This window comes from Malurus melanocephalus, unplaced genomic scaffold (assembly GCF_030028575.1).
Source record: "Malurus melanocephalus ecotype Western Australia unplaced genomic scaffold, MMel_1.1 scaffold_118, whole genome shotgun sequence".
In the NCBI taxonomy this organism is placed as follows: Eukaryota; Metazoa; Chordata; class Aves; order Passeriformes; family Maluridae; genus Malurus; species Malurus melanocephalus.
In genome coordinates, this window is record NW_026623350.1 from 415,100 (window position 1) to 485,356 (window position 70,257).

A 70,257-nucleotide genomic window follows, 5' to 3' on the forward strand; every position below is an offset into this window, starting at 1 on the left:
TTAGAGTACAAAAGCTATTATTTTAGATTTCTTAATTCATTAAAAGGTATATTTGTTGCTTTCTTTGCTATTAACAATACAAAAACTCTATTCTAGATGGCACAATAGTATAAAATCATTTAGTCAGCCACTGTGTGTAGACAGGTTCTGTCGCCCTCCTCTGTCACCCTTCTGATCATAGGACAACAAATTTTCCATACCTGGTTAATGAATATGCCACAGATGATAAGAATCATAGAATCATACAATCACTTAGTTTGAAGAAGACCTTTAGGATCATTGAATGCAACCATTAACCCAGCACTGCCAAGTCCACTACYAAACCAGATCCCACATCTATATTTAAAGAGCTAGGAGTCAAGTTTTAGTGATGTTTCTCTAGAAGTTTAATAATGGATTTTAAGAAAGATAATCTAGGTAGAAGGTAGACGTGACAAGACTATTCCAAATGCCCCAAAAATAATGAAAAAGGATGTGGATGATAAATGGACCTATTCAACAGCAAAGAGAAAAATAAGTAGGTATTTGGTGAAATTAATGAATAGAATGGGGAATGTAATTAGTGTGTGTAGTGCTTTAGAAATGATAATTTCCGATTTAGTGTTCCCACTGAAACACTCCAAACCACGTGCTGCTTGCTTCCTCTCCATCTCCCTCTTTTCCACCTCCCTCTCCCTTTCCTTTTCCCTCTCCCCACTCCCTCTGCAGTGGGATAGAGAGCAGAATTGGAGGCACAAAAGATAAACATCATGGGTTGAGGTAAGAACAATTTATTGGAAACAACAATGAAATAGGAAACGAACTGTAACAGCAACAATAACAGAGTGATGATTCACAGGCAGGTGCTCACCACACCGAGCATAACGCTCCCCAGCCACTCACTTCCTGCTACCCCACTGCATGAAACTCCTTCCCTGCTGCCCCTGTGCATGATGCAAGGAGGTATAGAATAACCTCAGGTTCCTGGCAGTGCCTCTCCTGGCTACTGCAAACATTAACCCTGGCGTGGTCTGGTACCAGGACACTGAACAAGGTTTTAAAGGTGAAGTAGGCAGTAGTCAAGGTTATTTGATTCCTCTTGTGCCCTGATTATTTATTTAGTCATAACTTTTGTATTAATGTGAAATTTTTAATTTTAAAAATAAAACAACACTTACTTGATGGTTAAGTTGTAAATGGAAGAACAAGAACTAAAACAAGAGCAGTAATAGTTAAGAACAAGTGATTCTGAGAAGTCAGAATACCCAAAACTCACCAGTGTTTTCTTTTTTGATTGATATCTGGTTAACCACATATAGATTAAGAAGATCTAAACTGACTGCTGAACTTCTAGGAGATGATACTTCCAGAAGCTTCATCTTTGACTTAAGTTTCTTTCTTTCAAAGTATTCCTTAATTTTTTTAAGGAGAAAATAGGTTTTAGACAGGAGCTTGAACAACACATTACCAGTATAGATAATCCTTCTGAAATTAGCAAGATTTAGTGAACTATTCCTAGTAATAAAAGTACATGGTTAAATATCTCTGAATTCTCACACCCCATTTGTTTTTAATTTATTTTTATTGCCTTGAAAAAGAATGCAAATATAATTTGGTCATATTCAAAATAAATCATTGTTATCTTGATGCCAAAAATGTAGTCCTTTAACACTCGTTTTGCAAATTTTGTGTACAATCACTAAAAACGTTTCTTTAAAATAAAGGATAACAAATGTGACAAGGACAAAGTCATAAAAAAATGTAAACTTGGGCATTTTATGGAATGGATAAGATAAGCAAAAAAATCAGCAAGATTACATACACCTGATGTGCCATCTATAATGACATAAACAATTTCTTGTTCTCCAAATTTGTTTTTCTTGACAAAGAATATAATCTTCTGACAATAAAAAAAAAAAAAAAAAAAAAAAAAAAAAAAAANAAAAAAAAGAGAACAAAACTAAAAAATAAAAGTCTCTAAGACTGGGAATTCAGAAAGCATTTTTGTTACAAGGAATAAAAAGATATATGACTGAGACTTTGAATATATGAGGCCAATAATAAAGGAGACAACCCCTCCATTTTGTAGAGACTATTAATAACCATCTTAAAATCATTAACATCAAGTACAGCAGATGAATAAATAAACACAGTAATATTTATTTTTTCTAACCATAGGAAGTATATTGAAAACTGAAGGCTGTGCCAAAACAAAAAATAACATTGGCTTTTCTTCTGAAATGTAATTCCTCTCCTGATTGCAGGTTACATGTAACTAATATACCAAACATGTTCATTGGTGACTATTTTTCAGTATAATTCATTATTATCTTTAGCTTTCTAGTATGATATCATCTATGGTTTAAGAAGAATATGTTCAGTAAGGTAAAATCAACCTGTGTACAAATCAACACCTGAAAATTCATGTTACTTTGGGGTCCATGCCCCTAAGATGTATTCACATCCCTTCAGTGTCCCAGATATTTTTTCCCCATCACCTTTAAATTACTAAGTTACTAATAATTGCATAATAGCAATTAGACAACTACTACTGTGTTTGGTACTTTAGTCCTACTTTACTAAAAAAAAATCCTGTCTTAAATATTTTCCTGTTTCTCCTCCTCCACTGAATGCAAATTTCATAGGTGYAATATAAATTACATGGCCTAGACCAGTAATCCCTGAGAAAACAGACACACTTACAGGCCTCCAGGAAACCGGGAAAGCAGTGAGGAAAAGCTGCTGATTGGTCCTACATTCTCATATGTAAAGTTTTAATTTCAGTAATTTTCTCCATACAGTCAGCCTGTTTTTCCTGTACATCTATATGCCTGTGCACCTGTTCTGGGCATTGGCAATATCAGCTTCAGGGATGGAGCTTCCCTGTACTGTCTCTTTCTTTGCTGCTGCTGAGGAGGAAACTGACTCCACTTATGGTTATAGACATTTTCTCTTACTGTTTTCTTTCTCTTTCCTGTTGGTATGTCTTCTGCTATGCCAGGGATAAGTTTAAKTCTCTTACTTCACTTTCAGATTCAAAATACAAATAAGCTGTCCTCCTTTAGCAAATGCCAGATAAAGCGCTTTAGTGAGCCTAACATCCTTTTATGTGGCCCAGAAGAATAGCTGTGTATGTGTGAGCTAGGCCAGCGGACCTCGTGGTTATCCCTGTGAGGCTTCAGGCAATCCCATGTGTCAGCACATACCAGCACAACATGGTAGCAGAAGTAATCCAGGAAAACTAAAATTGGGCCCAGTCATTCATTCATTCACGCCTTCTCTAGTTACCTCATCTTGCTGCAGTAATTCAGTGAAGTAAATGYAGAGCAAGACTTTTGCCCTTAAAGTTGGGCAAACACATTGCAACTGTTCAGCTACTGTTTTGAATCTCACTTCAATTGCCTTGAAAGTTTTACCTAAGTGAACCCACTCAAGCATTTATATAACAATATAAAATCCAATATGGCTGAAACGGATTACCTTTTGTTTTCTCCTTTCCTGCTTTAATAAGATTCTGCTCCTGGAAAATATAAATAATTATTTCAATTGCAAAAATATCRTCTTGAATCATGGCTTGAATTTCTCATCAATAGTACTGAGATTTTAGGATACAAATACAAGCTATATGGTATAATGGATCAAAACTGCAGGTGGTAAGGTCAACGTATCTCTGTTGAAGTAATTTTGACTGACCCTAGTTTACTCCGGTAAGGATAGGACCATGTTCTATATTAGGCTACCAAATACATTTAGCATGAAAAAAGAAAGCAGAAAAAGCTTTTAGTCATTTGACTTGTAATGCAACATTTCATCAATTTGTAATTTCTTAAAACTTATGAAATCTTTGTCAATATATTATTTTCTCCTAATTTTCTTTATCATGCTACAACATACATAGCTACAAAACTATGCAAAAAACCAAAGGAGCAATATACGAGATTTAGCTTTTGAGACTTTACAGAATACTGGTTTTACTTTTGTAAAACAGGAAAGAAAAACAGATTGACACTACAAGTTGCTGTTATTTGTGCAATATAGGAGAAAGTTATACCTCCAACTACTTGTCTCACCTGTAAAATATAGTTTTAAGTGAAATGCCTACAGGACTTGATGCATAATTTTGGAACTGGGGGTTATTGTTCTGTGAGCAGAGTAAGCATGGCTGCAGTCCTAGCCCAGTAAGATAAGGACTTTTTTTTGAGGTTTATAAATATGGAGTATCCCCTTAGAATAACCTTTTTTCTTATTTCATGCTTAAACTTAGAACAATCTTTCCAAACAAATGCATATAACGTTCACCCTTGCAATGGGGAGAAACCCCACTGAAGAGAATTTTTCTGACGCCTAAAATGCAAATCCCAGATTCASCTGAGGAACCCTAACAGGTACTACCAGCAGCAGCAAGCAGCAGGTTGATTTTTATTTGCTAAATGTGTGCAGTAGTCCTACACATTGTGTTTTCTTACAGAAAGTATGACAGACAGGCATTTAGGACAAAGTTGGGGTTGGTGTTTTGCGCTTTTTTCTAGCTGAAACTCCCCCTTCCTCCTGCTTCACAGAGGCAACATTCAGAGACCCAGTTTGCTGGGAACACGTGCAGATGGGTAGGGTGTTCTTTCAGTTTGATTCTGCATCAAGTCTGGATGATTATAAAGCTGTGTTCAGCTACGCTGCTTCCCAATGACTGACAAAACCTGAGGGGTTTACATTTTTAGTAGATGGGCAGAAGGGCACAGCAGCAGTGAATGTCAGCATTCACTGACAATTCACCTAATGAAACTGATGATTATCCTTTTTTTTTTTTTTTTTTTTATTACAACACAGTTTGTGATGTTTTACTGTTTCAGTGAACCTCAATACCTGTACATCTTTTGCCCAGATGGTAACCACTGCTGTTTGTGAGGGTGTGAGGAAGGGCCTCATCCAGCCCCTGTCTGAGGAGAGACACTGAGCCCAAACATGAATGCCGGCCTGGGGTGGGAGGGCACAGCACCTTTTCACAGTCTGGCTCAGGAGGGGACTCAGGGCTGTCACACACCACAGCCTGCTGATCTGTGAGGGGACAGCAGTCCTGAAACACACACTGTGGCACCACTGTCTGTGGAAAGACACTGGTGCTGTCACAAACCGCCCGGCTATGCCCAGCCTGTGAGGGGAAAYGAGGCCTGAAATACGCACCATGATTGTGTTCAGTTTGTGAGGGGACACCATGGCAGTGCCTGGTTTGTGAGGGAAAAGTAGGGTTGTTAAACACACCATGGTGGTGCACGGTCTGTGAGGGACACTGACACAGCATGAAGCTGCTTCTGTCAGATTTGAAGAGTTTCACTCACCGACTGCCACCGACCCAGTTCATTTTCTGCTGCTGAGGAGGCAGGGAGGGAGGGCTGSCCCGTGCACTGCTGGCAGTGAAGGCGGGGGCAATGGCTACCCAGGGGTGGCTTGCAGCCCTCCACAGGGCCCTTCTGTGGGGCCTCCTCTGCCCTGGGAGCACCAGGACAGCTGCTCTGGTCGGCCGAGAAGGAAAGGGCCGTACGGGGACTGATAGACAAAGGGGAAGGATGCCAAAAGCCTTCTCTCCCAGGCCGGCAGAGAAGGAAAGGGCCGTACGGTGACTGATAGACAAAGGGGAAGGATGCCAAAAGCCGAGCCAGGAGGATGATGGGGAGGAAGCAACGCTCTGGTTGATGCCGCCCTTCCTCTAGCCCTGGTGTTTCCATACRGGCTCCTCCCAAAGCCATCGCCCTTTCCCAAGGGAGTCATGAGTGTCATCTTGTCCCAAGTGAATCAATTTTTGTTTCAGGTCGAGCTTGTCTTTGCTACAACCAGTGTAATTTTTAGGGCAAGAGAGAAGCACTTTCTTCTCCATTCTGCTCTTCCTCAGATGTTTTACGGGTAACAGGGGAATCGATGAGCATTTTCTACCAGTAGGTGTTGTTGCCCTTGGTGCTGCCTGATGAGCTGTTGTGTGTAAAGGCGACAAACTCTCGAGGAGGGATGCAGAGCCACCCAGGGAATCTTGGCAGCAACACAGCTCCACCTGCTCCCTTCCCTGTAACTCATTGCTATCATTTCAGCAAGTGAAGGCACCCATTTACAAAACAGCCATCAAAATTCTGTATGATTCTTTTCCTGTGGTGTTTCTTTACTGAGTTACCTTTAACCTAACACTTTTCAGGGTACTAAAGTTTGATTAGCATTAGTACAACAATGTGAAGGGTGTTCAGAGTAGATGTTAGGAGTCCAGTATTAAAAATTAGCCAAGGTGTTTTTCTTTCTAATACTTCTAATTTGGCCAGGCTGCTTATAGAATCTGATAWGTATGCATAAGGATTCTTAGAACAACACTAGATTAACATCTTTATAATAAAGTRTATCTACATTTTAAGTCTATGTGTCTCTACAGCTAATATGACAGATGATAGACTGACAATTCATTGAATCTCATCACTTCAAATATTAATTTTTAGTTTCAATTCTCTCAAGTGTAAATGTTTAACTTGTTAATACTATGCCTAAGATATATTTCCATGTATAACATAATCAAATTCCTTTTACTTTTGTTTTTCTAATATATTATATTTTCCATATCACCCTTATTGTTACTTTTTCACACCATTGTCTAGATTTAAAGAAAAAAGTGGGCTTTATGTTTTATCTTATTTTATCTGGTAGTTAGCAGTTATTTGTAGCGTACAGGAAAAATTACAATTAATTATTCATCAACGTAAGAAATCTCCTCCTCAAATTATTTGTTGCTGATAAAATTAATGACTTTCAATCAGTCACAAAACAAAAAAAATCAGTTCTTTTTTTGATGAGGGCAAAGTACAAAATTAAATAAGACCTKATATGCAAGTATTTCCAGTGTTTTCATATTTTGCCTTAACTGTCAACATTTTAAAAGTTTGAAATWATTGTCTGGAATTTCTGAGTGATGTCGTAATTTAAGACAGTTGCAGGACATTATTACTAATTTTTAAAAGGTCATAAGTTTCATGGAGCTTAGTTGATTCCCTGGAAAATGAAGCAAGCATAGAAGAATGAAGAGGCTTCCTCTTTCAGTTGTCAGAAACTGAAGTTGAAAGAGTTCCCTTTTTTCTAACTTTTACAGCCACTTTTCAGAATAACTGTATMTCACATTCCTTTGTTATGTAAGTGTTATACAGGATCTTCTTCAGAACAGTTTTCCAGCCTTCAGCACCCAAGTTTTTCTCTCTGACATGCTTCTTCTTTATCTGATTAGCTCTAGACATAAGAGACATATCAAGGCAGCCCAAAGCAGTTTAGAACTAAACATGCCTCCAGGGAGGTTGGTGCTGAAATGTTGACTGAACAACTTTTGGCACCCAGCTTTGAGTAGGTCCTCACAGTACTCCTGTACAATCAAGGGAGAAAGAGGGAGGTGTTCTGATGAGTGACTCAAGCACTTAAGTTAGGACTCTACGTCCCAACACACCCWGAGAGGAAGCAGCTAATTTAGACAAAGCAACTGTGAATTCAAAGTGTGTGCCAACTSTGTCTGCAGCATTATTGTACCCACAAGGTTCGAACATGCTTCTTTCCCTAAGCAAGACAGTTTTTCCCTTGAGTGAACAGATACTGCTTATGTAAAATCTTATATTCACCAGAGACACCAGTGAGAAACACAGAGAAGATGCATTTCCAAGTAATTTCTTAGAATTAACTGCAAATGGTTCTCATGTCTCTTAATGAATCTTCCCCTTTCCAGCAAGTGTCCTGCTCTAGTGCTCATTATAATAAAGGAAGGAATTATTAAAAAGATGAACGTCAAGTAAAAAACCCAAAACAAACCCAAACTGGTGAATCTCACAGTTGKGTTTAAATATTTCACAACATTTCTGATATTATGTTAACATATTTTAACTTTGATTTTTTTGTTTGATCTTGGTATCTAGCATTAGGTAACTAAATCCACATCTATACAAAACTGCATAAAAGATGCAGGGAAACTAAAATGCTTTTCCATCTCTATCTAGGGTGAGAATTTCTGCTACTTTTAAATACCAGGATATGCTTATGTAGATCCCTAAATAATGACCTAATTATCTAATGTTAGGAAYGCATGACTAAAAAAAGCTTGACTCTGTTCCAAATGGAAGCTTTTCTTGGGCAAAATGCAGTGCTTAAACTTTGTTTAGAGGTGCATGGCCTTCTTCTAGTCAATACTCTATGCCTGTTCCCTTCCTTGAGAGATCARCTTATGGAGAAATAAAGCAACAGTGTCCTTGTGGTGTTTTAGACWAACCTGGTTGATGGTTTTGCCTTAAAAGAGTTCTTTTTAAGATGACTGTGATATTGCAAAATCATGATAGAGTCTGGGGAAGTTTAAAACAGAAGACAAAGCTTGATTTAAAAACAAAGTTTCCTCTTTTAAAAGTAGTTCCCCATGAAAGACAGATCTCTCTTTCAATTAATTTGATGAAAAGTCTCYTTCTCCTATTCACCTTTAAAGGGTGGAGAGATAGTAGACAGCAGAGAGGTGATGTAGCTCCTGAACACAGCAAACTGGCAAGCTCAGAGAGAAGCACCTAAGCTACCTGGGTTGAAATTCAGTGCCCAGCTAGGAAGAACATGGGTTTGGATYTAGATGGCAAACCACAAGCCAGGACAGTACCACTGACAACAGTAGGGTGACACATTGCTATATGAAGCAGAGGCCATCCTTAGATKGTATTATTCAGATGGAATAATTTTTTACCRAACGAACTCTCAAGACACWGTCCTTAGCTTGATGGAGAACACAMTGCACAAGATCTGTTGGAGAATCTTGAGTTGAAAACCCCATTTTACAAAAAGTATTTCTATAAAGATTAACAAAGACCAAAGAACCCTCTGTAGATGTGCCAAACTCCAGTTAGGGAACAATGTCAAAAGMAAGTCATGGGAGAGAGCTAAAAGAATTAAATCCTTACAAAGGGCTAGGAAAACATGAAGAATACCATAGCTGAAGCAAAGAGACAGTCTGAAACACAGCAAAAAGAAGGTAATAGAAAGATGAACTCAGAGAAATATACAAACACAATTACAGTAGGCCAGAAAAAAAGGGGGAAAACAACTAGGCAAGGTAACCAAACTACTAAATCATTTTTCTTTACATCAGCTAGGAGCAAAAGCTTGCTAGAAAGTCTAAAGGGACAACTGATGGCCAAGGTACAACATGAATGCTCAAAAGACAGAAGGATTTYACAGAAAAGGTAAGTTAGGCTTTTTGCATTAAGATTCATTGATGATAAAATTGGGAAGAACTTTATGCAGGAATCTTCTCTGAGAAACTCAGTGAAGATCTGTTCAAAGTGAAAATAACAGCAGACAAGGTCAAAATGATTTCACCAAGACAGAATAAAGACTAACAAAGCACCAGGACTAAATGGGATTCAGTGAAGAGCCCTATAATGCRGCACTGTAGAAAGGACCACTTGAATTTGGACTTGTCTTGGAGACTAGAGGGTAGTAAATGTGACACAATTTAAAAAAATTACAATTTTGTGGCAATCCAGAAAACTTACTTCTGCACAAAAAAAACCATAGTAGGAATTATAGGCCAGCATGTGAAAAGCCAGCATAGCTTCTGTAGATGAAATTTGCTGCAGAAAATGCAGAAAAGAGTGATTGCTGCAGTCTTGAYGGATTTAATTAATGCTATTGACAACATCTGTTACTGAACATTTTAAGAAAATAAAGAAGTTGTGAAATAAAATGGAAGGTCCTGCCATTGACTAAAATGCAAAAGGGAGGGAAGAGAATATTTAGTTCTTGTATCTATGCACTCAGGAGCTGGGGGCTGATATGGAATAGAGGCTGACAAACCCCTGTGCGGTATAGGAAAGTTGGGGGGTGAGGGGAGAGGGGTAGAGCAAGAGTGAGCTCTGCTGCTGAATGYCTCTTCCAGAACAGGCCTAGATGGACATAAACTGCAGTTTGTGGGAGCTGGGGTCAAACCAAACAGAAAGTAGTGGTTTTTTAACTTATGAAATGGTAAATCTGAGGAACTGCTTGTCAGAGATGTTTCTATTTATGTAGRAGTTTGCAAGAGTATGATTTCAGGAGAGACTGAACAAGCAATTATTAGAGGGAAATATTTAATACAAAAACCTCTCAGTCTCACAAAATTCTCACAGATYTAAATGGCCACAGATTGGGAGAGTATGAAGCTGCAGGAGATGCAGCATCACATTAAATTGCAATTTTTTTTTCCTTGGGTATCTGCGTAAAGCTATTGCTTAATACAGACTACTGTGCTCAGTAGAGCACTGGCCTCTTGGCTTATTTAAAATATTTAGAAGTCTCTCAAGTAAGAGTTAATAAATAAACTGCAGTAGATGATCTTCTTGTTGTCATACCAGCTGCAAACCCTCAAATTCTTGAGGCATGACAAAAGGATGGCAGCAGATTCCATGTTTGGGGTGTAGGAGTAGAAGAGAATTTTTCTGGATTTATTCCCACCTTCACTTCTGCAGAGTAGAACACCAGCCCTGCTGCAGGCAGTGCCAGTATCACCATTGTTAACTAACACCAGTAACATAATTTTACCACTTATATCTGTGCTATTGCACTTGGCATGTAGCTTGTTTAAAATGTTTACAATAGACTTGAGAAAAGTATAATAATGTAGCATTAGTATTTCCTTCAGATGATCTGAGAATAGAAACCTTTAGATTTAAACCAAAACATAAAAAACGTACGTAATGTATCTGAGACTTCTGAATGCATAAAAGAGACACATCCTGGTTCAGCTGAATTATCTGTATGGAATAAGTTTAATAATAAAGAGAAACAAGTCTAAAAAATCTAGATATTAAAGGTTTAAATTTTAAAGCTTAAATATTAAAAGTCAAATTCCTTGTCTGAGAACATAACAGTTTACTGTGCTTGAAGCAGCTGACATTGACCTCTATCCTTGGCTTTYTCCCTCTCCCTCTCACTTTGTAAATGGAAAACAACTTGTTTACACTTCTTTCCAGAGCTGCATTCCCTCTAGAATACCACTGTTGTCAGAAGCCAGAATTTATAGTGATTGGTTTGCTATTGGCTGTCCTGTCAGACAGACTACTTGAATCCCTTATGGATAAATTACAAGAACCTGCAAGTCATGCATGCTTCAAATTTACAGCAGCGTGTATCTCCCTAAAGATAGAGTAAGGGAAAAAGAACCTCCGGTGCAGGAATGCACCCCATTTACACCATCTCTGTGATGCTTGCACTCAGGGGCCAAGCAACAGAATAGGATCTTCCAGTTTCCTCTCCTCCCTTCTGATATTGTACCTCTGCCTAGTCTGAGTACCCCTACAGTCTCATTAGGACCACAGGAGTTGGAATCACCTGCTTGGTAGGATCAAGCCAGTTTCACCACACTGACACTTCTTCAACAAGCTTCGATATCTGTGACATTAAAACTGAAGCTCCTGCTTGTCTCAGAATTCCAGATCCTAAAGGAATTACTAAGGTATATGAATATAGCAATAGCTTCTCTAAACCAGACTGAATAAACAGATAATTTCTGCTGATACAAATTTGAAATCAAAGGTCAGGGTATCTTATCACCCTTTTCTGATAAAAACATCAAATTTACCATTGGTGTGTCTTGATGTTGCAAACTAATTCTGTGGGTGTATTTCTGTACTTATGTAAGTGATTACATTAAAGTAAAYAGAAAGTTTGGAAGTACTTCAGAGAAAGGTATTTACTTGAAAAATGGCTTGTATGTTCATACTCTGTTGAATCTACTCAAACTGAGTCCTACTATTCCCACACCACTATGCAAAYATACAGCTCAAAATAAATGAAAAAAACAGATGTTCCTAGCTTACCAAATTACAGTACAYGATATTTTAGACATTATTTACAGTTCAGTATTAATAATTGAAAATAAGCACTRTGTGGATCCATGTAATGTATTTCACATATACTCATCCACATGGAAACCGTTATGTACTGCATGCATGACCTACATGTATGTAAATCTTGAAGGTCCAAAATAGCAATGATTCAATTAYATCTACTTTCCAGTACCTTTATTTTTTATTTTCTATGTCCTTATGGTACAGTGGATAACTCCAAGGAAATTGCAGTTTACTGCAAACTGATGTTACAGCTATCTAACCTTCTGTTAGGATAATATAAGACATCACATAAATGGCCTTTTGCTTAAAAAAATTGCACATTATTTTTTCAAATACTAAATCAAACAGTAGAAAAAATGGTCATTGAGTAAGGCTGATTGGTATCTCTTGCATAACGGGCTGCATGTTCCAATTCCACTACCTTCATCACAACCACAAAGTTGTGCAAGGATGAGGTGCTGATGTGGGAGACAGTGGGCACAAAATAGAAGATAAAAAAGAGGCATCAGGTGTCATGATTACACTCTAGTTCCCTACATATGCAAACATTCATGGACTTTAGTCACCCCGATAYTCACTGCTGACATTTCTTCCTCCTCAGTTATTGGTTCCTATAGTTTAAAAAAGCACACAAGTTATTTTAATACATTTGATGAAAATTAACCATATGACTAAAAACCAATCACCTGGCACTAAAAAATTAGTTTCTCCTTAAGAAAGGATAAAGCCCTGGTTCTAGCATCAACACCACTCCAATTCCATAGCTTCAGTTACTCAAACTTACTTGACTGTACTTATCTACAAAAGTTTATTGTAAAGTCAGTGGAAAATGTGGAGACACCAGAGCACTGAACACTACACCAATATTACTGCACCCCTGGCAGTTATTTTTCCAGTAATATTGAGAAATTTTATTATGACTAAATGTAGTAAAATTGCTGCCTTCAGCAGTCAAAAAAAAAAMMCCCAAACTAACACCTAAGGCCACGCTCCACAAAAAAGAGTTTGTGCATGGATTAACTGAACAGGACTGTGGCAAAGCAAAACTCTCGAGACAGCAAGAACAGAAAAAAGGGAGTATTTAAAACCACAGTTTAAGCTTTTCTTCATCCTTTCAAAAGAAGGAAATGCATTCCTTTTATTGACTGAAACACTGCATGGTTAGATTTGCTTCACTTAAATGTTCCCACAGATCTGACTGTGGGGTGTATGTCCGCAGTAACCACCAAATCACCAGAAGTTTCAGTCCTCCAGGATCTTGTGAAAGGTCAGCAGATATACAGAACTGAAAGAGATCTGTGAACTTTCCCCTTGSTAAGAAAGCGCTAGAGTAATGGAATATTGCAAATAGCTGTGGTTTGGCAAAATCCAAGAGTATGCTGTGCTACACACAAGCCAGTAAGGGAAGTATCCAATGGAGAGCGTGATTTAAAAAATTACAAGCCATAGGCAAAACAATTTCTTAGCCAGTGTATCTTGTATCTCTGTGTGCTSAAAACCCCATTTTATTGACAAAAAAACATGCAGTGAAGTCAGGCTTATCTACTAACTGAATGTCTTCTGCACTGCACTAGGTCAGATTTTGACATTTTCCTAGCTTTGAGTTGTGCATTTGGTGGTGGTGGGGGGGGGTGGGGGTGGGGGTGGAAATAAGCTACAAGGACCTCTGTCCAGATCTCTGGCCTGTGCTCACTGGCAAAAATATAACACACTTAAGAGATTACCCAATCTCTGCACCTCCTAGGAAGAAATGAGAAATAGATCTTCCTTGCCCTTGTCCTGCTGGTTTTGGCTTACCGGACTTTTTAGAAGGCACCTAGATGTTTTGATAAGTAGTGTCGGATTTTCAAAAGCAATGCCTGCTTGCTCTCAAATCAAAGATACCATTCCTTCATCCTGAAGCTAGTGTTGCTATCTAAACATCATCACTGCACTCAGTCCAATGTAGGGTTGCTTTATAACAGTAACCTGCTTTATTTAACGCAGTATTTGCCGAGTTACTGGGAAGCAGGTRGCCTCACTCTCCATTTCTAGAGAAAACCTGGGCTCCCCAGCATTCCTATAAATGCCTAGTATCACACTTAAAAAACTACTCTTACAAGCACATCCTAAACTATATAATATCTTATATAGTATACTTATACTATCTTATATACTATATCATCTACTTTATCRTATACTATTTTATAGTTACCTTAGTACTACATTTTCAAAGTGTAAAAGGACCGGAGTGTTTAAATACTCTGATCCTCCCCCTGCAATTTCACATACAGTACCTTTTCCAAACAAGTGAAGCAACAGAAATAAGAAATTACGAAAAGAGAAAAATAAAGCAGCAAGACAACTGCCTTTACTGTTGATTCCTTCGTGTGAAATTAGCCGGGATTTGCTGCAGGGGCCCGACTCGGCCGGGGTTATTTTAGGCTAATAACGCTGCYAGTGCACAATACCGGTTTCCTCTCGGCGAGAGGACAGGAAATAAATTACGCGCAGAGTGCAGGCGCTGCCCCGGAGACGCCGAGCAGCCCGGCTCCCTCCCACGGCCGCCCGGCCGATTTCCGACCCGGGGCTGCCCGAGGCCACCGGCCCGGCTGCGCCCATCCCCTCCCGCGTCGCTCCCGCACCGGGCCCCCCCGCGCCGGCGTTACAGCTCCTCCAGCCCCGGGGAGGGCCGGCGGGTGCCGGGTGTGACGCGCTGCCCGCCCCGCCGGGGCTGCCGCGGGACCCGAGCTCTCCCCAGCGCCGCCGCCCTCCGTCCGCTCCCCCCGCGCCGCTGGCGAGGCCGGGGCCGGAGGCGGCGCCTGCTCCGCAGGGCAGGCGGAAGGAAAGGGCCGGCCGCAGCCTCGGGCGAGCCGGCGCGCTGCAGGGCCGAGCTCCGCTGAGCCGCCGAGCGTCAGGGGATCAACCGTGCGGCCGGAGCCCAGCGCCAGGAGACCTGCCCTGAACCCGGGCCGAGCGTCGGGGGACCCGCCGTGAACCCAGGCCGAGCGGCAAGAACCCCGTGCTGCTGCCACCGCTGCGACCGCGCCCCGAGCTATAGCGGTYGCGGCCGGGGCGGTGGTGCTGAGCGGCCGGGCCGCTGGCGGTGYCGGTGCCGCCCCGCTCGACGCAGCCAATGGTGGTCGGCGGGGCGGGCTGCGCCGGGCCGGGCTGCGTTGTGCAACGCGCCGCGCTTTGAAGGCACCATCACCCCTGGGAGGCTGGGCTCACTCGGCATCTGTCACGGCAGGGCGGCCGGCGGCGGGCCGGGCCCAGCGCTCCAATGAAGACCCGGCGGGACCGGCCTTCCCGGAGGGCATGAGCCACCCACGCTAGGAGCAGCGAGTAGCGGTGCCCCGGCGGGCAGGATGGCCCACATGCTGCATGCGGCGGCCCGGCGGGTGCAGTGGAGCAGGGCGGGTGCYGCGAAGAGGGCTGCGTGCCTGCTGGCCGCGGCGTACGGGCTCAAAATCCTCTACCCCATCATCCGCGGGCGCGTGAAGCGGGCGAGCGGCAGAGGCGGCGCGCAGGATGAGGGGGGCCAGGCGGCCCCGCTCCGCACCGGCAGCCGGAGCAGAGCCTCCCCGGCCGTGGACGCGGAATTCTTCAAACAGCTGCTGGAACTCCGAAAACTGTTTTTTCCGAAGCTAGTGAGTGCCGAGCTGGGTTTGCTCTGCCTCCACTCGTTCGCACTGGTGTCCAGGACCTTCCTCTCCATCTATGTGGCAGCCCTCGATGGAAAAATTGTGAAAAGCATTGTGGAAAAAAAGCCTAGGAGCTTTATCTTCAAGTTAATGAAGTGGCTGATGATTGCAATCCCAGCCACTTTCGTGAACAGCACCATACGGTACCTGGAGTGCAAGCTGGCCCTCGCCTTCCGCACGCGCCTGGTGGATCACGCCTATGAGACCTACTTTGCCAACCAGACTTACTACAAAGTGATCAGCATGGATGGGCGGCTGGCCAACCCTGACCAGTCCCTCACGGAGGACATAATGATGTTCTCGCAGTCTGTGGCACATCTCTACTCCAACCTCACCAAGCCCATCCTGGATGTTGTGCTCACCTCCTACACCCTGATCCGCACAGCACGGTCGCGGGGGGCCAACCCCATCGGGCCCACAATGCTGGCTGGTCTCGTCGTCTATGCCACGGCACGCGTGCTCAAAGCCTGCTCGCCCAAGTTTGGCAAACTGGTGGCTGAGGAGGCTCACAAGAAGGGCTATCTGCGCTTCATACATTCACGCATCATTGCCAACGTGGAAGAGATTGCCTTTTACCGAGGGCACAAGGTAAGGAGGAGAGGTATTGGAGAGTGTTGGGGTCGCTCCTCCAGTGCCAGAGTGAGCCCATGCTTCCCTTGCTGCTGTTCTTGAGCATTTTGAGTCCCTCTCACATTTATACTTGTTTACAGATCAGCACTTCCCATTTCTTAGGAAATGCCGTCTCACAAAAAGTGTCTGGGGAGAGCAGATCACAGTTCCGTTAAACTCTGGCAATGTTCTGGTTTTGCAGATGGATCTTTTACTTACTAGMAAACTTATCTGTGTTAGTTTTTTTCCCTCACCCAGGCCATTCTGATTAACTCTTTTTTCCCCAACCAYATGTATGAGCTACTATATTTAATTCAGCAGAAATAGCATCCACGGCCCACCAGAAAGTCTAGGGGGAAGCTCTGTGATAGCTCAGGACACACTACAACCTTTGACACTCTTTTGCATAGCTACGCAAAGACGTAGTCATCAGTCTTAAAATAACTTAAGTACAGTACTTCTGCAATCACAGTTACATAAACTAGTAGCTTGTTTTAAAGCCACCTTATTAAGGAACTCTTCAWATTTTATTAGAAGTGAATGTTGGTTGTAATATCTTTCAAACACAATTGGAAAAAAGTTGTTTCATGCAAGGTGAAAATGAAAGCTGGAAACCAGCCTGAAGTATTACTCTCTCAGTTCAAGCAATGATTATATAATGTAAATGGTTTATTTTTGTAGGTTCAATCGGTCTCAAAAGCTCCCTATAATAACGTTTTAAGTGCAGCTAAATTAAACATTTTCTCAATTCCCACATATATGGGCTTGAACTGAGTTCCTGTTGTATTGACTTGCAACTGTCTTTGATTTGTTAAACCTCCAGTTCTCCCCAGACTGTTTGCAAAAACAGGCAGCATTACATTTCAGGAATCAACTCTGCAACTTTAAGTCACTGGAGATAATTGATCCCCAAATGCTTTCCAATATGAGTTACAGTTGTTGTGAAACTCTACAACTGTAGCTTYATTAAAAGGACRTGAAATCAATCTTATTTTGATTGCTGGAATCAGCTGTTRTGAGTGCCTTCTGTGTTGTTCTTGTATGTAGTAGAGGTCTTAAAAGAGTTGAAAACGTGCCAATGTTCTGTCGAGGGACAGTGGTGTAAATAAGAACCAGGTCCACTGACTTTTCTAAAGCTGTGTACTTTTGCTGTGGGACTGCAGCACAGTGAAAATAAAGTACCATATGGCAGATGTGACTCAGAAGTGACAGCTCTGGGTACCTGATAGCTTCATGTACATGTGTGAACATATCTTGCATTACATGTGCATCTCTCTTACATTTTATAAATTATTTTACTTTTTAACCATAGGTGGAATTGAAACAACTGCAAAAAAGCTACAAGGATTTGACAGATCAAATGAATCTCATTTTGTCCAAACGTTTATGGTACATCATGATAGAGCAGTTCCTGATGAAGTATGTCTGGAGTAGCTGTGGTATGATCATGGTTGCTGTGCCYATCATCACTGCAACAGGATTCGCAGATGGCGGTAATACCATATTTTACTTAATTTCTAAATGTTTCTTTAAAGTTATGTCCTCAGAAGACTGTGCTTCCCTTGAGTGCCATTCACACTGATTTGTCACTGAGTTTCTTACATCTATGTCTTATTCATAACTTGCAAACCTAGCAAGTCAACTGAGCAGAGAGCAACACAAATGATCCAACTTTGAGCATAAGCCTGATAAATAGTATCAAGTCAGAACTTGGAGAGTCAGAACTTGTATCACATGAGGTTATAATGATAATTGCAGTCTAGTTTTTCACAAGTTACTGTTGTAATGGCAGGTTGATTWTTGCAGTGTCTCTATTTACAAAATAATACTATGAACTTTCCTGGAGTGCTTATCTCCTCCTTCCATAAACTGTAGTGTAATTATAGGTAATTACTGGTAATTTGTCYCTTGTTATTGACCTGTTGGAAACTGCTGATTTTCCCTGTCTCCCTGGGAGAAGGTAAAATTCAGATTCCAGGCTAGGATGGTATCAATTTTGACATCCTATCACAACTTTCCTAGAAGTGAAATGAGACTCAAGTAGTGTCGTTACTGCAGGTGCTAAAAAAAAAAAAAAAAAAAAAAAAGAGCATAATGGAAGGTATTAAGGAGGGTTATTGGTTAATTTGGTTTAACAGGCTTTCCTCATGCACTTAGAATTTAATATGTTATGAGTTTCATAGGATTCCTTAAGCATGAATCCTATGATGTCTTCAGGAGGATCAATTCTAAATTGTGTGTGTTGAATTGGGAATGAGTGAATTCTTTTCTGTGCTGTAGTTCTGTTTCTTTCTTGGTTGTTATTCCAAATCGGGACTATCCGAGTGGACAAGCTTGGTGTGACGTGTAGGATGGCTTCGTGCAGTGTCCACGTGGTTTAGCTCTCACAGTTGTGCTGGTGTGTGGCTGGGTGCTCAGCTCCCTGAGCTGCTGCCCATCACGTGGCTCAGGAGGGCACTATATCAGCACCCTGGCTGGCATCCTGGGAATAGCTTCAAAAATATCAGGATGTCTTGTTCCAAACTGAAGAGGCTGTACAAAGGCGTTTCACCTCATAGTGAAGGTTATCAGCACAACAGGAAAAGTGATAAGAGTCTTTCTGCTAAGATGGGAATGAGTACAATCAAGAAAAAGAAGTAAATATCTCCTTGGTATTAGAGCATGAAGAAAAGAAAGACTTGTATTCTTGCTAAACTAAATAACATTCCTGTTACTCATGTTTGTTTTTTTGTTAAAYACATTTCAAATGTGGGAGAAAACAAAGATGCAGCTGTGGTTCATGCTGTATAGCAGAATAATACTTGCTACCAGCAACCTAACCTATGAAAACGTGGAGTTTATTTTTGAGTCCTGTGGCTTACCGTAGTGGTGGTTCACAAACATAATACTGGCACTGTCAAGACCAGCTGGAAGTATTACAGGTATTCAAAGAATCAAGCACACCTGAAATTACCACTGACCTGCTTGGGAAAACAATGCTTCCCGCTTCAGCAGATCAGACACAAGTTTGTTCACATTTGAAGGAAGAGGTAATGGATTTATTGTTTTGGGATGAATAAAAAGAGTTAGGGATGTGTATAAAAACTGGTACCGTGGCCAGACCTGAGATTACAGGTGTAAAGCAATAGATTTTGTACACTTCTTCAGGGAGGAGAAAGAAAAGTTAAACAATAATTCTTCAATAATAAGAAAAAAAAAGTCTTCCTTGGCAGTGGTTTCTGATTGAAATTAAAAAAATTTTGTTATATATTCCAAAGAAGAAATTAGCTGGCAAAGGCAAGATTTCTCTTTGATAACATTTCTCGTATGTTTTGTATTAAACTATTAATGTTCCAAATGTCTTGTCTCAATTCATGGAGAATAACTATTTTTCAAAGCAAGACTTTGATTTGTCCAGACACAGTGAACACCTATTTTTGTTTACAGAACAAGTATGACTATCAGTTAAGTGCATAAATGAAGGTGAAAATGGAAGTGTTAGTTTCTGTATGAAACAGAGACAGTCTGTCAGAATGTGGCACTTTCAAACACAGAAGGCCAGCCATATGACAAATGTGTTGGACAAAAAGTTAAAGAAAAATAATATTGGTGGGTTATCTAATATAAGAGCTTGTCTTTTGGGACTGTGAAATGCTCATAAATTGTATATAATTTCAAATTTTTAAATGCCCCAAAGTTGAGTGATGCAGTGTCCTGTAGTGATCCTTAAACTCTTGCTAGATGAGCTGGCCTGGGTGCTGGAAGCAGCCATCAGTAAATTCTGCGTTTGCATTAAGGAGGAATGCTGCATCAATGCAGTTAAACCATACCTGATTCCTAGATGATTTAATTGTGGTAATTCTACACAGCATGGGCTGCATGAGCTATAATCCCAGTAAGATCATCAAAAATTGGTTTTGTCAGAATTAAGAAACTTCAAGTCAGCTTTTACTAATGAATTGACTGAATTCTCCCTATTCACTAAATTTTTTCTTCTTGGAGTGGAAGTAACATTTTAAAGGGAGAGCCACGTGGGCAAGAATTTTGTAATCTCTCCTTTGCAAGAATTTTTCTGTATTTTTTTTAAAGCACACCTGTCATGTCTCAGCAAGATTGCATACAACTAGTTGACAGTGTACTGATGTAGAACTGCAGTGAGAAAAAAAATCACTATTAAACCCAGGAAAAACAACATAGATGTTCTGTGTGTGTATGCACACACACACACCCCTCCACCCATACACCCACATCCACAAACCCCCACATATATAAATATGCATATATATAAAAGAAAAGCTATGATACAACAATTTTTAAAAGTTTGTCATTAATTATCCAGCGTATTCCAGTGATCTAGTTATGTGGGAATACCTTTATAGATGTATAAATGAAAGCAAAGTTACATTTAGATTTAACTAATAAAGACAGAAAGATACATCTAGCTTTGGTACTGCCTGTGGATTTTCAGACACCAGGTTTCTAAAATCTGATCTTGTCAGGGAGGTGAGAGTGAAAAAATGCAGTTTGCTCTACTCTTGCATTGCTTGACTTAGCCCATGAAATTTAGGGTCTCATTACACCTGCAGAGAATTCCTCCWAGATTTTCTTGATCATGGGCACTGTGGAAATGTGTGTTAGTAACAATTGCTAGTACAGGAGTTGCCACAGTGGATCCACCTATTACCCTACCTAGTGTAATTCCTAGCATCAGCTTAGTTCAAATGAGAAACTTAAAAAAAAACTTCACAAACTTTAGAAAAAAAATAATATCCAGATCCCATTCTGCAAAAGATTTAAGCAACATACAGAGATACATATAAAGTTATGTGATGCAGAAAACCTTTGACATCTTTCATTCTAAGTCTTCTGCATGAAAAATCTTTAAGAGTGATTGACTACACTKCTGGTTTGCTATACCTGTGGTTTGYAGTTGGAATTTTTAACACAGAAACAACATTTAGCATCAGAATAGTCAGCCACTTCTTTGGAAATCTTGTGTCCTTCAAGGAACAAACCTTGCAAGTTGAATCCATGGGTCCCGTAGTAGCAAGATGGTATATGTAGGTATGTTAAATTCACTTATTTCTTGTATTTTGTATAATTTCTGCTGCTGTTTTCTCCTTGCCTAATGCTGCTGATATTCTTATGAGACAGCTCCTTTCTTTGGAGCAACAGTAGTCTTGTTAACAGGATGCAGTGTCAGGAACAAAGCATCACAATTTTGTTCTGATGTCAGATGAAGAGAGAAACCTTATTGTGGGGGAGAGGTATCCTACTGAAACCATGTCTTTGATACCAAAAAAGTTTATTGCTTTCTTACAGAAATGTAACTGTGTTGCCAGATATAACAAATGTGAATAGTTCCTCTTACATAAAGTCAGTAATTAAATAAGGCTGAAAATTAATTATCTTAAAAATTATGTTAAAAATCTGTTTCAGATCATTGCTTAGGTTTCCCTTCTTATATATTTTGAAAAATTTATATTGTATGATGATATATTAAAAGGATAATTATTTATGTRGACAAATAGTATAAAATAATAGGATGTTTTGCCTAACAAGATGAATTCCATATGCTCCCACTTAGTCTTCTTTACCAAGGTATGGTGGTTGCATTCACCAGTTCTTTTCGAAACGTTGTCTTCATGGACTTAACTTTTTCTTAAAAAAAGAAAAAAGCTGCTCTATAATAGCTCACGTTCTAATAATAATTTGATTTGTAAAGATCATTTTCAGCAGATTATTTTAACAAAACTGTTTTTTTTATTTTCAGAGTTGGAAGATGGCCAGAAACAGGCAATGGTTAGTGAAAGAACAGAAGCTTTTACTACTTCCCGAAATTTGCTGATCTCTGGAGCAGATGCTATTGAAAGGATTATGTCTTCATACAAAGAGGTACTGTACATCCTGCATGCATGAAAAAGAAGAGGAAAAAAAGAAAAACAATTTACATTTAATATAAAATATTAAAAAAAGTGCAGTTTTTAGAGGCAAATTCTATTGCAACCAAATCCATGGAGTTCTTTGAACTGGTAGTTTGATCTTTAGGGTTAAGTTGACAAAGAGTCTAAAGTACGCAGCTGCCTGTATGGTGCAACACATAGATGTCATTTTTAATTCTTGTGTTCAGGTGTCTCAAAGAGTGATAGAAGTTCCTGGAATGTGAGTGATAAAGGTTCAAATTCCTCTTCTTTTTGGAGCACAGGCCTTAATGCAGGCTGCCTGGCTTCAATGTGATGAGCTCTTCAATGTGTGTGACTCCTCTGTTGGAAGTGTCATAAAATCATAGAATAGTTTAATTGTGATATTTTTAAAGGTCTTCTAGTCCCTCTCAACCTTCCCCTGCCCTCCATGAGCAGGGATGTCTTCAACTATATTGGATTGCTCAGTGTCCCATCCAACCTGACCTTGAATGTTTCCAGGGATGGGATATCTCCATCTCTCTGGGCAACCTATTTCTGAAATGAAAAACAAGAAGACTTGAATACTTATTTCCAGGCCACCTAAACTGTAAGGCTGTTTCCAGTATCTTGTGAACCTGTTAAATTGTAAGTGATTTTGCAAAATAGAGAAATTCTAGTAGGAAAAAATCACCTTGGGACTACAAATAGTCTGGGAGTACAGAATGTTCATCTGGAAGATCAGAGATGTTTCAGGTCCTTACCCAAATTCCAGTAGAGTTGGGCCTTGATCTGTTTTCTCTCTTGTGGATTTTTTTAAATGCCARCTTGTTAAGCCAAAGTAAAGTGCGACAGTGCTATTAATCTCCTCAGCATTTCCTTCTGAATGTTTGTTCATTTGTTCATTGTGWTTGCTCATCCCTTTGGTGGGAACCCCTTTTCCCAGTGCAGTGTGAGGAGGGACGCATTAGCTAGGCAGCTAATCAAAGGCTATGGATTCTGTTATTTGGAATCCAGCCATAATGGCTACAGCTTTCTAAATTGGAAGAGGAGGGGTAGTTTGGCGYCTTCAGATACAGACTGTGACAAAGCTGGAGTCTGTGTTGTTTTGAGAAGGAATCYTTCTAATGGGCTGTGATTTTTGACCTACGCTCATTTAGCTATTCTCCTGGTTTGTCTCTGCTCTCAGGATATTGCCAGATAACCTGTTATACACTGATTTCTGTATTACACTGTGATTTCTGTTTTGTTTTTAGCATCTAAGTAATTTATATAATGTACATTAAAATTTAGAAAAACTGTGGGTTTATTTTTTGGCAAGAAAAGTACCCACAGAATTGTAGAGGAAGAATTGAACAAACTCACTTYGTTTATAACTTGGTAAGATACTAATCCAGACAGCATGAGACCAAAGACCAGTTCTATGAATTTCTATCTTAATTTTACATTTATGCTCCTCTTCAAGAGRCACTGCAGTACTTCAACCACATTGTCATTCCCATTTTATGGTTCAGGCAGTCTCCAAAGGACAGTGTGCTTTGACCTATGTCAAGTGTAGTTTCAGTTCTTGCCCACCTCATCCATTGAGGCAGCCTCCTTCAAGTCTATGTAATTCACTGTGCAGATGATGTGGGCTCAACTTTTCTTTGCAGTCAATAATTTAGGTGGTAGTATTTAGCGTTTGAACAAAGCRAGTTTCTGTAGTGATGGCCTAGAAGCTACTACAAGTTATGGTTCTGCTGRGGCACAGTTGGTACGAGATTCATTCATCACATGCAGGATTCTCTCCATCATCCTCCAGTGAAACGATAGCCATGTGGTCAGAACTAGCACTCACTTCTGAGTCTGGCACAAATAGTGAAAATTACAGAAGAATTATGGAATTATTTCCAATTATTTCAAATAATCTTGGAATTATGTGTGCCGTATCAGGTGAACTCAGTCATGGGGTGTATGTGTTCAACCTTAGTAAGCCAAGGATTTTATAGTCTTGATCTAATTTTGTTGCTACTCTTGTCCTCTCTGCATTTTGGATAAAAATTTATCCTTTTAAAACCATCTAATAATACATTTAAAATAAAAGGCATTGGCTTAATTCTTTACTACCAGCAGATGGAGGCAGTTCTTTGGAGCTGTCGAATAAGAGCTCTTGAATAGCCCATRAATAGGAAGTTACAAGGTCGGGGGACCTGTTGTTTCTGTCTTCACCAGGTGAAAATCGTGACAAATTGACCAAAAAAAAAATGGAGAAAGCCTTTTAAGAGACCTCCCATCTTAAAAATGCCCAGGTTCAGATTTAKCTCTAGTACTCTAGCATGCAGTTGACWGAAGACTCATTTCTACTTACATTARGATGCCCTGGTGCTGCRTCTTTTACATGGAAAAGCACACTTCTGTCACAGGAGATTTCAGGAATACAAGGAAATAAACATAAATAATTATAGATTCCATTTTTTATCACTTCTGTGGACTTCTATTTTTGCTGGAAAATGCAGAGATTTTGTTTTTTCTTGTGTAACAGGCTCTTTGTTTTCATATGTATTAGTAGCTGTTCTCTGCTTGCTGAAGACTCCACAGAAATGAGCAATCTCTACAATCTCCTCGTTTATTTGATCTATCATAGCTTTACATGGGCTTAAATCAAGCTTTCCTGTCTGCTGGGTGCTGGGAGCTACAGGTGGCATATGGGTTAGCACAGAATTTCATGGAGTAAAAATTGATAGGYGCTGAAGAATGCATTGTTGATCACGTTGATCTTTGTTTCATTTGTATAATTTGTGAAGTATAACTGAAATGCGGTGTTTGTTGTTTCTCAGGTCACTGAGCTAGCAGGCTACACCGCCCGTGTCCACAACATGTTTTCAGTCTTTGATGAGGTGAAGAGAGGCATCTACAAAAGAACTGCTGTTATTCAAGGGTCTGTAAACAAAAGCAGAAGTGAAGATAAAGCAGAGTTACACATCAATGGGCCCTTAGAAATCAAAGGTAATTAATTCATATTTATACGAATTTCCCAGGGTGGTGGGCGAGGCACAGTGCAGTAGGACCGGAGGTGAACAGAGGGTTTTTTTCTGTAGCTMATCAGCCTCTCAACCTTAATGCCCTAGAGACCATGTTGCCTTACATTTTAACCCCTTGCTACCTTATAATTATCCTTATGGTGTGCTTTTCTAATACACAAAATTGCTCAAATGTTTTCTGTAAAAACTTTCAATGAAAAAGGTATTTCAACTATATGGTTATATATAGTTGAAGTGATGATATAAGTGATGGTGTTGTTAATATTCTTATACACACAGTCCCTGTTTTCCTAAGACACTTCATTKCTTTCAGAAAGTTGAGACTGTAATATTTTAATCTTCGGTCATCACCTTACTTTGTTTGAAGTAGAAGGGAAAAGACAGATCGGTTCAGTAGTTTTTCCCAAAAATACAATGTTTTCCATGATTAAAGATCAGCCTGTGCTCACTTATTCATAATTTAGTGTGAATCTTCAACTGAAAATGACAGCTTTACCCTTCTCCTCACCTCCCAAATGATCTGATCAATATATACCTTTTCCCTCCTGTCCCCATCCTGTGTCTTTCTGGTGCCAGTGTCTTTCAGTTTCCACCCTCTCTGGAGCATTTTGTATGTACATCGTTTCTTATTGGGCTCCATTATGTGCCACCTCTCTCTGCCTCTTGCATCCAGCCTCTCTCTGAAGTACTTAAAGGCAGCTTTTGCAATGGGTTTTTCCTGATTTTCCCARCATACCATTTTTGCTGCTGCCCTCTGTGCTGTTGGAAAGCCTAATTCTCTTCCTTTAGCTTTTGAAAACTTAAGCCTCAGTAGAGTTATAGGCCCCAAAGGGCTCTTTGYGAAATAACTTCTATCGGTGATTTCAACAGTGCTGCCTTCAGCTCTATTTCTCAAAGATCCTCTGACAAAGTTCATCATAWCAAACAGTCTGAGGCAGCATGGTGGATAGGTGTGGAAACAGCTGATGTCTTAATCTTGTAGATCTTGGTAATACTTYGCTAATGTTAAAAGAAATGGCATAACTGTTGCATTTTGTCATGTACATGAGAAAAGGTTTGTAGTTCCTGGAGCAACAAATTAATTTTGGGGCTCTTTTTATCAGATAATTGTGTTTAACACCAAAACCAAATTCAGTTCAGATATGCAAGTGTGCTCTTCATGTCTTCTTTAGGTCTAATATACCTAGTATACCACTCCTCTTTTCTTTGCAGCCTTTTCCCAAGATTTCATTCCACTAGTCACACTTTTCATCCAGTCTGAATTCCTCCTAAACCATGGTGACTAGCATTTGCTCTTGAGTAGTTGTGGCTTTCAGAGGCAGCTGGCCAGGACCAAGCATTGTGCACAAGGATTTAAGAAGAATTTAGGCCAGATGAATCTAGGCCACAGGCTCCACATTTTTTATGACGAGTCCTATTGTAATACTGTTTTCCTGCTTTCTTTTGGTCTTGATACTTCAGAAATCTCTGAAGAGTGGATTGTGTGTGGATAAAAGTAAATCTGTGTGTCTATGTRTTTGCATTGTTAGAGAAGAAAAATCCTAATATTCAGTCAGCTTTCCCAATGGCTCTTTGAACACATTATGCTTATTTCATTTTGAATCATCCAGTTTAAGTCTGTGTAACTAAGCAATGTCTGTTTTATGCCTTGCATTTACTTGTTGTCAGTAAGAGTGTGAAAATATGAAAATTATAATAATATTTATATATAATAATATTGCTTTATAGTGTATCTAATAATTCATAATTTTAAAAATTAAATAGAATTTTTTATATCTTGTACAAATACTATCAGATTGTATTTCTGATTACATATAAATATATTTGAAAAGCATACTAAAGTTGTAGTCACATGCTGTGAAGTTAGGATTAGGAAATGAGAATTAAGTTTATCTAATTCTCACTGGTTTACTATATTTTATCATACATTTAGTTGAATGATAATGTCTCCATTGTATCAAAGTATTTTTTTATTACAGAAAAACACTTCCCCCCTGCCATAATCTCATGACATACACCACACAATAATTTTAAGTAAAATTTATTTCAGGAAAAGAACATGCTTGAACTGATTCATGGCATAAAAATTTCTACYCAGGTTGTTACAGTTTGGCAAAGTTGAAAGCAATTGAACAAAGAGGCTCTAAATGAAACATGCTGAACTGRTCTTAACTAAAGGAAATGCTACCAGAGCCTTTTATAATTAACTAACTAACTTGGCCTTTGCTACATTTTTTCTTTGTTCAACTCTTTAGTCTAAGTTGTAAATAACCAGCTTTTTAATATAAAGTGAGATGTTTTTCCTTTACATCTTGTCTATAAAGATAATTTTTGATACCTGTCTAGGAACCCAGGTGGTCGAGTTGTGTCAGAGAAGGCCATTGACTGAGARGTTAAGAGTTACTTTCATTCTTTTACTGTTTCCAGGACAGTTAATTTCAAAGTGCTTGTATTACAGAGAATCCAAATGTCCAATAGAAATTGTATATTTAATTTGCCAAAAATCCAAATGCTAAGTGTATCTACCTGACTGAAATGAGTTTCTGCAAATACTTATGTGACATGTTTACAGTGTCTGTGCCATCAAAAAGAGGTGGAAGCCAACCATTAAATGTTTTCTCCTTTGCTCTCGTTGCTGGAGGAGACTGAAATGTGCTCCAACTTTCAGAGCTGGTAGTGATTCCTAATTAAATACTCAAAATAAKGTTAACTGGTCTGCCTGTGACTAAGGCTGTCCTTGAACTTTTTTATTGCTTGTTATTAAACATTTATTTAAAACAGAATACAGTAAATACAGGTAGAATTTGAATGAACACATCTTTATACTGCAGCACATGTTGATGATGCATACCGTGCATTATGTTTATGATCAAATGTAGGATTCATTGCACATTCTTGGCTACTGTTGACAGTGTCTTTCAGACTAGCTAAGATTTATTATGCATGTTTTCSATCAGGGGCACCTGGAGCACATAAAAAAAGCTGTTTCAAACACTARTCCTTACTTGAAAATATACTCAATTTTGCACAGAGGTTGTCACAGGTGATTGCTTAATGGAAGGTTTCACAAACTCTTAATTTCTTTTTCTTTCCAGGGAAAGTAATTGATGTTGATCAAGGAATTATTTGTGAAAATGTTCCTATAATTACTCCGAATGGCGATGTGGTGGTTTCCAGACTAAACTTCAAAGTAAGATGATATGCAAGAATCTTCTGATTGTTGCCATCACATTAACATAAACAGCACAGAATTCATATACCTTATGTTAAGTACTTGGAGGAGCATATGGATAAAAGGGGAAGTCCAGAAAGGTAGGCATAGTAGCTCAATAGAGGCAGACATATGTAGTTTGTCCTGCTSAGAGAAAGAGAAGAGAGGATTTCTGGTACTGTTGCCAGGTGAAAAACTGACCTGAGATTTTCAAAGGTGTGTGCGGGAGTATGCATCGATCTTTAATCAATTTCAATCAAATTGGGATGCTTTACTCAAAAAGGCTCCTTTAAAACTCTGAGGTCACAGTAACAGTGAAAAAATAAAATCTGTARTTTTGTGTGGTCACCACAAAGAGCAGTGCTGATTAATAGCTGACAGCATAGTTCACAAGCCCAAGTGGAGAATATTTACTCAGCAGAAACTTGTATTGTTTTAAAAAAACTTATTCCAGACACCTCTCAGTACCTGATCACATTGTAATGAGTGACCTTTACTGAATTAATCCCATCTGTATTCTGATCTGATGTTCCAGTGCAGAAGTTGTTGTTTTTATAAAGAGTTGAAGTTATCAGAACACTAAGTTGAACAATGCCAGCAGGTCTTAATTTACCTAAAGCAGGGAATTAAGATTTAGGAGGAAAGGGTTCTAGCTATGGCAAAACTTGCAATAACTTCAGTGTAGGAATTTCAGATTTGTAAAATTACAATTCTGTGATCAAGCAGACATTTAAGTTAATTCATTTGTCTGAAGAGACAGAAACAAAGAAAATATAGCAGTCAGTATATTTGTGTGAAAATAGATAATGACATTGTGATTATGCATAAATATACACTCATATTTACTCAGGGTAATAGTCAAATGGGTAAGTTAACATAGGTAATCAAGTGGGAAAGGGCAGTGTGAAATAAATTTTCCAGATCACTTGATTGGCCTCCCCTACCTGCAATTAATATCACAGATAGGCACAGTACTGCTTGATACTGCTTGTTAACACCTTTGGACCTAATCTGCATTAGAACAATTGATTCTGATTGTGATGTATTGACACTGTAATAGATTCATATTATATTACCTGTATATAATAATATATTATTATAAACATTATTATATATTACTGTAAATATTCGTTAATAGAGATATGCAGACATAATAGAAATTATTTTCATTATCTCAGCCCATATTTTGCCTGATGCTACTGTTTCTGGAATAGTTGCATGAATACATGCAGCCAATTAATGAAATTAGTTGATAATTTTACATAAATGCTTATGTAATTCTGTCATAGGGGTCTTAGACTCTCTTGTGCCGCATATGCTGCATAGTAACACCTTTGCATATTCATCCCCTTTGCAGGTCGAGGAGGGGATGAATCTTTTAATCACTGGACCCAATGGCTGTGGAAAGAGTTCACTCTTTAGAATTTTAAGTGGTTTGTGGCCTGTGTATGAAGGAGTTCTCTACAAACCCCCTCCACAACACATGTTTTATATACCACAAAGGTATGTGTCTTGCTGAAGGTGATGCCTCTTACCTGGTTACATGAATTTTCACCCCGCTTCTCTCATCTTCTGTGATGTGTACATGCAAGTTAAAAGGTGGTAAGCACAATTTCAGATGTGTGGAGTGTGTTAAAAAAGATATATTTTCTTATCTGTGATGCAGCATCATTATTATTTAAAAGGGCTCACATACATTTGTGTTGGATCCTGTCTTCCTCAGATGGCTAAAGTCCTGGACAACTGGAATAATGGAAACAGACTAGATAGAGTCTGAAAGTAATTTGAAATAGACCTAGGATATCTCAAATCTAATTTCTTTTAAAAACCAAAGATCAAAGCTAGTGAGAGTGTTTTGATTCTTAAGTGTTAAGGTAGTCAAAACTTTCACACTGCAAGACCACAATCAAATCCAATAGTAACTGCAGATTGCCTTTTTAATAATTCGTGCTCATTTTGCTAGGGGAAGCTTGGCTTTGTTGTGCTTTTTTGTATTCTGTCATGCTGTTGGACTCTCAGTACATATTCTTATGCAACTGGCTCGAGAATATCTCCTTAGAGACTTCTAACTATGTTGTTTTGCAAAAGCAAAGTCAAACACTGAATCTTTTCTTCCTGTAGTTTATTTCTTCCCATGGGCAAAAAAAATATTCATGATAACATTTTGTAGCCTCTTTGTTTGAAAAGTACAAGCTATTAAGATGAATGGCAAATATCAATTGATCAGTAAATTTTCCTTACTGAAGGTGAAAATAGAAAAGATTTGAAAATTGAAATTTGAATATTTGAAAATATTTTTCAAATACCTGTGTAATTTATTCCTAGCCATTGTCATTTTTCTGATTGACTCAAAACTTTTATTCAGGAGTTTAAAGCAAAATGCTTTATTAAATGTTTTTATAACAGTATTTCAGAATACCCCTTGTGCAGAATATTCTTAGAACTGGTTTACTCAGAACAAAAGCTAATCTGGATTTTTTCCTTGAGGAAAATCWGGWGTTTCAGCCACTTCCTTCCTCTGTGTGATCCCAGCCCCTAGKCAGATCAACATCTGTGGCTGACTTGCTTACACCCTTTTCTCTTTACTTATGTTCCCTTTGTTCTGTGAAAGCAAACAGATTGACCTTGCATTCAGGCATATTTGCCAAGGTGCTGGTTGAGGGGATTAAATCACATCTGCTGGATTTTCATTTCCATAAACATCGTTCTTTGTTAGCTGCTTCCCCTAACTTTGCAGTGCTGCGAGAGTTTGTCCAGCAAACTTCTTCTTTGAAACATTTCAAGAAATTTTGGTCAGAATTCACCCAATGTCTTTGCAGCYCTCTGTGACCAAAGCCATGTAGGGACTGGCACACACAGTCCATCCTAGCAGGATCCCCAGGGGGAAGGATCCTACTGCAATGTCCTTGCAAAATCCAAGGGATGTTGCCTCAGCTTGGCTCTGTGGCTCTTTGTGAGCTCTGTGTTTCCCTTCCCAGGGGACAGAGCAGTGTCTGGGTAAGTGGGGAACAGTGAGTGACAGAGAGGGCTCTTTTGCAAAAGTGGGTATACCTTGACTGTGGCTGAAGATTCTGAAGACAACTTTGTGGGACAGTTCAGCTGTGTCAGAGTATGTAGAAATGTGGCCTATCACTCGTGTCTCATATCTGTACAGGGTCTGAGACTGGGTCTTGTAGGGATATCTGGGTAAATGTGGCTGAAGGGGTTGATAAAAGACAGCAGTTGTTAAGCTGTCCCTGAGGATCCCAAATTGCTTTTTTGCCCAATGTATTTGTTCTTTGGCCATACAGTCTTCTTAGATGAATATCTGAGATCCTGAGAATTACTTGAAGGGTATTTATTAAGTTTTATATTGACATTTGTACATATTGGAACATTTGCAATAGATCTGCTGGAGTTTTAGGGCTTTTGTGTGGATCATCTTTTATGGTCCAGGCTTTTTTTTTTTTTTTTTTTTTTTTTTTTTTTTTTTTTTTTTTTTTTTTTTTTTAACTGTAATCTACTTGTGAGTATTTTAACAGTTCATTTATTTATAGCCTAAGTAAATGACACATTCAGCTGGGTTTTTTTAGTATACATTTAGAATTTCTGTAGTGGTTTGTAAACTGTCCTGAAGTACCCAGCTTAAAGAGGTTTGTTTTGTAAGGTCCTGCTGGTGCAATTATTTTGCCTATTAACCCTGKGAGAATTGCTGCTTTATCAGGATTACCTTCTGTTTGCTTATTTTTGTTAGATATAATTCTATGAATTCTAGCTTGATAAATAGACTGACTGCTCTGCCTACATTCCATCATGTTAATATTTCAGCATAACTTTAGGGAAAATYGTTCCTGTCAATCTGGAAAATGTTCTGGAAAGTGTTCCAGACTCTCAGGATCTGGGAGGTGGTAAGATAAGATCAAGCTGGCATCAGCCTACCTTACTCTTTTGTTTGTGTGTAGATGAAAACTGTGGTGTAGGAGAAAGCTCTTGAATTGGTGGATGTCCATCAGAGCAGCAAGTTAGGATGACATCCCTGGGTTTTTGTGTATACATTATGTCTTTGGTCTAAAACATGGCAGTTGGTTTTCCATTGTCAGACATAGTAACTATTGAAGSATCTGCATTGCTACTGAATTTAGATCTGCATCAGCCCATTTCGAGTCAAATGTGGGAAGCCTTGTCTGCACTCATGAATAGTGGAGAATACGCTGACTACTGATTAACAAACTACTCCACAGTACATAGGAGCTCACTGAAAAGATTATTTTTCATTTGTGTTTGTAATGTTCCAGCATAGAATTCCAGAAATGTGTGGGAAATCATGTGTCTTTGCCATGTTCAGAAGCTACACACARAAGTATGTTCTATTAAAATTTGAAATAGCTCATTGCAGACTCCAAAAYTTCATCTGCACTGTAAGCGCTTTGTAGTTAGCATTATTTAGTGGTTTTTGGGCTTCAAAACAGCCTTAAGAATCCCTGTCTTTTTGGGTTTTTAGATTGCTTAGCATCGTTATACTTTATTTTTTGTCTTTTGCTGTGAATCACTGTGAGGGCTTTTTTGTCCCCTTATGCAGGGCTAGGCCTTGCAGAATTTGTCCATAATCAGTCATAGTTCTGGTGGATACTGATGGGACAAACTGCCATTTGGGGGCAGGGTGAGAAAAGTCCAGGAATTTCAATGGCTCTGCCACTGTCCATGACAGGGCTGTCCAAAAGGAGAGTGGGCAGAAGAGAGGGAGGCTTTGAGAGCCTTTAAGCTGTCCAGTATCATTTGGTGCCTGAAGCAGCTTGTTGTATCAATGCCAGGAGCTGGTCACACCTCAACAAATTGTCAGATCTCACTGAGATTCAGTAACTGGCAGAGTCTATGTTTTTACCCCATCTTCTAGTTCTCTGTCCCTCTTTTGCAAAGTAAAATTCATTTGTGTTAACCACCTCATTGTTTTCCTCTTTTAATCAACCAGCAAAGAAGATAGCATGAATGAAAAAATAAATGCTTGTGGCACTCTAGTTAGTAAGAAATCATGATTCAAATCAGAATCCATAAATATAATTTTAAATAATAAATAATTTTTAAAAGTGTGTAGTGGGTAATATGAGTGCTGATGCTGAAGATATAACACAAGATGTATCTGAATTAGTTGGAGAATCAGCCCTTCACAGACTATCTGAAAGGACCCCATTTCTCCAGACTGCACTTTGTATCTAGTCTGTTGGTCTTCAACTTGGTAGGAGACTCCAACTTCATGGAATTAGAGAGCTCTAGCACACAATTCCTACAGCTTTCCTTGCCTCAGCTTTTTCAGTTGTAAGGAGACACAGATTATGCACATGTTGGCTCTCATTTCCTTAGTTTGATATAAATGCCAGCAAAATTGCACAACTACATACTTGCAGGTTGCCTTGACAACAGCACAGGAATATTCCTCAATATCTCTGCACTGTAAAGCTGCAGTAAAGCTCTAATTACCACTAGGTTATTGATATAAATTGTTAATATTTTTCTGCCTGCTGTGTCTTACTGTCTTATTTGCATGGAGGAATTGTCTCATGCGGTCTCTGTTAGTTCCATAATCTTTGAGCATAACTCTCGAGTTAAGAGTTCCTAGTACAGTACATATCTAAAATGTCCATCAGCATTTTCTCTGTCTTTCTTGAGGATTGAGTCACATAGAGCCTGGAGTACACTGTACTTCTTTCTCCTCATCCATTGTCGTTGATTTTCTCTCCAGCTTGCTCTTACTCTAATTGGGGTATTTTTGTGAGTGGTGTGTTTCTCCAGTAGCATGCATAGTTTCTGTGTTATTCTGTGTGCCATTCCAGTGGAAGACCTACCCACTCTCTCAGCAATGGTCTAATTTTGTATTCAYCCTCTTGCTATTGCTCATTCAAATAAATCTCTAACATTTCTTTCTTTCAGCACCAGGGTTATCAAATGCTAAAATGGAGGCAACCAAAAATAAACTAGTATCAAATGTTGTTTRTTCTTTGTAATATAAAATTTATATACCTGTATCTTGCTGCCTTCTTATTAATGCTAGGACAGTATAGAATTGAACACTTTAAAGGTTTATCTGGCCCTCCTAAGCTGTTTGGTTTCGCATACATCTGCTATATTTCTGGTGCTTTATCTGGGGTTCATTTTCCTGTCCAGCATTTCTCCCTTTTTATTCTAAAAATATCCTTGGACACTAAACAAAATTCATCAGCTGCAGAGATATTTTTCCTCTCCTTAGCTCTGTCGAGTAATCCAAATGTCTGATGTGATTTGCCTCAGGTAGTCCAAGAATATTCATCACATGGATGAAACCAAGCAAGAATGTTTCAGTTCTAAGTGATCTAAATAATAAAGTGATGMAATAAAAGTAATTTTTACTTTTATAAGCACATGAACATTTGATGATTACAGTACAACTCAAATGTTGTCTTAAGCATGGAGTAGWTAGTAGTGGTCACTCTCATCCTGAAACAGCTCTTGATTATGTAAACAATCTTGCAAAGTTACTGTGTTTCACTTTCAGATACCCTATATGACATATGGAAGTGTGTGCATATGGAGTGTGTAYCTGTGTGGTTCTGTATCAGACTACTTTCTCGTTAGTGTGTGGTCTGTTAGAGAAGTAGCCTGAAAGAAGTGCTGTGCAAACGTGCCTATATGAGTTCTGTTGCCTCATTTAACATAGTTTGGCTCAGATGTTTCTGTCCTATGTTGTATTTTGCACATCCTAGTTTGTCGTCAGCTAATTCTGCTCTGTCTTTAACTATGATCCTTTTAGTTGAGTCAGCTGGAGTTAAGCTGTACTCTGTACGTGCCAGCACTGCACCAGTGATTGTCTTTGCCCTTCAGCATTTTGCTGGCAGTGCATCACCACATCGACTTGTTCCTTCAATACCTGGTCATCAGTTCATGCCATGTTGTACAAATACCTGCTCCCTGGCACACTGGATCCATCTGTCATACTTGCTGTTATCAAGTTCATGATGCTCCTTTTCAATGTGTTTATTTCCAAAGTTCACCMCTTATCTGACAGATGAGGAAAAGGTCTGTGGTAGAYAAACATTAACAAAAATCGTAACACACTTCAGATTGCCTAGTATTTTGATATAGATATGCTTTAAAAATTGCCTGYTACTTTGGATCTTACCTTTCCTCTTTTGAGATTAAGTTCTAGACAGCTTACCTCACTTCTGCTGTTTGTTAGATACTAGGGCCATGCATCTGAGAGACCTGTCAGGATTGGCAGGCATGGCCAGGGCACAGCTTCTTCCGTTTCATCTTTTTGGCAATCCTACAGAAATGCTTGCACTTTTCCTTCTTGACTGATGAAAATCCCATCTTGCCTCACCTAGAAYAGAGAAGTTCTTGCCTTGATGCCCTGTGGGTTGGCTGAAGCTTTGCCTGACAGGACCTCTGTGAAATCTCTCTGTTTCCACTGAAGGCTCACTCATAGCTGCAAAGTTTGAATGTCTATTATTAGGTSTTTGTGCTGACTGCTCACAAGTGATGGCAGTACCTCTTGGTAGGACATTGTGTACAAAATTCACCAGCACTGATAATCAGAGGTGSGAAATGGTTTTGTGGACTAGCTGCTACTCCCCTCCCAAGAACCAGGCCATGCAAAACCAACACAAAGGTCTGCTGCTAAACTGATGTTTGTGACTGATTTCAGCATACTCTGGCACTTTGGTCCCTCAATCCTTTCAGACTGGGAGCATGTCTGGAGCAATSTGTGGCTATGGGAGATACCAAGAAGACTAAACATGGGTGAGGAGTTGAGATGTGTTGATACATACTCAATTTTTAATCGAGACATCCATGTATGTGCCAGAATTTGTGTTGTTGATGCCAGACATGTATGYTGATGGAACTTCATTTAAAAGCTGGGAAAAGTAAGCTTTGAACTTTTCAAATTCATTGTCAGGTTAAGCTTGACAAACATTTTATAATTACAAAGACGTTAATATATTATAAGAACTGAGTACATGGCTGGTATTTGTAGGATCTATCCTGCAAAACAGTAACAACCTATTTAATGGGTGTTAGGTTCATTTTGCTGATAAAAACTGCTCATAGAATCATAGCCTTGGGCTGAAGGGGACCTTTAAGACCATCTCGTTCCAACCCCCTTCCATGGGCAGGAACACATGACCAAGTTCCACTRGACCAAGTTCCTCAAAGACCTGTCCAGCCTGGCCTTGAACATTTCAAAGGATGGGGTGTCAACGACTTCTTTTGCCTTTAAAATTTAGTTTTGATGGCAGTGCCAGGGGAACAAATTCACCTGCAGGTTAACTGAGAACGCTGTGTACCTTAGCAATGGTACAGACAAAGTTGCATGTTAGGGAGTAATCTTGTGGTTGCATTTACATGACCTAGTTTCTGCACTAAGCTCCCATTACTCTGCCCAGCTTGAGCAGTTACCTCCAGCTTAATGCACCTGCCTTGCAACTGTGCAACAGAGGATCTTTGACCGTGAACAGAATGGCAACTGTTTACTATTTCAGTAATATTTTACCTAGGAACATCAGAAAGCACACTTCAAATGCCACATGCATATCAAGTTATGAGAAGAAATTTGGTTACATAACAGTGGGAAGCACTGGGAARCATAAACCATAAAATCTGCCTGACATAAAAAGCTTGATGTGAGAAGACCGAAAGGATGCTGGCTTTTGAAAGGGAAGGACAGCTGAAAGATCTAATAACAACTTTGATCAACTTCCTGGGTAGTARGTCCTTTCTCCTCCTGCCTAGTATAGTTTTCAATTAGAAACTCCATTACAGTGCCCTATGCTTTTAAAAATCCAGGTAGACATAGTGARCACCTTCCTCTTGAAGAGAAGACAGTAATTCTTCCCATGCCCTTTAGGCTTTGCCTTTTTCCTGCCTCTGTCCTGGGCTCCAGAACCCCAGAACTGTGCCCCAGCTCCAAGATGTTTCAGCCCTCTGCCAGCTTCTCAGTGCTCTGCTCACACTGACAAATTTCTTAAGTTCTAGTTTGTTTGACTGCCTGCAAGCTAAAGCTGTTTGCTCAAGACYATGTCCAGACAGCTTTTGAATCTCTCCGAGGATGGAGACTCCCAGCCTCTCTGGGAAACTTGTCCCAGTGCTTGATCACCCTCACAGTGAARAATTGTTTCCAGATGCTCATGTGGCCTCTCCTATTTCAGTCTGTGCCCATTAGGTCTGATCCTGTCACTTGACACCACTGAGAAGGGCCCAGCTCTGTCSTCCTTGTACCCTCCCTTCAGGTATTCATACACATTGATAAGATCCCCTTGAGCCTTCTCCAGGCTGAGCACCCCCAGGTCTCTTTCCTCATAGGAGAGATGCTCCAGTCCCTTCATCAGTTCTRTGGTACTTTCATCCCATCAGATGTCAGGAACCCAGCACTGTGCCACACCAAACTGATCTCTAGCATTGCRTATGTGCTACACTTGGTCCCATTTGTGCTAAGGTTCCTTGGTATTATGGTCTTGAGCAATCTGGTGCGATTTTCTTAGGAGTAAACAATGCCATTTGTCACTTCTACTGTCAGACCAAAGGATGTTACCATGAGAACTTGCTGTTTCACTTCAAGATAAYGGCAAGGACATGCAGGCAGTGTAATTGCTGGTGCCAAGTGGGAGCTGCTTGCAGGCTCCTCTCTGATAATTAGCTGACAAAGTTTATCCTGCACCCAGGAGATAAGTGCAGTGCAGCACAGACCTGAAGGCCAAGCTGTATGTACAGCACAACCCTACACAGTGCAGCAAGTATAGCACAGGCCCATGGCTGCTCAGGGCAAATATTCTGCAGATCACCAATTCCGTAACRCACAAGAGTCTTCCAGGTGGGATCACTGCAGCGGCTTGTCCTGTGTCCTTGAAACAGTTTAGGAGGATACCCCTGACTCCAGAGAGGGCCGGGGTGATTAACTCGGACTTACATGAGTAACTTCTAGGTGAGATGAGTCTCTTCTGCTGGCAATTCTGAATAGTCCACTCAACACTGGTTTTTACTTCACTGTTCTTTAGCCATTAATGGACCCATGGTCCCATGGGAGCATGTGACAGGTGGGGTTTTTTCTTCAGTTCATCATGTGTACACCTGCCTAGCTTAGAGGGGAGTGTGGCTTTCCCAGGAAGAAAGACTTTCCAGTCTTGGTTATTTGCCTAACATTTTGCATTAATTATACYCTATCAATCTTTGTTTCTGCTAGATTACAACAGCTCCCTTGTGGAGCTGCGTCACATACTAATTATGCTTAWAAAATGTCTGTAATAATTTTCCATATACGTGGTGTTACTCCGTATTCTGTCATATTCTGACCTGTGCAATGCAGTGTTTCACTGCAGATAAGAGAAGGAAATTAGTGCAGTGTGTGGCTTCTCACTTGTTGGCAGGTGTTCACTGCAGACAYACTATTGCTCTATGAATACTTGTGTGTTCATATGACAGTGCATGGAAAAAGTTACGCCATGGACAATTAAGCACTGTGGAAAACTGGAGCAAAAACACCCTTTGCTCTAGAGGCTTTGCTGTCTACACTTCCTCTTCTCTGTGAAATCAGCTGTCACTTCTTACCTATGAAACTATCAATAATTTGGGATCATTCTAAGAGAGGGAAACTGCCTGGCTCATTGTGTTAAATTGCTGTGATAAAACTCAGAAACACCTCTTAGGCTGGAGTATGCCTGGTAGGCTAGAACTTTGTCCAGAACAGCTCATTGTTCTTTCTTCTATTAATGGATCTTCATGATCATCCATCCAGATAATCCTTTTATCATCAGTAGTGCCAGAGGTATGAAAAGGCTGGSTGTGCAAACACTGTGTGTTTAAGAAAAGGAGAGTATTTTTCCTTCATTTGATTGATTCATTGCAGGTGGTATAACTATTTCAGAATGCATTAGATGCTTAYATTTATAGAAATTGTTTAGGCTTTGATTTTAATTATAGATGTGTTTTTGTGTTTTCTCTGCCTATCACAAGATACAAAAAGATTGCATTGAATAATTATGTGAATTGTTGACCTTAAACATTTTTTGCCATCTAACCAGTTTTAGTAATATTCTATCTGTTCATGATCTTGGTAGTAGTGAAAAATCATGAGATGATACCTGAGTATGAATATCACTTTAATTTAAAGGGATCTCTTACTTTTATGGTTATTATTTGCTCCCAGATTGTTTTCTCACAGAAATGTGCACAGCATTTTTGGGGAAAAAAAACCACAGAGTGATTAATGTGATTTTTTTCAGCCTTTGATATCATATTATAATTATATGCATTGAAAATTCCGCCTTTCATACTGTCCATTTCATTTTCTCCTAACTATGTTTCTTGGCATTATGGTCTTTAGTGCTCTGGTAGGATTTTCCACCCAGGTAACTGATCTGTCTGAAATATTTAGAGGATGTTAGTGGCTAGTTCTGTATGAGTGGAGAGCAAAGTTCAGTGTAGGGTATTTTAAAGACAGATCAATTATTTATATCTGTAGAAGGGTTGTTGAAACTTTAGCTGGCCCTAAAATCCCTTGAACTAGACACAGTGTGATAAACATTATTTATTATTTTTTAACTCTTCGGTGATACCATCTTCTGTTTGAGAGTAGTGCATACAATGCTGCTTAAAAAGAGCTTAAATCATATTCATTCAAGACATTTTATTTTCTCAAAATTGTAGTGGTGGTGCCATTTGTTTTTCTGTTTATTTTAGTACTGCTATCAAAGATTATTAAAAATTCAGTTACTTTAATTAGGAGGCGGCTGTTGTTTCTTGAGSATCACTGTTGATCAAACTTTGCTGTTGGTGAAAACTGGAGTTTTTACTATTGATCTAAATCAGCAGCATTGCAATAGCTGGTGTTTTGCTGRTGKGATTTCAGACAAAGTATAGCAGCTCCTAAAAATGATCTTGGCAAGCAAAGTGATGAAAAATTCATGTATAGGGGGATTCCCTAGATGGTCAGAGCAGAGATTTCAAGCTTTTGGAAAATGGTCCAAAATACATGTGTAGTAGGTAAAGGGAGCCACCTAGAGTTAACCTATAGGAATCTCTAAGTATAAATGTACGKCTGATCTTCTGCCTCTTCCTGCAGTTTAGGTGCCAAACTGAGAGCTAAACGTTAAACCCATGTGTCTCTCCTGAGAGCAGGCACCTAAATAAGATTTAAATGTTTTTGCAATGGTGCTGAAGAGTTAGAATAGTTACTGCATTTTATCTTAGAGAGCATTGGGAAAAAAAAAAACAAAAAACAAACTGGTACTAAAGTCTCTCTCTTTCCAGTTAAGGACTCTGACTGTATAGTATGTGATTAGGTTCTTTACAGTAACKCTTTGCACATATGGTTCCTGCCTTTTAACAGTAGTTTGCTTGCTTCAGTGGGAAGATTAGAAAGTGCCCTCCCTTTGACTCCTCTTTGGCCGGGACACTAGCCTAGAAAAAGAGCAATCTGATGCCCTGCAAGGTGAGAAGAACTTCAGCCTGAACCCAGTTCTTGGAAGAGATTTGCTAAACAGAAGTTTGTCATACTGTCCTTACTCTTGCATCTCTAGTAGCTGCAGGGTTTTGTGCTGGACTTAAAACTGTTGTTCTCATATTCCATGCTGTGCTGGACCTTTTAAGGAATTAGACAATATTGGCTTTTTGGACTGGAGATTCTTCAGTGCAGGCACTGATTGCTTAAGATCATTCAAGTTTCCTAGGAAAATACCTCCATGGGTGGGGCTTGGGCTCCARTATCACCTTTTTAAATAGAGATGCCTAAATTTGGAATACATTTTATTTTAGTTGTCAAATCAAGCATTCTGAATTACACTCTGAAGCTGTCCAGCCTTCATTGAAAATCCAAGCTGCARTTTATCTGAAAAGGAGAATCCCAGGTGTAGTGTTCCTCTTTTTCTCTCCCACTTGGATGTATTAAATATGCATCTTGTCACCCAGAGACAGAAGGTTATAAAATGGGTCAGCCAAGTGTTTATAGTTGCATTGCACATAGTTTTCCCACATAACTTCACAGATCTRTGAGAATAATATTGCAATAATAGCTGCAAACACACTTGGACAGCAAATGGCAAATCAGGTGTTGATCACTCAGYTGGGGCCATTAACATGGGAAATTTTAATTCCAGCTGTGCCAAGGAAAGCAAGGTGAGCTTTAAACTGTCCCTGAAAGCAGTTCCTTGGGCACTTATATTGGACTAATAYCTTTTAACTTCTGATGCCAGACACCTAATTAGAGTTTAGCTTTGGTTGCTTTCTTACTCAGTGCTTGTAGTTAAGACCATGACCATTCACATTGCTTTACAGACTCTCAAAGTCCATATTGATTACTTGCTCTAATTCTTTAAAACAAAAYTATGGATCTGCAGTAACAGATTATCAGTTTTGTCAGCACCATTTATTTTGCATGGAAGATGAAAACACMTTTGAATACATTCAGGAAGTGGTGGAAATATTTTCAAGTGAATATGACTTGTTCTGTTTTTGGACCAGAAATTTCTTGACATCTGAGCAAGTTTTTGCTCTTCAAGTCCTTTGCTCTTCAAGACATCAGGGAATTACTAGATGTTAGTACAGCCTGGCTGCTCTGTGCAGGGTTGATCTATAGTCCCTTTGAATTGCATTATACCCTTTTCTTCATGCCTAATGGCTCCAGCATGTAAGTTCTCTGGAAAGAGCAGGGGCTGCTATGTCCTGCTGAATGTTCTGTAGCACCTGCTCCTTTTTTCTTCCCACAGCTGATGCAGTGAAGAGACCATAGGATCGGCAGCACTTGCTCTTCCTCTCATTGTGTTTTCTCAATGATTTTGCCAGCATCATACACGATGTCATGTGTCAGTAGGACCCTGGGGAATTGCCACTGGCTTCAGATTGTAGCACGTCTTGAAAATCTTTCTTTCAAGCCTGCACTGCAAGGAGGAAGCCATAAGCCTTAGGGGTGATGGCTTGTTTCTAGCAGAATGAAGTTACAATGCTGCAAGGTGAAGTGCTAAGTGCACCAAGCTAGAATTGGTCCTGCAGCAAAGCTCTCAAACTGACTGAAAAACCATCAGTTTATGAGAATTGAATATGTTTCTTCTAAAAAATGSCTTGATATTCCAGAAAAACAGGCAAGAATTTTTAAGTTTTCTTGGCTTTCTGGAGGCTTGATACCAAAGCTTTAAAAAAGGATTAAAAAAGGATTTTAAAAAAGGATCCTTTAAAAAAGGATCTTAAATCCTGTATCTCAAAAACACCATAGAAATCTCTTTTCAGAAAGCAGAGAAAGAAAACAATGGCAGAGCTATTGCCATCAAAGACATGACCTCAGCATGGCAGAGGAGTTGCTTTCAGAGTCTGTAAAAGTACTTTCTTTGAGACTGGAGCCCAGACACCGTGGCTGAAAGGAAAAACTCCATCAGAAATCAATTAAGTCCAGTTAAACTCGAATATTACTTTAGGACCAAAAGACTGTTTTTGTTGCTCAAACTGCAGAAAAATTAATGTCAACAGTATTTGAACGAGGAGCTTACTGGCAAAGCCAAAATTTCTCTKTTGCTGTATCCAGTTACCCATACTTACTGCCTGGTGTCCAGTTATCACACACATGTAACCTCAATTACAAGAACATCGGATGTTTGACAGGTTTTAATTTGTGGCACCCGTGGTACATAAGGAGGTTGTTATCTTCAAGGTATGGCTGAAAATTCTGGTTTAATGTAAGATTWTGAGTTAGGTGAGATCACATCTAASTTTAGCACTTTGGAAATTAGTTATCTAAGTTATTTGCCTGGGCTGTACCCCCATCAAGGGAGAAGACACTGCCAGGTTGCAATCCATCCCCACCCTTAAATGAATAGGATAAACCAACCAGAGAGGTGTCTCTTTTTGTTGTCAAGATTTGGAGCCCCATCTTTCATGCCAAGAAAGATGAAGTGTCCCCTCAGGGACGTGAGTGGCTTGACATGGATGGAGCAGAAGATCCTCTATCACCTCCCAGGGCAGACCTGTAACCTGAAAGCTATTTCTTCTTTCTGTTAGTTAGTAATTGATGGGGTTTGTTACTCCACTGCAGTGACTTTTCTGTAATTTTTAAAAACTAAGTGGGGAGAGGCATGCATGGTAGTACCAGTGTGCTTAGATGGGGGGCCACAAGGAAAATCCAGCTGTGCTAGGAAGCAATGCTAGCGACTTAGTAAACAGCATGGCACCAAGTGTCCTGGCAAGGTGCTTTTGAGCATTGCTTTCTCTGTTTCGCTGTAGGTTAAATCTCAGAGCTGCTAGTCATTACAGGATCATACTTCACAGGATTAAGGTACTAAACCCTAGACAAATTATATGATAGATACCTGTGTCCTCCTTACCCTTACCTGCAGCTTCACCTAAATTACACAGTCTACCCACTGATTTAAACCATTCTGAGCCCAGGTGGAGTTGCTCTTCTGTCCCAGAGGTGGCAGCAGTCTGGAGCARGTGATGTGATTTCTGCATATGCAAGAAGTAAAGCCCTTTGGGATTTTAGATGCAGAGCATTATGGATATGTAATATCTCATTAATGCATGAAGTTACTTAATGTTTAGAATTGAAATTTTGCAATATCCCAATTAATGTAAGTGGTTCACTGCACTTGGTGCTAGTGTTCATGCAGCAGCCCGAAGCAGYACTATTCCCACAATAACCAGAGAGCAGAACAATGAGCAAAGAGGAGCAAGCAGTGCTTGTATTTGACTTGTGGTTCTGGTTTTGCTCCATCTGAGTGCTTGCCACAACACGGAGATGACCAAATACTTGCAAAAGGTTCAGATTCCCTGCTCTTCACACCCTCACCCAGCTGGTGGTGAAAGTAGTGTAACTACAGGTGGGTACAGACAGTTCACCATGGATGCTTGCAGCACGAAAACCAATGCAGCTGATGCCAGCTTTCATGTGAATTTTATTCATATTGCAGCTTTAGTTCTGTAATTCTTCWTTTGTTGCATTGTGAGTTCCTTCACATTACTCTGTGGTGTGTTTTAGGGACTCTCAGAATAACAATGGCTAGATCCACCCTTCTGCAGATCCTACAAGGGAACGGAAGAAATCTGCTGCTGAGTTATTACACATCTCTGTCCAGCAAAGCCTCTTCATGGCTGAGACCTTCCTACCACACAGGTCCAGAGCTTTTTAGGGAAGAAAACTGACCTCTTGTTAATACACTATGAAGTTGTTGGAAACAGTTTTTGGTGGCAAGAGCAAGCTGCCTGGAAGCCTCCTTGTTGCTGGCTCAGTTTTTACTAATGCACTGTCATCATCCTCTGGTACCACAGCTCTGATAAGGCTAGAATTGTCTTAGCAGATGAGCCCAGAGCAAGTTCGTGGAACTCTTGGCATAGAAAGCAGTACAGAGTCTGGAGCTGGTCTTTGTTCTTTGGCTCTGGCCTCCTCTTTCAAACTCAAAATCCCACAGACTTCCTGCGGTGTTTCTAGTTTCCAAGAGTTATCAGCAGTGTCTGTGAGACAGCATGGATATTTGTCCTTCACAAGAAATCTTCAGAGCAACAAAAGAAATGGTCAAATAGATGTGCCTTGTCTTTGCTATCCTAACCTGAATGACTTGATGTCTTTTAGAGAGCTGTGAAACTGTTCTTTCAGTTTACTTTGTTTTGAGTCTGGGGGAATTTTTGGGGCCTGGTCTGTACCAGAGGCTGGGCACAGCCCATGATGTTGTGGCAATTGTCCATAGCCTTTCCAGGGGCATAACCATGACCGGGGACTAAGGCTTCAAATWGAAGACAGCCTAGTTTAGTAAGACAGATGGTATTACCTGGTCTGGAAATATGGTGATTCAGAAGCTGCTTCAATACAGCACAACCTTGTGCTTGGCAAAGGGAGGCTGGTGCTGGGATGTTTAAGGTGACCAGCCCCTTTAATGTGTGCTAGTTTGCAATTCAGAAGTGGAATACTGCCTTCTAGAGCCAGCTAAGTTATGCCTGGTCCCAGTTCTGCCCTGTAGAATGGTAGTGTGCAAAGAAGGTTTTCAGTGCTCTCCTGCCTCACTTGTGTGTCTCCTCCTGCACCTTGGATTTTTTTTTCCCAGTTTGAACTGCAATGCTTTTTTTACAACTTAATTTTAACATGTGAATATTTAAAGCAGTATCTTAATCTCATAGAGTACCAAACCTCAATTGAATACAGGATAGTTCTGCTGATTCCAAGTGAAAGCACTCAAAATGGGCTATGAAGTGGATATTTATTCTGCCTAATCTGTCATTGTGTTTCCATGCTAACACTTGCCCCGTTGTTACCCTGTAATCAGCTGTTAYGGAAACAATACCCTAGGATTGTCCCTAGGGTAAGTTTAGAAAAATGTTCAGCCACAATGCACCTACYGGATAAATCCAGTTTCAGCAACATAGTGTTTAAAACCTTATACTCTGTTCATAGAGCATCAGCAAGATGTGCTGATCTGATCTGAAGCCATCCTCAGATTATGAGTTTTCCTGTATTGTTTCTCAGGCCCTACATGTCCATTGGAACACTACGGGATCAAGTCATCTATCCAGACTCAGTGGAAGACATGCATGAGAAAGGCTACCAGGATCAAGATCTGGAGTCTATTCTGCATATGGTTCATCTGTACCACATAGTTCAAAGAGAAGGAGGTAAATTGCATATTTATGTAAAAAAACTTGAGAAAATCCATTCCTTGTATGTGTGTCTTAGTGTGACTGACCTTTACTGACTGCACTGGCAAAACTGAATCCAGACCTTTGTGGCTGTGGGAGCCATGGTTGTYGTTTCTGATACTAATGGAGGGAGAAGAGCTGAGTGCTTCTCCCCTCCTCAGTAAATACATGCCCAAGCTGAGCATCCTCATTATCTTGTGATGTCCAGTCTTTTCCTGGTAATCTGAGATCACTGATCTCCCTTGATTTTCTTAGAAACTGTAACCTGTCTTAAAACATTGTAATGTCTCTGACTACATTAACTCAAAAGCRTGTGAAGGAGGAATCAGATCTGCTTTCACCTTCCTGGTTTGTGTGATCAGCAGGAGTATGCATTCTGAGGAGTGTCAGAGAACACCCCACCAGAGTGAGCGAGTTAAAAATAACCAAGTGACACTGGCTGGCAGTAGAGTGTTGCCATCTACTGCTTGCTGTTTGCCATGTGTTCTCAGCATTGTTTGTTCTCCAAGTAGGGGACAGCATATATATACTGGCACTATAAATGTCAAGATGCTAAAAGACTATTTTGTGTCTAAGGAACTGGAGCATTTCATGGCTTTTTTTCCCCAAGCACAGCAATAATTTTCATCTTTTTATTCCTACCAGCCTCTGATCTCTAGTTTCAATTTCCTCCCCATCATTATGTGTTTAAAGCCAACATAGGGCAGAATTGGTAARTTTTAGAGAGAACAAAAAAGTTCTTCAGACCCCTCTAAGGGGTGTGTGAGTGTACTCAGCCTTTCTGTGCCAGCTGTCAGTGCTGTTTTTGATGAGGTATTTTGGGGGCATTGCCTTGTAAAGTGTGTGCTTGGTGACTCTCAGGATTGTTCTGACAACAGAGAGTAGAGCTTCAGCCACTGGGAACCCCAAAACAATGTCTAAATTCCAGTTTCTGGATGGGAGCTTGTTCTGTTGAAAAGGCAGAAGGTGTCTTTTATTTCTAAAGTATACATGAACACTTCAGAGTCTTTTCTGCACATTTTAGAGTGGGAAGTAGTAATCACTTACAGCAGCAATTGTGTACCTACAGGTAGTTCTCTACCATKGGTTAACAATTCTTCATTAATAATGTAATAATGGCTGTTGGCCCTCAAGTTACAATAGAAAATCTGCCATAATTCTGATTCATATTATTATTCAGATCTGATCCTACAACACAAGAAAAAGTGGGCAGAGGTAAACTCAGTGACCAGAACAATTGCAGGGAAGGCCTCTCCTTCGTACACTGACACTATAACTATTCCTGGTAGTGTTCCTGAGTCACTTATTTCGCTAAGTGAGGTGCCCAGATTTCAGAAAAGCAAGCAGGAATGTTGGAATGAACAGCTGGAAAAGGAGGAGCAGTTAAATTGTCACTGGCAGGAAGTCACTGTGGAGTGTGTGCATTCACTGTGTGCTGGTACTTGTGGTTGGACTGCACAGCACCTGACCCTTGGCGGTCCAAGCCACCCCCCAGCAGTCTCTGAGTGCACATGGCTGTGCTTTCTGACCCTGCAGCTGGAGTGTGTAACTAACTGGTGATGGGGCAGTCACTGTGCCCCACATACGAGATGCCCTGSCTGCAGTCACTGTTCTGTGTTGCCAGGCTGAAATCCCAGGTTTGGATCAGTCTCGCACTGCTTTCTGTGCCAAAGAAAGGATTTATTGCTGGCCTTGTTCTTGCTCTTCTGCCTGTCCGACTGCCCATGCTCAACACACRCAGTCCATTACAAAGTCTAGAGGACACTGTTAATGTTCACTGGTGCTCTATTGAAGCTCAGGATAAGGGCACACTGTGCAAAAGTTTGCACAAACAAATGTTGGGAAAAAACGTGTCTTAGGGTGCTTTGTGATCTAAAGTGAAAGAAGTGGGCAAAGCCGGAAAACAAGGAAAGAGATTATCACATACCAGGAAGTTTTTAGGACCATAATATACTTACTTGTTCCCTTTTCTTCTTGGGCATTTGCAGGAGACAAGTGCCAAGGTAGGAGCAGAGAGAAAATCCGTGACATATGATTTCACACAYTATGTGGATTTCATATGCTTAGATATTTTTTAGAGCTGCCCTGGTCTGGGAAAAAGACTCATGTTCTGTTTTTTTGGGTTTTTTTTAACTAGCAAGACATAGAAATACTTGCTGAAAATGAACAGTTGAAATTTTTTGTTCATACACAGACTAATATTTTAAATTCTAATTTTTATTTTTATTCCTTTACTTAAAATAATATTTTTAATTAAAATTATTTTTATTAAAAATGGAACTTTTTCCTTGTTAAATAATGAAAAATCCCATATAAAACTTTGGTGCTTTAATTGATCACAAATGTCATGCATGTATAATCTGATGCTTTGCAGTTTTGTATCCTGCTCCTTGTGGATAGCTAGGAAAAAGCCAGATGAAGCYAGAAGTGCACAACTTTGACTCTAATTATTTGTCCTGGTATGACTTTATTGTCCTTTAACTGAATTACTTCATGTTGCATCAGTATAAGGGTCACCATATTACAAGCATTATGCCTGATGTTGTTTCTGTTGCTGCCAATGACAGAAATTCCTCTTTTCCTAGCATTAAGGTTTGACGCAGTTAGAAGTAAATAGAATAAATAGCCCAATTTGGCATTTAGCCAAATTAGCCAATTGTTACCCTCATGAAACATTTTTCAGTTGGTATCAACAGAATACATCAAATCCACCAAAACAACAACCTCCTCCCTACCACCGCTATTCTGGATGTGCCTGAGCCTAAGCCTTGAAAGAACCCAGTGCGTGGCTGGGGTCGGAGTTCCCTTCCTACTGAGGCCCTCACTAATGTTTTTCTCACCAGCTGGATATTAGAGGGATGCTGTTCTGTTACTTAGCTTGTTATTATCTGTAAGGTGCCCCATCAACATCTGCAAAGTTGTTAGCTCTACCAAGATTATATTCAGCATGTGTGGTGAAAAAGCAYGTCCAGAAAAGGGGGCTAAAAGCATGGATATATGCAGTACATACACATAAAGTARTCCCTTTTGAAGTGCTTTGAAAATTGGTGTCTGTTCAACAAGTGTCAGTCGTGCTGAGCCCTGGGCTGCCAGCAGCCTGTCACACGAGAGGAGCCGTGGGGACGTGTAGCTGCGCCGTGCCCGYGTGACCGGGCCTGTCCGGTTGGGGCTGATGACATTACTGAGCAAGTTCAACCTGTTTATGGTCTCTCAGCACCCCAGATTATAATTATTCCTCATTATTTTGCACATTTGTCATATCTTTGGGTCTTGTCCAGAGAGCCTTTCTGCCAGGCCATGTATAAACACACAGACAAGCCCATTTCCTCTCTGTGAGATTATTTCATCTGATCATTTTAGCCCTGGATTTGCTTTTGTTACTGGTACCAGCAGGAACTCTGGAGAGCTGTGCCAGCTTTTCCAGTGGCTCTGAAATCCAGAGACACAAATCCCTACAGTGTCATGCTGAGCYGGGGCTCATGCAATTGATGGTCTCTTTGTTCCTTGCTCAGCTCCGGGTTGCCCTTGCATATTCATCCTGCACAGCACTGAGCTCTCTTCCGCTGTCAAAGAGGCTTCCATGCCTGAAAACTCAGCAGGGGTGGACTCTCTGGCTGTGGTCTGCTGTGTTAGCCTTTCTTGTGTTCTCCAGTCCATGTCTGATAAGGTGCATTGGAATGTAGATCTGAAAAAGGGACTTTTAAGCTTATCTTTTCATGCCAGCTGAATGCTCTGTCTTGCATGAAAATGCAAGGATTCGCAAGGATGAAGGATACAGAGGGCTACAGATCCCAGGAGTAACCCWTTTTTTATTGTCAAATACTGCTTGCATTTTCCTTCAGAAAACTGAGATTGAAGAAGATTATAACTGAGATTATGGAAGAAGCCATGCTAGAAAATTAAATGCTGCTATTTTGAGACTATCTGTAGTTTTTGCTGACAGCTATATGTATTTCTACTGCTGTTACTGTGCCCAGCACATTAAACATGCTCTTTGTCTTACTGGCTGCAAAAACCATAACAAGAAGGTGRGCAGGGAATTCGGATTCTGAAAGCCAGGATTGTGTTTGTACCTACTGAGAGATTTGTGCTGAATTTATAGATGAGCTGTTTCATTTCTTCCTTTGTGAAGTGGACTTAGGGTGACCTAAGACACTGACTTGGCTGATACTTCCAGAACACTAAGTACCTTCCCTGACCTGTGCCRTGTCAGCAGGAAGGAACAGGAGACAAGTAGGTGCCCTATTGTTCATGGACAGGAGGGAGTCAGTTTAGTGTGAGTYACAATGCCTAAGTGTTCAGATAAAATTATTTAGATGTTGGAAAAGAATTTTTTTAAGGGATAATATAAAATTTATATGCATTGCATATAAAATTATCTGTTGTTCGAGGTGTTTCAAGTGGAAAATTCAGGGAGCATGCTAGGCTGGAAGAGACAAGATGCACGTCTCATGTTCAGTTAGAACGTAAGTTGAAGAGACCACTGAGGTGACCATTGTATCCTGGTAAACAGCAATTAAATCTTATACCTTAAGAGAAAATAATAGAATTATTTTGCTGATGAGGATGCTTCTTCCTGAACTTCATTCCCTTTTTGYCTTGTAATAAACCTTATAAACCAGCTGATCAGGAAGCAGCTGTATGCATGCAGGCACTGCTTCCCCAGGCACATGTGCACACATGCACACCCACCCACACCCTAGCTCAGATCCAGGTCCTGGAGCTCATCTGTATTCTCAGCTTAAAAATAACAACAWAAGCAGCAGCTTGAATGTTGTCTTCAGAAACATAGTTGTTTCTATGGCTTTTGTGAAGAGCTGTTCCCATCCCTTGCTARAGCCCTTTGCCAAAAGGGAGCGCTCCAGGTATTTTACAGTGCTTTTTGGAATCTCAAGGTGTTGGTGCTCTCTGCTCTCTGTGAGGTCCCAGCACCAGGACTGCTCAGCAGTAGCAGTCTGTACGTATCTCTGTGTGTATCTGTTCCCTTTACCAGCGTACATCCAAATGGTGATTTGGTTAATCACTGCACAACTCCATCTTTGCTGGGAGCCTGCTGATAGAAAGCACTGTTTGTGCCTCCGGGAGGGTACCTACTGACATCCTTGARCAAGAATGAAAGAAAAACAAGGGAAAACTATGGGATCACTAAAGATGATGTCTTTCTCATGTGCATATGCCTGGTTTTAAAATTAACTTTATAAATATTGATTAAAAAATCATTACACTATATATTCCAATTTCATGTAAAGCAAAATCTTGAAATTTAGTCTCTGTCATTATTAACTCCTGTTTTCAGTCACAAAGCCCCTCATGGGATGTTTCACTTATGTTTTGGTCAGTCCAACCAAGCCCTGGTACAGCACCATTCACATGCAGAGCAGTGCTGAGCCTCCTGCATTGTTACAAGCCCCATTGTCTCACATTTGTTCAGGTATCAGAAATAACACAGCCCACCCTCTTTGTTTTCTCATTTATACACTTTTCTGGCAAATRTTTATTTGGTTGTGTTACTAACTTYTTAGTGGCAGTATTTCTGGGCTGATCTGAAGAAACATTGTCTTACTTTCAGCCCCCCTCCAGCTGCTTGTCTCATGAATAATAATGATAATCTGTTGAGAGAAATGTCTTAGCAGATTTTTTGCTACATCCACACTCTTATTTTTGAAAATACGTCTGTTTTGCTACTCTATCAATCTGGATTCTTTTGACTGAAAACTTATTTTCAGTAAGGTAATTTGTTATTTTAAGGTTTTCATTAGGAGTACTCACATGAATCATACAGCAGAACACCAGTCTGCTGTAAGATCAGAGATAAAGTTCCTCATGCTCCTGTTGCATGTACCTGAAAGTGATAAAGAAATAAATCAGTTAGATACCATGCAGAATATTAAATAAGGATACCCCATATTATAGCAGTTGTGGTTTGTTTTTAAGTACAAGGTAGTAGGAAACTTTTATAGAAGATTCTCCTGTCTGATTGCAGTTTTGCTGTCTGTCTGTGCACACAGATRTATCCCTGTGTCTGCAGTTGTGTTYCTGTTGGGTTTTTTGACAGTTTTCTTTCCCTACAGTAGTGAGTGCAGTCTGACACCACTCTTTATTTTTCACACTTTGTATATTTAATTTGCTTTTAAATTTCCACTCACACTTTTCACGAAAAAGTAGGAAATTGTTCCATGAAACAAATATGACAGAATAAAATTACTAGTTATATATAGATCAAAGAATTTTTTCAAAGAGATGATAAGTAACCAAAAAGATAATATTCCACTTTCAAAATTGTCATGATATAAGGGATATTTTTCCAATTCAYTGCCAGTGGATAGATATTGAGGTACTTCAGAAGATGTGATCCAGAAGCCTGAGCTTCTGCAGTGGAAATGCTTTATGATTTTGGCTACAGATTGCAGAGATGTTGCAAGTGAATCTGCTTTTCCTTCAGAAACTTACATTGTCCTCACTCATTTTGTTTGCATTTTTTCTRAAGGCTGGGATGCAATCATGGATTGGAAAGATGTGTTATCAGGAGGAGAAAAACAAAGGATGGGCATGGCCCGGATGTTTTACCACAAGTGAGTGTTACGATTTGTTCCTTAAGAAGCATTGAAAAATGGAAAAGAGTTTTGCAGGTTTCCTGTTTGAGCAGTAGTAGACTATGATCTGCATGCAATGTGCAACACTGTCTAGCATAGGACCTGCATAAACCTTGTTGTTTATTCATACAAGCTCAGCCTTTAGTTTGGATGATGCTTCTTAAGCTTTGCTTTTGGCAACATAGCATTATCTTTTCCAGATACTTCTTTAACCTCTCAGGCACAATTGTCTTCCCTCCTACAAATGTTGCAGAGTCTGATGGGCTGTTGCAAGAAGCTCTTGGAGTTTGAAAGCCAAGCTCCTTAACCTTTTGATTTTGGAGACTAAAAGCACATAAGACAKCCCAGTCCATACATAGCAGTGGATAGGAGCTTTGATTCACCTTTAGCTACTGCATAACTTCATGAGAGTACAAAATAATACTAGGTCAGACTAGGACATGAAAGTTAGATCACTGTGTACTCAGATGGGCCAGGAAATAAATCCCATTTTCCCTAGAAGTTGTCTCTGCACCTGAATAATGCATGGAAACTTTATGTTGTTGCCAGCCTAGCTTCCAGCTGTAAAAAAGAAACAGCTGTCTGGCAAAAATAGCTCTCTGCTTCCTGTTGTTCTTTCAATTAGACATTGTACATGGGAATACTGTCCAAAACCTGGGAGAGTAATGTTTTTTATCTTCTTTTGAAAGGCCGAARTATGCATTGCTGGATGAATGTACAAGTGCTGTAAGCATTGATGTGGAAGGAAAGATATTCCAAGCTGCAAAAGCTGCTGGGATATCCCTGCTTTCCATAACACATAGACCTTCTCTTTGGTAAGTATGTTCAGGGCTTTATCTTGGTGTTTGCCTTTAGCTCTCTGGCAATCAGTGGATTGGCCTTTATCCTATGTACTATTGTTTAGTCATATGTACCACAGTTTCTAAGATAACTTGTCTGCAACAATAGTGATGTAAATTGTTTTAGCATAGATTTTTTTCATTCCTTGAAAGATATTTATTCATTCCCCTTATTTTTTTAACATGTTTCAGTTATTAACATGCAGATATCTAAGAGGTAATTAGCTAGTCTATGCCACAGCCACAGCAGGCATCACCAGGTTGTTCCGTAAAGGTGACAAGATACATGAGGTGTCCTGGGGAAGTTTACCAATGCARGGAGAAGATGGGAAACATGGCAAGTGGTTAAACTATGCTTTGTTTTTCCATAGGAATAATATATCCAATTTTTAAACTTCAGTTGTGTCCTCTATCTTCAGCATTTACCCTCCTGGGTTTTGGAGGGGGGGGGGGTGTGGAAATGGAGGCATGGGTTAAGCATTTGGTGTCACAAAGGATGATATTCAAGAAGTGGTGAATATAATTCTGGAGATGAGTCTCTTTTCAGTGCCATGTCATAAGCCATGGAGTTTATTAAAACTGTCACGTTCCCTGAGTGTGATTTATAATCAGTGTTTTATGATGCATTTTACCTTCTATAATTTATAGTGATAAATTACACATGCCAGAGRCTCTGAGGGAGCTCTCTGCTCTTCCTCTGGCTCCTCCTGAAAAATGTTTTGTCAGATCTTGACAGACTCCATATATGTACACCTTTGAATATTTTCAGTGCACACACCCTGATACTCACTGAAAGATCTGTGACTCCTACACAGATTTTCTTTATTTTGGTCCCTTGCAAACTGAACCACGTTTTAGGAATGAAGTTACCTTTAGCCAACCTTATAAGATGCAGGGGAACAAACTTAAGTTTTATCAGTAGGATTGGGTTCATCAGCCGGTTTTCTGCTAAAGAGGTAAGACGTCTGTCAGAAAGGGATGTAAAAGTACTAAACTGGGACTAGACATCCCGAGGGAGAAATGAGCCTTGTCTAATGCTGMTGTTCTAGTTCCTGAGGAAAAAGGCATTTGATATTGTTGTAGTGAAGGCAACTGTAGCCACCATGTCTCTAAAAGGGAGGCWGTAAGAGGGAGTCCACCACCTTGGCCAGAGACAGCAGGTGATGAGATTCCACAGCCCTGCTGCCCRCTCCTGCCAGCATCCCTGCAGGTGAGGGGCTCAGAACCCAGCCATGTGCGCTGCTGAGGCAACAACTGCCCTGGCTGGGAGCCCACACCAGTGCTGCTGCTTCCAGCTGGAACCCACTGAATTTCACGATTGGCCTGGGGCAGTCCTGGTGATGGGCTTTGAGATACCCAAATCCCTTATGAAAGAGTGTCCTGGGATAACGAGTCATTGAAAAAAAGGTGTTACCCAGTGATYCAGAACTGGACAACTCTCAAATTCCTGTGAGGCACCTTTGCAAAGAGACACATAGGTCCAAATTTGCATGCAAAAATAAACCATCTATTCCCTATGCCATTACTAATGTTTTCATTTCTGCTGCAGGAAGTACCACACTCATTTGCTGCAGTTTGACGGACAGGGCGGCTGGCGGTTCGAGCAGTTGGACACCGCTATCCGTTTATCACTGAGTGAGGAAAAACAGAGACTGGAATCCCAGCTTGCAGGAATTCCTAAAATGCAGCAGAGACTGAATGAACTGTGTAAAATCTTGGGAGAAGATTCAGTGCTTAAAACAATGGACAAAGAGGAATAAATAATTTATGGTTTCTGTTTTTAAAAGTATTTTTTTAGTTAAAAGCATTACAAATTCAGCCATTATCCTTTGCATGCATTGTGATAGAGGCTTAGAGCATAGCAAAACACAGCCAGCAGGAAATAATGCTCTGAATGCTATGTAAGACATTAGTGTTTTAGTATTAAGGAGGAAAGTGGTTGAACTGTGAAAAGAAAATAATGAAGGGCACAGAGTATAAGATTAGTCATTACAGCTTATGTTAATTCCTAGTGAAAGCCCAATTCACTGCAAGAAACGACCAACACACTTAGGTTTAATAGGTGAATTTTTGCCTGAGACTTGGCCTGCAGAATGTGCTCTTGTACCGGGTCGCTGTGTGCGTATGACATGCCTGCTACGCAGAGCAACCGGGCATGACACTCAGGCATGGAGCACGGCAGAGGCACTGTCTGGGTGAGTATGCAGATGCATGCAAAAATCTCATTTGGGTATAAGAAACATTCTCTCAGCCCATGTAAAGCAAGACTTCTGTTCTACTAGTGAATAGTATGCACACTTTTACCTGCATTTCCATAGGGAATAAGGTCATGGGCTGACCAGAGGACAACTGTCTGAGCAACCCATTGTCCTCATGACAGAGAAGCAGGGACAGAGCTAAACATGTAATATACTTGTGCTTTATGCCGTTACACATAGCTTCAGAGGCCCTTTGCCCTTCATGATACATCAGTTCCTTTGGGGGCTTATTTACATCCCTTAYTCAGTAACCTCTGATGGTGTGGATGGAGCACTGGGCCTGGCATCAAATGACTTAGTTTTCGCTTGACTAAATCATTCATCTGCTCTGTGGGTCTGATCCAGCTGGCATCCATGTCTGACCCAGTTCCTCCATTGGCATAATCACAATGTAGACACTTGTTTGTTCCATGAGACACTTCTTGATGGGAAGGACTGYAGGAGAAGGAAATGTCAGTTTCCAACAATACACTGAATTCTCAGGCGTGCCTGTCCTGCCAATTGAAATGCTCAGCACTTAAAAAGGTCTGCGAAAAGTTAAAGCATTTGGTAACCACTAATTAATATGCCTGCTGTATTTTGGTGGAGTGGCTGAACACTGCTCTCCTTGTGGGCAAATGCACTGTTTAACAGCCTTGCTTTCAGATGCAGTCATTGACTGTCCCATCAGCTTTTCAGCTGAGTAGCAATGTGGTCCCCAATCAGTCAGAAGGTGCTTTAACAGAGCTGCCTGAGACACTGCTGGCCTGAGTGCCTTGCTGAATGCAAAACCTGGAGRATTAGAAATAAAAATGTGAATGTATTTAAGAGCTCCTGCTCTCCCTGACTCCAAGTGCACAGCAAATAGGCACCTCAAGAGTGAAGATCAGGAGGGGTAAGAGGCTTTGCAAGTAGGTGAATGAGCCTTAGCCAAGATGTAGCAATCCTGAAATTTGTTGGTTCTTTCTTTTTCCCAGAAGTATGATTCCCTAGAAGATTTCTGTCTGTTGTTCTTAGTCTGAGAGAGGCAGTGCATAAGCTGCTAACAGCTGTTTGGAGAGGAAAAATATTTTAGGGGCATTTGCTGGGCTGGAAGTGTTTGAACACCCTGAAGTTAATATAARCTCTTTCCTTTTTCTGATTACTTCAAGAACAAGAGGAAGGTGAATTAACTCCATCTGCCAAATCCCAGTCTGGTGCACTAACCATTAGCCCATATTTCTTCTCAGTGTGCTCAGTGTGCTGCTTGGTAAGGCATTTGCACCAGAAAATTGAGTAAGTCTGCTCCCTCCAGTCTGTGGCTTGAATGTAACCCTGTAACTTACCCTGGTGGCAACAGTTTGTTCCTTTCATTAGTTTTGTCTGTAGAGCCCTCTGAGACATCTCACTGATATAGACAGGAATGCTCCTAGGAATCTTTGAAAGGGCTGAAAAATGAGGGTTCAAGATAATAAGATGTTATGTCGTAAAGCACAGACTGGAGGTCGCTGCTGTGGTGGCTGACATGCACGCATTTTAATTTGCAAATGTCTCTGCTTGTCCCTCTCCCTGGAGGCGAACTTTCCCCCTTCTCATCTTCAAAGCAAAATTCAGAACTGCTAAGGAAAAAAAGAAGTCAGCCAAGAATCTGTTCTCAGTGAGCATAACCGAGATGACTGATGAGTGTAAAAGCTTGCAGGTTTCTGGGTGATGTTACTCTAAGATGTGATGAATCAGGCACACACCACAGGCATGCCCTTGGCCCAGCTGCAGTGTATCCTGCTAGCATAAGGTAGCCACAAAGCCACCTTTCCACAAGCCTTTCCCAAGCCAGGACCTGAGGTGGAAGAAGAGGCATTGCTGTTCCTCACTCTTCCATTATGCACTTTAACATTGGCTGGGAACTAAACCAGGGTTGTCCATTCTTTGAATGAGTGGGATACTGAAAAGTGCTGAAGAATTGGCCCAGTTTGCCAMAGCTCCAGGTAGGTCACCAAAGCTCTGCCCCTGTCCTTTGACCTGCTGGGAGCCATTATGGGCAAGTGCAGCACCTGGAATCTGCTGTATATCTTACACAGATCAAAGCTGGCTATCCCTCATGGCGCAAAACAAGTATCTTCTGAGGAAACTATGTTTAGTAGAAAAAAGTGTGTTTTCTCTTTTTTTTTAAATGAGATTATGCATAAAACATACAAAATTTATATATGTTATTGATGAAATTTTGATGAAAACTGAAATCACACCAGGATCAATGTCTTAGTATTTTCTTTGAAGTTTGACATATATTTCTTGGATCCAGTAATAGATTTAACCATTCCCATTCAGCAATATAGTGTAAAATACCCTAGAATCTCAGTCAGTTATTCACATTCCTGTAGGCATGGTAAGAATGCTAGAGGCTGCTATGAGAAGAAACAGGAAGTTTCTGAGTGATACCGAGCCAGTTTTGGAAGGAATTYCTTTACTAGTGGGTCGTTATTTTTCAGGTTAGTTTTGTGGCAGGAGGAGAAACTGCCCTGGAGATATTTTATACAAACTTTCTGTGCTGTTCCAAGGGCTAATTGAGAYGGGAGTCTCTGTTTCTGGAGAGTTTTACAAGGCATAGTCCAGCTCATTCAGTGCTGCTTCAGGCCCAGCCCAGCAGAGGTGCGTGCTCCCTGCTCAGGAGTAGCACAGGGAGATGCTGTTCTGGAGCCGGGCCATAGGGAGCACATGGCCCTGGCAGTACAAGAGGGTCAAAGTGGCACAGGATACCTTGGTGGATGCTGTCTTGTGGGACAGTGAAAGCTGCTTTTGAATGTTCATTCCCTTTCTGGTGTTCAGAAGCTGTGGCTCCCCAGCAGGCTGAGGAAGTGGCTTTCTGCCTGTCATACCCATCTGGAGCTGGCCAGACCCCCTCTTGTGTCACGGTGTCTGTGCATTCAGGGCCGAGTGCTGCCCTGTGCTGAGCACACACGACCCCATGAGTGCCCTGTTACCCCCAAGGCACAGGGCAGACTGCATTGCCTGGGTCTGTTTGCACCTAGAAGAGTAGAGGTGATGAGCAAAATCCATACCTGCCTCAGGCAGGTAGTAGCTGTACAACAAAAATATGAATTTTCCAGTTCGTTCAGATAATGCAAGGAGTTTTTGCAAGAATCTTCAGAATGGAAGCACACATATTTTGTGCGTGGTATTTCAGTATATTTTAACCTGGGAGGAGTTTTTTTTTTTTTTTTCACTTAGTTTTGGGACGAGAGTCATTCCTGGTTTGGACTTGGAAGTCCTCCTTCTGCAGGGACAGAAAACCCCATGTGTCTTTCAGAGGAATTTTTCAAAAGCAATGGGATTTGTATTTAAGTAGGGAATGAAGTACTGGGTATTAAATGGGTATTTCAGAGAAAATTATCTCTTAAAGCAAATGAACACATCTGCAGTCCACTCAAACTTATGAATGGTGATAATGCATGTCAAAGTCAAATTTCTGAGCCAATCATATGAAGAAATCCCCCTACTGAGCTGTTCATGAAGCTTAGGAGAACTGAACTGTTAATCAAATGTGTCTTTGTTTTGTTTATGTTTGATATTAATGCCTTTCAAGAGCAGACAATTTATAAAGCAATAAAATATGCTTTACAGTTGTAATTTATTCCAACCTCAAATAAAACATGTTGCATTTACTTTCAGTTTAAGTGTTCTTTATGAGTCATTCACAAAGCAGTCGGGACCTGCCTGCATGTGCTCTGAGAGTCCTGTCCCAACCCTCCTTTCTGTGATGGAGCAGGAAAGCTCGGGGTGGATGCTGAGTGTTTTCAAGTTAAAACAGGTATTTCATTCCTAGGTCAGGCTGGCKTCAAAGGCTGCTGTGAGGTTTCTGATGTCTCGTGCCACCCACTGCAGTTTGTACATGATTGATGACAGGAAGGTGACGAGCTGCCACCCCTTGCTGAGGCTTTCTGCCAGGGGACTTCACCAAGCAGTGAGCCAGGGGACCGTGTCAGCAGAGCAACATCAGGTGTCTCAGCAGCATCACTCCCAAAGGTTGTTGGGGTTTTTTTCCTAAGATACAGTTATGCATAAGGCACCAATGTCACAAATACCAACAAGTGAGTGCTCACGATGGCCTAGCAGAGAAGGGAGGTTTTCTTAGGGAGTATGAGTACTATGGTTGACTTTTAAGCTGCCTGAACACAGAGCTGGCTTGTGTCCAGCCCCTTTGCAGTGATGTGGCAGGGCATGGTGAGGTACTGYGTGGTACAGGACCTGGGTTATGCAGTTGGGGAGCCAGTGGAGATGGTGCTTGCTTGAAAACTGGATCTTTATGGGATGACTGGAGTCTGGTCCCCTGGGCCTYCCTTCCAGCCACTGCACCCACTCAGAGGGAGAGTGAAGTCCAGGATGTCAACAATGAAAAACTAATTTTGGGAAGTCTGTGTGTGTGAGATGTGGGACCAGGCTGGGGCTCATGCATCAGACCAGGCTTTGTGGTAGTGGAGGTGAGCTGAAAGCTGAGGTTGCACTTCAGTTTCACCTTTTTTGACAAGAAATGTTCTGGTGTCCACTCCTTRGAGAACATTCCTGCTTCCTGATCAGGAGGACTGGTGCCATGGGTTTCGTGTGAAGTGCCAAAGTCCTGAGCCTCTGCCCAAGGGTTAAGTGTTCCCAGAAGAGAGGGAGAAGCAAGACTTGCATCATGGGACTTAAAAGGACTCAGGAAGTATTCAGAGCAAAGGTGTTCAAAGATTTCCCACAGGTGAAATTTTCCAGTAGGTGGGGAATATCTGGAAGAACATCTTATGATGTCTCTCTATGGCTTATTTCTGATAATGGCTCATTCTGTAGCACCTGCTTTGTATTTTTTAAATTAGTGTCTTTAACCTAATGTGATACCATCTATGAGAAGGTAACAGTAACATTTCAAAAATACTGCACTGACTCAATGCAAGTCTGATGTGTTTGAACAATCTGTTTTTAAACAGGTAATTAAAAAAAGGAGAAAGAGATCGTGATGGTGGCTAATGCAGGGCTGAGGAGCCAGCTGGGTCCTGGGGCTGGGCTCCCAGTGAGACACCAGGCTGGGATGAGGTCTGGGAAAAACCAGTCCAGGAGGAGCCAGATGCTGGAAAAGAGAATAATGAAACCTGTCTTGGAAATAACATAATTGTGCAATAGATATTAATTTTCTTCTCTTGTYGTCAAACATATAAAGACAAGCTGTCTCTGACACAGCATTTCTAGGATAACAGGAACAGAAAACCAAAAAATGCTCATTATTGATCAATTCTATGAAAAAGAAATTGTCATAAAAGTTATTAAKATTGAAATGTCTTTGAAAGAGAGTTCATATTTGTTGTGTTTTAGAGTTTTATTTCAAATAGATCAGATTCATAATGCTTTTCATAAAGACTTGAGTTTTTGGGAATCAGAAATTATTCTTACCTTCAATTATAAGCTATTGAAACAAACCCAATCTATTTAATATTTAAAGCAATAAAAAATGCATTCAGTAATTCCAATATTCTTGTTCTTATTTAAAATGTTCTCCTCAATCACTGTGTAGCCACAGTGTGCTGTAAATGCATCAAGTTTATGAGATACTTCTCTGTCAGTTGGWGTTTGCTGGTGTGTTTGGAGATCTCTATTATTTGGGTTGCACTAAGTCTTCCTTCCCACCCTTTTGTCCCACTTTCTGTCCCCACTGGGATGGACGCAGCGCTGCAACATCCGGGGCTGCTGCCTTTGATGGCTGCAAGTGCTTGAACAGAGGGAGTGGGGTGATGGGTGCTGTCTAATMATCTGCTTTTTTTGAAAATACAAACACTTTGAGGATAAGTCTTAAAGAATAATGTCTGCACAACTAAAATGCAGCAGCTGACAAGGTACTAATGCAAGGTGCTAAGGTGCAAACATTCATTTGCACTGAGCAAACATTCCCWGCATCACTATATAACTGCAAAGGTTGATTTAAAACATGCACAGCTCACACTTGTGAAAAACAAATAATACTCTTTTAATCCTAACCCACAAGTTTCATCAGAASCACACAACTGCCTTTTATAGTGTCCTTTGGAGTATTTCTAGGTAACCATACACATAATCCGTTCTTAAATAGCAACATGCCTTGTCTGAGCTTTGCTATTCAACAAAATCCCTTTATAAGCAGTATGAAATGGCAGCCACAGAATCTAAATTCTGAAAATCCCCATGTCCTCGCTAGTGCAAAATGAGCATACAAGGAGGGGCTGTTGCAGTTTCTTGCTGGCCTATTTTTATACTGTAATCATTTTACTGAGAATGCAGGTCCTGTCTAATCGCTAATGCTCCCTTATGTATGTGCCATGTGGTTCATTGCTGAGCATCAGAGGATGAGGACTCTGTTTATTAGACTTAAATTATTATGGATGAAAAAAAGAGTCATTAATGTATTTCATGCTAAGATGAAAGTGGAGTCAAGGTAATCCGGCCTGGGAGAACGACTGCATTTCYTTTGTGAGGACTTATTTCCAGGGACTTCTGATGGGAGGTTGAATTCCTCTTTCAAGTTATGGGCTGAAAACTGCTCCTGTCTGGCAGAGGATTTAATTAACAGGAAAAAAAAACCTAACAGTGGCAACATCAGTTTTAAAGGTATTTAAAAATGTCTCTTTCTAAAACATTAGTCTGATAGATGTTCCCTTAATCGATCTGATCTGGCACTGTCAATTTCCTGAGACCCCCTCCCCTGCTCGGACACGGGGTAAGGACAGAGCTGTGCTGGTGTCAGGGCTGGGCCACCATCAAGGTGCTCCTCTGGCCCTCTGAATGCTTCTGGGAAACCAGAGCTTACTGCTCCAGCATGGGCCCCAACCTTTACAACCCCCTTCCCTCCAAAAAAGGATTATTTACTAAAAATCTTCTCACTCTCTTGACTTCCACTCYTAATTTTCCAGTCAAAATATCCAGAGGAGTCTGGAGTTCTCAGGGACACCTTAAAGACAAACCAGATGGGCCCAAAGCATGTTCTTACCTAGGACATGGTTAAAGTCTGTATCACSAAATACCTGCCTAGCCTGCTATGAGTGTCAGGCCATGTTCAAAGCRTTTTGGTTCAGTTTGTTTAAAGCTGTGATTGAAGATGTCTGTTTACTTTGCTAAATCAGAGCCTTATGCTGCTGCAAGAGGCATAAATGAGAGGCAGAAGCTGGAAGTAGACAAATTCAGAGTCTAATGAAGCCAGGACAGGTTTTMCCTCTGATGGGTGCTGGGGTACTCCAGCCAAAAGTGCCTGTTTGGCACAGGGTGTTCYTTGATGGCATCTATGGCTCCTGTTAAGTGGCACCAAACCAGTCCCTCCTGGCCAGCAGGAAAGTGGGAACTCCCATGCTGCTGGAGTCAACAGGACACAGCCACCCTGCTGATCTCTGCTGAGCAGAGAGCAGYTGTGAGCTTGGGAGGAAAGGACTGAGGACCTGGAGCACGAAGGATGAGTCTGTCCCGCTYTTTTCCTGCATTTGTTGGGAGCAAGCACAGACAGACCTGAGCTGCCCTGCCCCAGCACCCATGAAAGCACACTCAGTCAGTGTTGCCCACCCTGAAAGGCACACGCTTGTTCCCTCAGGAGCTGCCCTGCATTAACCTGTGCCAGGCAGAACACGATGCTGGGCTGCCTCAGAAATGCAGGGCTGGGCTGTCTCCAGATCAGAGCAGGCTCCTGCCATGCCAGCCCAGAGCACGGCCAGAAGACCTCTGCTGTCTGCAGCCACCTGCCCAAACAGGTCTTAGACTGGCTATAATCTATMTGGGTTTGTGCTTTAATCCTATCTGACTGTCACAATCTTTTCAAGTTTTTTTTTATTATTATTTCTTGTGGGTAGAGGCAGAAGAGGCATGGCTACACACTCTCCTAAAAAATGAGGTGTGTGTGAGCAGAAACTATTTACTTTGATGCCCTTGAAGATGAGTCCTCACCCRCAGTGGCTCAGGTGAGAACTGTGCTGTGTGCCTTGGAGAGCTTACAGGCTCAAAGTTCCACCAGAAAAGCACTCCATGAAGATTCAGGAATACTGTGGACTTGGGAGAGTCCTTCACCTTCTACGTCTTGCTTTGTTTAACTCAATCAGATTGCCCTGCCGCTGGCTGAGCACCAGATTCGGGCACATTAAATACACAAGCAGTCTTAGAGGCTCAGGTTCCCTGTTCCACATGCAGTGCTAAGCCTCAGGAATGCTGTTTGGGAAGTGCTGCTAGAACTCCAGTCTGGTGGGCTTCTGGCAGGAAAGAAAAGGGATGCTGAGTTGAACCCCACATTGRGCAGTGGAGCCAAACTTGTTGTTGGTGAAACACAGGGCATGTCAGACAAACTAAACAAAGCAAATATGTGAACTGTAAAGCTTAGAGTMACCAGTCAGCAGTCACTCAGCTGTTCTGAGAAGGTTTCCTTAATGACACTGATTAGATTATATTAGAAAGGAACTTGAAAGAACCCACATTACTGCTGAGTTTGCAGACTCCTATCAGCACAGCATTGCCAGGGTTTGCTCCCAAGGCAGGCTTGCTTCCTTCACAGTAATTTCCTGTAAAGATTATTGATAGTGAGTTCCAATGATGACATGTGCAGCTCCTTTCGCCATTAGTGGGGTAGGAAATTGCCATTACTTCTTGGCACAACACAYAAATTGTAACTCCATTCATAGTCCTTAACGTTGTGAAGGCACCTAAGGGTTTGTTTTATATGAATATAATTTTAAAGTGCTTAGTTGCTCTTGGGCGTGACTGTGCAATACACTGYGGCATATTTAACTGGTGAGATTTGAAGTCAAAATTATTTACAAACCCTAAATTCCTTCCCAAAGTCTTTCCCCCATTGTTTGCATGCTGCTTTAATTTATTGGAGCAGCACTGCTGTGGGCAGGGCTCAGTAACCATGGCATTTTCYAAGAGTTTCATGACTTTATCTCTTCCAGGCTGACATTTTCCTAACTGAATACTCATCTGCCACACTTAGGAAGCCTGCAGTAAAAATGATGTAAGCTTTGCAGGTGCAAATCAAAGATGAATTGGATTTGGCCTTTAGTTATTTCTTGTTGAGTAGGACTGACATCACTGATAAGCTGAGGGGGAAAAAAACTGGGAAAAAAAAAAAAAGAAACACATCTAAGTTTCCTTCCAGTCAATTCCAGCATTCAAACTGGTGCTGTCTGCCTTTACAGAAACCAGCTGTAGTAGGCTGGGAAAAACTCCCATGTTGCCTAGGGCRTAGCTTTGATCAAACAACCTCAGTTTGCCTCTCACAAAGCTCTCCTAATGCACCTGATATGGGATCCTGTCTGAGATAATGAATCATGGTGCATTTAAAAGAAATTAAAGGATTAAAGTCAAACTCTGCCTGTAATCCAAACCAGCGCCTTGTTCATTCCTCCAGTGTGCAGAGTGGTGGGGCAGCAACAGTCCTGGGCATCAGCTGGTGGGCTGAGCACCCACCAATGTAGGTCACTGCCATCTGAGAGGAAGAATCAATATTTCAGGGTGCATTGCTCCCTCCAGCTCATGAGTTTAATGGAARGGGTAGGAGAACTAAAATTAATTTTTAAACAGCCTGACTGGAGGGCAAAATCATCTTAATTAAATCTCATTCACTCTTCCTYTGAGCCAGCAGGCAGATGGTGTGTCCCTCCTGCACTTTGAAGAGGTTAGCCCAGAAAAGCTTCCAGAGAGCAGATCTGAGACTGTCAGAGCTCACTTTCAGGCAGGTTTCCATTGCAGGGATCGCTGATGCTGTCTGTCTGTCAAAGACCACAGAGTTTGAAGACAAGAGATAGAGGGACATGCTCCCAGTACTGTCCTTCCAAGGTGAAATAAGGGGGTTCATAAATTCCAGAAATCWGAAGTTTTGGAATTTTAAGTTTTTTCTTGTGCTTGTGCTTCTGTTCATTCCCTGAGTTTTGAGCAGAACTGTTTAAACCCTGGTATGTCTTTCATAAGAAGAAGTATGGGTGAAGGTCCCAGAACAGGGAGCTTCCACACAGCACAGGCAGTAYCTACCCAGAGCACACACCCACAGCACTGGTTTGCATTTGGCCTTGCCTGTGGTTCATGTTTTCAGGTTTTCTTTCTGGCCGTGAAACTAGAAATAGGTTCCTTTTTATTAATTTCATTTAAAAAAAAACTCTGTGTATTTTTCTCCTCTGCTTACCTCCACAGAACCAGAATTCTTAGGGCAGGGTGAAACCCAACTCTTGGGAGTTTTGTGATAAAAAAGGTGAGAGTTGGCTTTGTTGAGATAACAAATTAATTTCTCTGATCTGTTTCAGCTTAAGCATTTGTTCTGTTTTGCAAGCAGAGCTCCCAGCCTGGCTTCCCCAACACACATCCTTCTGGCCCCAGTGAAGGGCCAGGCTGAGGACAGCAGCAATCCCGGGGTGTCCTGCAGGGCTCCTGGGCAAAGACACCTTCCCATGCACCCTGCTGCTCTGCCCAAGGCCCTGCCCTRCGGGAAATGAGTGGGGAAAGAGGAAACACTACTCCTAGCTCATGCTGAAGGGGTGAGGTTAAAGGCTCTGAGGACAGCTGCACTTCAAGGGAGCAAAAAGCCAGCAGTATGGTGGAGGAAAGGGAAAGCTGGGGAAGAGGGAAGCCAGGGAATGCTTCCCCTCTGGGAGCAGCAGCAGCTTTCTTTTGAAGACTGGAAACAGCGCATCTTTGAAGTCTGTTTCAAACCGAGTACATAAGAGCTCTGAGGGTGTTCACAYAACAGAGATGCCTGGCAGTAGTTCCAGGGATTGTGCAAGGGCTGCCATGAAGTCAACCAAGAATGAGACAAAGGAGTCGCTCCCCAGCCAGAGCAGTGGGGTGGGACTGCCAGCTGGGGACCCATCCCTCACCATCTGACAGGGTTAGGTCAGGGGACAGGGAGCAGCTGGAAAACCACTCTTCCCACTGCAGAGACCCCTCATTCCCACTCTAGCAGACCCTGCCCACAGCCAGGGGAGTTGCTGCCCACCTTTAGCAAATTATTAGAGCGAGTCTCTAGCCTGGCTTCAACCCCCTCAGCCAGTACTGTACGGGCCAAGGAAAATTTTAATGCTTCCTTTTAACCCAYTTATAGAACTTCCTTGAGCCCCTAGTCCTTACAGGACCCTGGATCCCTGTGGGAACCTCTGGCCACACCCAGCCATCACTGTGGTAATGCCTTTCTGGCGTGCTGTAGTTTCTCAGAACACCAGCACTTCCAGCATCCTCCTATCATGCTGCAAGACACTTATCTCAGCCCACCCACAGGGTCCAGTGATAAACACGAGTGTGTGGGGCACAGGGACAGACTGAAAGGGCCACCTAGTGCTCCATGTGTAGCATATGCTGACACCCACAGCAGCCAGCTCCTCATCATGCTGAGGAGGGGACTCTGTCCCCAGAGTAGGAGAACAGTGAACTGGTGACTTGTGTRGGTGGGACACAAAGCAGCGCATGAAGGGTGTTGGTGGATTGCCAACCAGCCCACATGGATGTGAAATTTCTCTTTATTTCCACTGTAATCAAGATTTATGAGAGCCACTAATGTGTCTTGTGTGGATGYAGCACCAGTCAATGCTGCCAGCACGGACTCACGCCCATGCATACCTTTAGGTGTGTTTCCTGGTGATTATCAATTGCATTCTGAACACGATGGCAAGATTGGAAAGTTTCAAACCTGCTGGTTGCTGCAACCTGGGAAATATGTGGGCAAAGTTTCATGGCATTTGTGCCTTTTCTGCATAGTTTTTCCTCTGCATCCAGTAGATGCTGCCTTGATATGACTCATGGAATGCCACACGTATTGTGTAAATAAATGTGAAAATAGGTTTTCTTACGAGTGTTGCCGCACGTGCCACAAACAGCTGGACCCACGAGTCATGGAACATGATGAAATGTTTCCCCGCCTGTTCTTACCTGGAGATATTTCAGTACCATTTCCCTGGTGATTCAAAACCTGTTTCTTCATGCTTCAAAACTAGGTTCTACGTGCTGGGGATCACTTGCACAATCTGTTTCCAATGCAGAGTTCAAACATTTCTGATACTTTCATAAAGAAAAATGGATGGAGGTTTCATGTTTGCTAACGCCACACCTCAAGSAGCTTTTCTTTAAAATAGTGATATTTTTAGAAAATAACAAATACTGGATTGCTGTTACTTAATATTTCTGATTTATGAGATTAGAGTCTATGGCTAATCCAAATTTTCATATTTTCTTYGTGAATATGAGTGCTGAATACTTTCCTAATAATTATGAAAGATTTTACTCTTGCACAACTATGGGTGTGCAGAAGTCAGGGCTTTATGAAAAACATCACATCTTTGAAACTCTTAATGACAAGATAACATGACAAGATATAGCCCAACTACAATATATTAAAATATTGCCTTTATGCCACATAACAAAACRAAACAAATTTATTTTATTTTTATTTTATGTGTATACCTTTTAACTGAGTCAAGCCAGGAAAATTTCAGTCTTCCCAGAAAAGATTTCACAAGATTTTATGTGTAACTAAAAMCCAAGTTGTATCATAGTACATAAATCACAGTATTTTCTACACAAAATCTTATTGGGTAATAGAAGATAGCTCAGCAGGTGGCCGATGACAGTAACAGGTTAAAGTTCAGATTCATTTCAAAGGACATGAACCACAGGTTAAAAAGAAATACTGTTAAGTAGTAGTTTGGTTAGAAAACATACAGGAAAGCCTGTATAATTAAGAATGATTTATTGAGCATTCTGGAGMAACACATGCAGTTATACTAAAGACTGAATGGCAAATCAGATAGTGATGAATATTGAGTTGTATTATTATGTAGAAGGATTCTGGGTTTACAGGCCTTAAGCACAACTCATTGATTATTCTTATTGCCTCCTAATTTGGGGTCAGAGGAAAAGGCAGCACAAAGTCTTTAATGACAAATCCTGTCTTCCTAATGACATGGATGCACACATTGCTCCCTAGCCAAGGGGAGGCAGGAATCGCCTCTTAAAAGTAGCATTACATCAGTTCCTCAGGTTTTAACTCAAATTCAGACCAAACTTTCTGTGGGTTTCCAGAGACTTCCAGCTGAATGAGCTGCCACATGTCTAAGTGGTTTAGCTTAATTTGAAATACAGTTTGGAAGCTGTATGAACATGTACCCATAGTGGACAATTATATAAAAATTTGCCCATAGGGGTAGTTTGCTATAACCCCAGTTATTCACAGTGTGGCTTGGATTTTGGCATGTTAAGGGTTTGTTTGTTGGTAATTATCCTTGGTAATTAACATGGCAAAGTACAGGCCACCAGCACCACTCATCTGCTGTACAACCAAGGAGCATCTGCTAAGGACACAGGAAWACTTTGGTCTCTTCTGAGTATCACTAGGGATTTTAGTCTGGGGATATCTTGTGCCAGGGATGTCACAGATCAGCAGAACACACTTCCAGGCTTGCTTGTAGATCACRCACTTCATGCTTGAGCAAAACAGGAAGTGAGTTAGGACTTTGCCCCACAGTTTGTCAAGCAGCAAAATGTGGTCACTGTTTTACCTGGTAATTAGAGTAATTCAGAGGACAAAGTATGTCTTTGGGTCTTCAGTCTGAAAACCTCAACTCTGTGAAAGGGACTAGTGTTGAAATACTCTGTAATAGTCCTGGGGCTTCATCGTGTCCTACCCCTCTCTGCTAACCCAGGTGGTTAGCACCTGAACTAACCACCACTTAGGCAGCAGGTTGGGTTTATTGCACTTTGCTTTGTCAGTGAGAAGCACAAATAGTACCTGTAACAAGTTCTCCAAAAAAATTACTGAATTACTGCTGTATCAACTTAACTGAGGAATTAGACTGAGCAGATCTATGCAGGAAAAAAAAAAGTAAATAGGAAGAATAAACATCAACAAATATTCCCTATGTATTTGTCCTGTGCCTATAAGGATAATCAGTTGCCTCTTCTTTTGRCTGGGGCAGCAGCACTGATGCTTCAGAAGGTGAGCTCCATCTAGCCACGCGCTYGTCTGACAGTGATTTACTCTTCACTTTAGCTTYTGATGGTTTTAAAAGCACCGTGCAYGTTGAAGCCTYCAGGATGTCTTCATGAAAGGCTTCTGTAACAAAATGAGTAACAGAGGTATYGAGTTAATGCTGTAACATGAGTGTCAGGGACTGGAGAGCCCTGCCAGAGTGAGAGACTCCGAAGAGCAGGGTTTTTTTTGTCAGTTCTCCTGGTCAAAGGGAAGGGGTATGAAAGGACCAGTTGAAGCTGGRGACTCAATAAATGATTGCAGGACTGGGGCCACAGACAGGGGTTTGGCTTGCTTAGACCAYGGGTCCCACTTTGAGAAACCTGGACTACTGATRGGGTCCATCTGTCWGAAAAAGGGAGGAGTATCTTTGGTTAAGGGCTTGCCCACTCGGTGAAGAGATCTTTAAATTAATGGTGCCAGGGGAGGGAAACCCCAGCCCTTTCCAGTCCTATCAGTTTGATTCCAGGGAMAGCAAGAGATGCYCAGACACAGAAGTGAAATCACAGGTCAGCAGGAAAGCACCTGAAGGGCAGCACAAAGGAATTCCAGACAGTCCAGCCAGTGAATTGACTTCAYTGGGGACCCARCTCCACTGCCCTGYKCAAGCACACAGARCACAGGGGATGARCAAGAGGAGGCAGAGCCTGCAGGGCTGTGATCTTCTGTCCTGGGATGGCTGCTGTGACCGGAGGGTTGGAATGGCAGGACACAGCTCTGGAGGAAGGACAGGCTGGAGCAATGAGGGGAGGGTTTACCCTCTGTGCCTGTGA

General features: G+C 40.9%; 2 protein-coding genes across 2 annotated transcripts in view; one reads left to right on the forward strand and one right to left on the reverse strand.

Annotated features, from left to right (window-relative positions):
* CUNH12orf40 (chromosome unknown C12orf40 homolog) overlaps positions 1-1,373 on the reverse strand; it is a 12,796-nt gene extending 11,423 nt beyond the window's left edge. The window contains exon 1 of the mRNA XM_057370085.1: positions 1,256-1,373. Within this exon, the coding sequence (XP_057226068.1) occupies positions 1,256-1,358 (103 nt within the window). The 5' untranslated portion in view covers positions 1,359-1,373. The remainder of the gene's footprint in view (positions 1-1,255) is intronic.
* Positions 1,374-14,949: 13,576 nt separating this feature from the next.
* ABCD2 (ATP binding cassette subfamily D member 2) lies at positions 14,950-55,079 on the forward strand. Its single transcript, XM_057370048.1, has 10 exons — positions 14,950-16,114; positions 17,448-17,628; positions 21,888-22,009; positions 24,831-24,999; positions 28,130-28,224; positions 29,603-29,748; positions 45,689-45,834; positions 52,346-52,430; positions 53,141-53,266; positions 54,840-55,079. The coding sequence occupies exons 1-10, from the start codon at positions 15,191-15,193 to the stop codon at positions 55,048-55,050; spliced, it is 2,205 nt and encodes a 734-aa protein (XP_057226031.1). The 5' UTR covers positions 14,950-15,190; the 3' UTR covers positions 55,051-55,079.
* Positions 55,080-70,257: the final 15,178 nt, after the last annotated feature.